At 38.0% G+C, this 59,320-nt stretch overlaps 11 protein-coding genes and 2 long non-coding RNA genes across 18 annotated transcripts in view; 9 read left to right on the top strand and 4 right to left on the bottom strand.

Annotated features, from left to right (window-relative positions):
• The first annotated feature begins 7,928 nt into the window (after nucleotides 1–7,928).
• On the top strand, nucleotides 7,929–14,776 carry LOC106644521 (acyl-CoA synthetase short-chain family member 3, mitochondrial). The gene is made up of 12 exons (XM_014360068.3): nucleotides 7,929–8,393; nucleotides 10,158–10,323; nucleotides 10,560–10,849; nucleotides 11,417–11,513; nucleotides 11,712–11,917; nucleotides 11,997–12,225; nucleotides 12,414–12,524; nucleotides 12,589–12,788; nucleotides 12,877–13,022; nucleotides 13,316–13,538; nucleotides 13,620–13,795; nucleotides 13,897–14,776. The coding sequence occupies exons 1-12, from the start codon at nucleotides 8,279–8,281 to the stop codon at nucleotides 13,990–13,992; spliced, it is 2,055 nt and encodes a 684-aa protein (XP_014215554.2). The 5' UTR covers nucleotides 7,929–8,278; the 3' UTR covers nucleotides 13,993–14,776.
• Nucleotides 14,227–20,449, bottom strand: Dis3 (exosome complex exonuclease RRP44-like protein Dis3). The gene is made up of 12 exons (XM_089595132.1): nucleotides 20,277–20,449; nucleotides 20,001–20,174; nucleotides 19,774–19,931; nucleotides 19,506–19,693; nucleotides 19,209–19,438; nucleotides 18,863–19,141; nucleotides 18,498–18,782; nucleotides 16,221–16,458; nucleotides 15,415–16,138; nucleotides 15,140–15,308; nucleotides 14,778–15,059; nucleotides 14,227–14,578 (listed from the first exon to the last, which is right to left on the bottom strand). Exons 1-12 carry the CDS (start codon nucleotides 20,328–20,330, stop codon nucleotides 14,378–14,380), a joined length of 2,982 nt encoding a protein of 993 aa, XP_089451258.1. The 5' UTR covers nucleotides 20,331–20,449; the 3' UTR covers nucleotides 14,227–14,377.
• LOC149373969 (uncharacterized) lies at nucleotides 17,075–18,402 on the top strand (the record flags this gene model as incomplete). Its single annotated transcript, XM_089595425.1, has 6 exons — nucleotides 17,075–17,172; nucleotides 17,233–17,396; nucleotides 17,462–17,574; nucleotides 17,639–17,904; nucleotides 17,980–18,223; nucleotides 18,292–18,402. Coding segments are annotated over 6 exons (996 nt in total), but the record flags the coding sequence as incomplete, so codon positions are not given.
• A 231-nt stretch (nucleotides 20,450–20,680) lies between the features above and the next one.
• LOC106644512 (vesicular glutamate transporter 1) lies at nucleotides 20,681–29,076 on the top strand. Of its 5 annotated transcripts, none has more exons than XM_089595370.1 (11): nucleotides 20,681–20,800; nucleotides 23,813–23,928; nucleotides 24,757–24,968; nucleotides 25,059–25,189; nucleotides 25,289–25,394; nucleotides 26,100–26,184; nucleotides 26,272–26,492; nucleotides 26,581–26,727; nucleotides 26,808–26,940; nucleotides 27,024–27,265; nucleotides 27,356–29,076. In XM_089595370.1, the coding sequence occupies exons 2-11, from the start codon at nucleotides 23,904–23,906 to the stop codon at nucleotides 27,572–27,574; spliced, it is 1,521 nt and encodes a 506-aa protein (XP_089451496.1). In that variant the 5' UTR covers nucleotides 20,681–20,800; nucleotides 23,813–23,903; the 3' UTR covers nucleotides 27,575–29,076. The 5 variants fall into 5 exon arrangements, with proteins under 5 accessions (XP_089451496.1, XP_089451494.1, XP_089451497.1 ...); XM_089595368.1 differs by having other exon boundaries at nucleotides 20,681–20,804; XM_089595371.1 differs by lacking the exon at nucleotides 20,681–20,800 and adding an exon at nucleotides 23,209–23,270.
• Nucleotides 29,077–29,584: 508 nt separating this feature from the next.
• LOC106644515 (uncharacterized) lies at nucleotides 29,585–30,682 on the top strand. The gene is made up of 2 exons (XR_016293260.1): nucleotides 29,585–29,884; nucleotides 30,593–30,682. It is a non-coding gene; the product is annotated as an uncharacterized LOC106644515 (long non-coding RNA).
• Nucleotides 30,683–31,832: 1,150 nt separating this feature from the next.
• Nucleotides 31,833–35,462, bottom strand: LOC149373968 (uncharacterized). The gene is made up of 4 exons (XR_016293248.1): nucleotides 35,300–35,462; nucleotides 34,166–34,317; nucleotides 31,979–32,144; nucleotides 31,833–31,896 (listed from the first exon to the last, which is right to left on the bottom strand). It is a non-coding gene; the product is annotated as an uncharacterized LOC149373968 (long non-coding RNA).
• A 6,712-nt stretch (nucleotides 35,463–42,174) lies between these two features.
• LOC106644497 (protein-lysine N-methyltransferase SMYD4-like) lies at nucleotides 42,175–43,395 on the top strand. Its single transcript, XM_089595499.1, has 3 exons — nucleotides 42,175–42,661; nucleotides 42,743–43,234; nucleotides 43,339–43,395. The coding sequence occupies exons 1-3, from the start codon at nucleotides 42,215–42,217 to the stop codon at nucleotides 43,393–43,395; spliced, it is 996 nt and encodes a 331-aa protein (XP_089451625.1). The 5' UTR covers nucleotides 42,175–42,214.
• A 1,256-nt stretch (nucleotides 43,396–44,651) lies between these two features.
• Nucleotides 44,652–46,105, top strand: LOC106644502 (thioredoxin, mitochondrial). Its single transcript, XM_014360026.2, has 4 exons — nucleotides 44,652–44,711; nucleotides 44,857–45,041; nucleotides 45,118–45,241; nucleotides 45,302–46,105. The coding sequence occupies exons 2-4, from the start codon at nucleotides 44,869–44,871 to the stop codon at nucleotides 45,416–45,418; spliced, it is 414 nt and encodes a 137-aa protein (XP_014215512.2). The 5' UTR covers nucleotides 44,652–44,711; nucleotides 44,857–44,868; the 3' UTR covers nucleotides 45,419–46,105.
• On the bottom strand, nucleotides 45,425–46,722 carry LOC106644498 (uncharacterized). Its single transcript, XM_023391379.2, has 4 exons — nucleotides 46,410–46,722; nucleotides 46,204–46,339; nucleotides 45,964–46,141; nucleotides 45,425–45,887 (listed from the first exon to the last, which is right to left on the bottom strand). The coding sequence occupies exons 1-4, from the start codon at nucleotides 46,450–46,452 to the stop codon at nucleotides 45,609–45,611; spliced, it is 636 nt and encodes a 211-aa protein (XP_023247147.1). The 5' UTR covers nucleotides 46,453–46,722; the 3' UTR covers nucleotides 45,425–45,608.
• Nucleotides 46,122–47,675, top strand: LOC106644500 (uncharacterized). The gene is made up of 3 exons (XM_023391380.2): nucleotides 46,122–46,586; nucleotides 46,688–46,802; nucleotides 47,153–47,675. The coding sequence occupies exons 2-3, from the start codon at nucleotides 46,750–46,752 to the stop codon at nucleotides 47,544–47,546; spliced, it is 447 nt and encodes a 148-aa protein (XP_023247148.2). The 5' UTR covers nucleotides 46,122–46,586; nucleotides 46,688–46,749; the 3' UTR covers nucleotides 47,547–47,675.
• Nucleotides 47,674–49,778, bottom strand: PIG-Q (phosphatidylinositol glycan anchor biosynthesis class Q). Its single transcript, XM_014360024.2, has 5 exons — nucleotides 48,838–49,778; nucleotides 48,481–48,761; nucleotides 48,209–48,401; nucleotides 48,015–48,129; nucleotides 47,674–47,950 (listed from the first exon to the last, which is right to left on the bottom strand). Exons 1-5 carry the CDS (start codon nucleotides 49,642–49,644, stop codon nucleotides 47,760–47,762), a joined length of 1,587 nt encoding a protein of 528 aa, XP_014215510.1. The 5' UTR covers nucleotides 49,645–49,778; the 3' UTR covers nucleotides 47,674–47,759.
• A 153-nt stretch (nucleotides 49,779–49,931) lies between these two features.
• LOC106644506 (thioredoxin domain-containing protein 11) lies at nucleotides 49,932–54,703 on the top strand. Of its 2 annotated transcripts, XM_014360039.2 has the most exons (13): nucleotides 49,932–50,179; nucleotides 50,553–50,954; nucleotides 51,031–51,241; nucleotides 51,319–51,549; nucleotides 51,618–51,821; nucleotides 51,886–52,083; nucleotides 52,158–52,329; nucleotides 52,410–52,656; nucleotides 52,727–53,039; nucleotides 53,112–53,342; nucleotides 53,409–53,602; nucleotides 53,685–54,042; nucleotides 54,393–54,703. In XM_014360039.2, exons 2-13 carry the CDS (start codon nucleotides 50,725–50,727, stop codon nucleotides 54,513–54,515), a joined length of 2,712 nt encoding a protein of 903 aa, XP_014215525.2. In that variant the 5' UTR covers nucleotides 49,932–50,179; nucleotides 50,553–50,724; the 3' UTR covers nucleotides 54,516–54,703. The 2 variants fall into 2 exon arrangements, with proteins under 2 accessions (XP_014215525.2, XP_089451422.1); XM_089595296.1 differs by lacking the exons at nucleotides 53,685–54,042; nucleotides 54,393–54,703 and having other exon boundaries at nucleotides 53,453–53,602.
• A 3,399-nt stretch (nucleotides 54,704–58,102) lies between these two features.
• LOC106644508 (uncharacterized) overlaps nucleotides 58,103–59,320 on the top strand; it is a 23,778-nt gene continuing 22,560 nt past the window's right edge. Inside the window, exons 1-2 of the mRNA XM_014360047.2 lie at nucleotides 58,103–58,933; nucleotides 59,048–59,320. The exon at nucleotides 59,048–59,320 is cut by the window's right edge and continues 163 nt beyond it. The gene's annotated coding sequence lies outside the window, so the exon portion shown is untranslated. The remainder of the gene's footprint in view (nucleotides 58,934–59,047) is intronic.

Genomic DNA, 59,320 nt, shown 5'->3' with positions numbered 1-59,320 from the left:
AAGATCGTCTCCCCCTCGATGCTGCGTACTCGACGTATATATCGTACTGCCGTCAACAACTGTGAGGAACACATTAAGTATATCTGCGATGTAAAATAACGATAAATACCCATACGCGTAAATTGGACGAGGCAACAAAGCTAAGACCGATACCGATTGTACGTACTTACACGGGAGATCGTCAAATCTCGGTATATACATCATCGGTTGGCCGAGTATATACAAGGAGCCAGAGGAGAAAGGTATATATATATATATATATGCATCTGGGAGGATGCGAGCCATTAGAGGAAACACCCCATCAGCAGCTATACGTATATACCGCTATCATTGTTATATACACGACAAGCGCTTCAACGCTAAACGTATTCGATGTGTATTCCGGTGCATGCACAGTGCGCCTCTCCTCTCTACACTATATATACGTTGTATATACACATATATAAGCGATAATCGCGTCGAGAGATAAACGAATTACCGAGCGCGCTTACAATGCGCCGCATGCGGGTGGAAGCTCGCGAGTTTCCAGAGAGAGGGAGTTTTGCGAGGTTTTTTTTTTTTTTTTTCAATAGTCTCTCGAGTTCAAGTTCGTTCGCGTATACGTATATATACAGCGGATTAAAGGAGGAAGGGATAATCGGGTCCTCGATGCGGATGGATATAAACACCGCGTATGCAGATTTCTCGACCCTCGAGGTCCTTAGGTACCTCCAAGCTATATACGACAACCCGCTTACCAGCACAACGGTTATATCTCTACGTACAGGGAAAATTTATATAATGCAAAACATACGATGAGCGTGTATGTAATCTCTCGCGATTAAATTTACCGGTTAACGTCTCCACGGTATCAATTAAAACTAACGTTGGGTAATCGTCATTTTTTTTTTTTTTTTTTTTTTCTGGAAAATGTTGAGCTTCAAACGCAACCCTTCCTCCCTTGTTACGAGAGGAAACACAAATTGCATTATCAGTCCGTGTGAAATGGAGTATCGGCAAATAGGAGTAGTTGAAGTAGTTGTCTGCATCTGCGACGCGTGTATGTATATTCACATAATTGCATGTGTATAACGTCGAAGGTGCGGGCAAGTAATTAAACTCTACGTACTTCAATGATATACATATATTTTGTGTCATATGTACATATATGCCTGTACCATGTGTTGTTTGTTGACAATAAGAACGTTTAGATAGTATAAAACGAATAATAATTAGAATCGCGTGTTCTAAAAAAATAATAATTAAATTTAAAAAAAAAACGTTTTTCTTTAGAGCTCGATAATTGCCACCCGAATAGTTTAAACGTTACACGTGTGACTCGTTCAATTGGTACCTATTTATTTCATGATTGATATCATTTCAATTGATTCACACCGCAAATAATGTTACATCGACGGACGTCGGGTGTATAGGGATTCCACGAAAATCTTGAGACGTGGGATTCGTGTAATTCAACGGTATTGATTATAGGCAGTACACCATACTGTAATTATTTAGAGCTCGAAATTAAAAAGTATTGTTTATTTTTTCGCGAAAAGCATCGATTTGATCGTGTATTATGAGTTCTTCCGTCCAGCCGTAGGTGTCCAGCAATCCCCTGCGGTCGTCACGTGGAGCCAACTTTCGAGATTGAATTTTTCAGAATCGCGCGGTTGGCACAACTACACACCGGTGGTGGTGATAATAGTGCTCGGGTATTATGGCGCTTCTAAAGTTTTCGAAGCCACTGCAAGCCCGTGCGAAGTTTCAAAAGTTCGCGGAGAGGGTCAGAGGGAAGATAATTTTCCCCCGATGAAAACGAACTTTAATGGCCATCGCACGCCCCAAAGTTTCGATTTACTACCGATTCGCGGAATCGACGACATATACACTTTGTACTTTTTTTTCTTTTTTTTTTTTCCCTTCGTTACTCTTCCTCGCGCTTGGCTTGGAGTGGAATGGAAAAACACTTGGCAAACGATATAGTATTTTCTCCTCGCGATGCTCATCGGTGTACTCGTTACATGTAAATCATTTATATACGTATAAATGATTGTGTTGCTCTCGAGTAACCGAGTCATCCCACGTGAAATATAAGTATTAGACCACAACTATTTTTCAGGGTTGGAGTTATACATGTGTACCTTTGGTTGCGACATCATCGCGAAGCTCAGCGAGATATAAGGGCGCAACAGGTGGAGCGTACAAGTATAATATACCGACGCCCACGCGCGCCTACGCTGTGCACCATGTGTGATGCGTATATATATACCCAAGACGATCGATACATAACGTATATTATGTACCTTAGCCGCGGTCGTGCAGTCGGGGAGATGGGCTTCTTTGGGCTCGACGAATTATTCGTTACGATTAAAATGAATGGGTCGTGAGTTGCGCGACCGACGTAATTACTACTGCTCTTGACAGTCATACAAACAAGACAAACATTATGGTTACGACAAAACTAATTTATCACCCGAAATTAGGTGAAACAGTGACGAACTTGCAACTTTCTGTAAATATGTGAAATGCATGTCGCACGCTGTACGTTAATTTGTTGGGAATACACATTGTTTTCAAAGTTTTTTTTTTTTTTTAACGACTATTAATATAATCGGCACTTTTGCCGTTGGGCTCTAATTGGAAGGAGTGCCTTGTGCTTTAAAAGAGAGAGAAAAAGTGTCACAAAGAGCATATCGTCTATTTTTGGGCAAAAATATATTTCCAACCACAAGTATGAAGAATCACCTACTCGAACGAATAACAAGTTTTATCAAACAGACAAAGTTTATCATTAATGAAATTTAAGAGTATACTGCACGAAACTGTCAAATTTAATAATAAAAAAGTTTTTGTTTTCGCATTTACAGCTTTTTTCTTTTTTACGGTCAAATTGAATCGCTTGGGAACCTTTTATACACAGATATAATATATTAGTTCGGGATTACTGTCGAAAGGCGGGCATAAGAACTTTTCCTAATTAATTTAGTGGTCCAGAAAACTAGTGTTTATTTTAATAGCGTAAATTAAGGCATTAACAACGGTAGGCACAAATTTTGCTCGAAGCCCGATGAATTGGATTAAATGGAGATTTAGGTGTTACCTTGCGGTCAAACTAAACATGTATGCCCACCCCTGTTGCATGTTAACGAAAAGTAAACACAAGCCATTATAAATTAATCACAACAGGTTCCACAGAAGATTTTATTTTTATTAAGGAAGTATTATTTAAAACTCGTGGATGTGTAGTGGAAATATGAATGGCGATACGTGTAAGGAGATTACTTACAAAGTATACATCATGCAAGCTAAAAAGTTCAATTATTATTACTTTTTTTTTTTTTTTTTTTTTTTTTAACAAGGAACAATACTTTGTTCGTGTATGGAAATCTGTAAGAAATTATAACTACTGTTTCGTTGTGTGGAACATACTTTGTTTTTTTAGTAAAAATTTTGGTGTAAAAAAATGCAATGTTTTGCCACTTGTTTTTGATAATAAACACCCCAATACCATTTCTATATCAGCATAAAAATATCAACTTTTCGATTTTTGCAACATTCATCGACCAATAAGTAGTTCACGAGGTATACATTTGGCTTTTTGTTGTGGTATCCAAGTTTTGGTACTTCAAGAAAATCATTTAATAAAAAATTGCAGTTTTCACAAACGTTTCATACAGAAATGAGATATAATTAAAATTTTGTAAAATAAATTGAAAAGATGCAAAACAAGAGACAATTTTTACAAAAAATTACAAGTTTGAGTTTGTCACGAGTTATGGAAGCGCGTCGAGGCCAATTATGCAATTAAACGTGTAACAGTATAGCCACCTACTTGTTGGTTATCTCCTATAGCGTGTCAAGGGCGGCTCCCAACTTTTTATCGCAAACTCGCTTTCTTTTTTCTAACCACACCGCACACACATACCTATACACTTACCGATCAAAAACGCGGGATTGATAAAAAAAAAAAAAAAAAAAAAAAAACTGCCTCGATCCCGATAAATTCTACTTCCGGTGCAGGTGACCAAGTCCGCATAATCGCCACATTCGGCTCGGCTCTTCATTCACATTAAAAGGGCACCCGCCATCGAGCCACACCGTAATCTCCAAAATAAACCACAACCGAAGCTACTCGCCCATTACACGGCATTGCGCAATTATATGCATCCAAGTGTCGATGTAATGGAAAATAACAATACCGTTCAAAGGGTGGTGTTTTTTTTTTTTTTTTTTTTTGAAGTGGCAAAAAACAAACCGAGGAAGAAACGAACCGTCGAAGCGCATACAGCCACCGATAAAATATGAAACGTGGGGAGGGGGGGAGGATTTTTCCCATCTACGACGTCTTGTGGGAAATTAGCCGAGCGACACTGGCGCGTTGTACCCAGCGCGGGGAATATAATTTCGCTCGTATCCCGCAGAGAGAGGCGCTACGTCCTCCGACGGTGGCTCACGGGCCCGGCAAATCTGTTTTCATCTTCGGCCTTTACTTACCCGTCGCGTGGCGGGATATTAAAACAAAACGACACTCGTCGCGCCCGCGTGACGGCTCAATCTTCCCTCGCCCTTTTGCATCGTATTATCATCACATATAAATGTACAGGCCAAGTGCGAGGAAAAACGGATTTCTTTTCTTTTTTTTTTTTTTCTTCCCACCTTGGATGTATATATACTCTTGACTCGGTTCTTAAACCATCAGGACTGGATTTCTATGCTAGTGCGTAGCTCTGGAATATTAAATCCATCCTTTCGAAATCGTTTTTACAGAAAGCTGTTTCAGTGGGTTAGCCCATTCCTTAGAGTCCAATTTATTTCCATACCTGATGTATCGTAGTTCTACTTTCATCAATAATGTATCGTTTGATTAATTTTGTATGTACATATACCACTCAAATTGTTATTTGAACATTTAATTTGATCTTACATGTAACTGTTATTTTTTCTGTAACACACATTTTTTAATTGTTACTTTATGTGTGCGTAAATTAATATATATGTATATATGCTACGGCTATTGTGAGCTTTTAGCTGTCGAATAAAGAAACCTTAATCTGATATAAAATTTTGGAGGAAATAACGACTCTGGCGCGAGTCACGGTCATCGCATGTGTGTACATGACCATTGTCACGCGCCGCTCGGCAGGCCTCTTTGATAGAAAATAACGATCAGCGCTATTTTCATTGCGCTTTATAAGAGATAAGGGACGTAGTTTCTCCGCAATATTGGACCATAATTTTACATTTTTCATATCAACTCAAGAACAACAAATGAAACTTATATACCTACGTACAAGAACTTGTAATCATCACCGGGAGAAGAGAAGGGGGGGGTGGTGCGATTTTCCAGGTCGGGGGGAAATTCGATTCTGCTTACGGGCAAAGTGGGAAAATTCTCATATGAGCACCCCTTCCATCCTCCCTAAGTTAAAACGTGACCTGCGTGACTGATCGTCGAGTGCGTGTGTGTGTGTGTGCATCCCCGCTCGGAGGATACGTTAGAGTACCACCAGCGTCTCTTTTCTCCGCTGAATCGGTTAGGCGATCGCGCGAGAGGAACTAGGAGGTAATAAAATAACCGGCATTTTCGCCGTTGCACCAGCGGTGAAAGAGTGACGCTGCATGTACTTTTTACCGTATTTTAAGGGTTACTTTTATACATTCCGGTCAAATTTTTTGGCGGTTTTTTGACTCTCGACTCGATTCTCAATATTATCGGCAATTTTACGTAGCATTAATTTGTAGAATCAACTGCAACAATTCAACTATTCGCAGAAAAGTGGCAAATTATTGTATGCGCGACAAATATAACTGTATTTTATAAAATAACGTTTATGATGCAAAGCCTTATATTTAGTACTCGTATGATAATGATGCGGTTATCAAGAGAAGTAGATTAATATTTAACGGAACAAAAATTTTAATCTAGTAGTTTATACAGTCATGCTGGATGCGATGTTAAGATATGAAACAAAATGACTCAAGAGTTGATGGAAAATATCGAGGTAAATTTACACCATGAGATAATATGTAAAAAAAATTTAATCACAAAATAGTATGAGTTGTTAAATTTATTGTGTGGTACAAAAATAAAAATGGATGTTTTTTTAAGGAAAGTTGAAACCAATTTAGAACTCTTTAGCTAACGACTTGATAAAAATAACAAAATCGTTTTTTTTTCAACTACAATGCGTCATTAATGACCAACTTAAGATAAGCGAAAATTTCGAAACGACACACATCAATAACAAATTTGTTATATTTATGTTGATATTTTTAAAATTTGACCTCTCATGAATTAGTTATTGGATAACGAACAGTTATTGTACTTGGAAAAAAATAATTCTTTTTTTATCGAATCATTAACTGAAGAATTTTAACTTACATTTAATTCGAAATTGTAACTTTTCCTCAAAAAGACAGTCATCGAGTCATAATTTTTCACATGTACGATTATAAATAAATATACTGATTGTTTAATAGTTACGAAAGTATTACACAGCTATAAACTGATCGCTATCGAAAAATGTAAAAATCAAAATAGATGGAACGTACATTTTTTATTAACAAATTGCATTAAAATGGCTTTCATTGTTTTATTAATTGTTTAATTAAAATCTCGATTCTCTAGTGAAGATATTAAGCCGGTGCAGCTGTCATAATGATTTTTCGGCATTGCTTGCACCAGCGTATAGTTAAAAAACCTTAAAAGACTTCCAAGTTCTAGTTTGGTGGCGCGTATTGCGTCATTCGGTGATGTCGAGAAAAAAAAAAAAAAAAAAAAAAAACAAAGAAAGAAGATAGCCTTAGAAAAAGGGGCAGAAAGGCAAAAAATGCTAATACGATTCGAAAGCCGTGGGTTCACGCAAACGATCGATCGGCTGACGCATCCGATCACGAGATGGTTTGACGTTACGCACGATACGGTGCATATGCTTATAGGTTTTCCCCTCAATAATGCATCGAGGCGCTGAATTGTGCCATTTTTTCGAATCATTCGCCGATGAGTAATGCAGCGGAATGACGCCCAAGTGGTCGCCTGCCATCGCATTCTGTATTCCCTGTGGTAGTAGAGATTTATGGTAAAAAACAAAAAAAAAACAAAAAAAAAAAATCCAACTTTTTCCAACACGTAACATAGAAAGTGACCTTTTCATTGAGAATCAAATGAAACTTGGAACCATTTGCAATTATGTAAAAGAGCAATGTCAAAAGTTTTAGAAAAAAGCATGAGTTGGAGTATTGCTTTATAGATAAGGTAAAAGTATAGTAACTTTGCTTGGCAATGTACACAATAGCAAGTTTTTTTTGCGCGATAAAAAAAGGCTTTTTTTTAATAATTGTACACTATAGGTATTCGAACGGCTGGGTTCTGTCATTATCTAAAACATGTTTTTTTTTTTTGTTTTTATCGCAATTGGATGATGACTCATTCCAAAGTAAAGCCTCATTTCAAAATACTTGCCAAGTTTGTTTCGAGTCGACTTTAGTATAAAGTTTTTATTTTTTACATTTTACACAGTAATTTCATTGTACAGTCTTTTTTAACAAATCCATACGCAAAATTACTAATTTTAAATAAAGACTTATCCAAGAATGCCGATCGCGTGAAAAACATTTTCTACTCCCTTCCACTCGGCTCGCACGTGAATCAAAAGGCAAAAAATTTTCTTTGCGCTCAACACATCGAGAAAGAAAATGTAAAAGTGAAACTCACACGTAAGCGCGAGTCATCCTGTTCCGCGAAAGATCCACCGTCTCTTCGTAGGGCAAAACAAGCGAAGCACCAGCTACCGAGTCCGTCAAAAATCGGCAGCGAAAATCCAAAATAAGGCACCAGCCGGCTCATTGACGAGCTTATGTTCACCTTCCACGGCACCTCCAAAGGGAGGGAGACCGAGAAAATGTCAAAAGTCGCTCCGGCTAATCACGTGTCGCGAGTCTTTTACTCGACGCGGCCAACAGGTCGCTACGCAGTCCCTCATCGGTCGGCGCTCCTAACCGGTTGCTCCGAGCCGCGCAGATTCGCTCGATCGAAAACAGTTCCGCTCGGGGTGACGCGAGCCCAGGAAGTGACCTTGGATTCTTTCTTCTTCTTCTTTTTGTTCGACCGATAAATTACACCCGGCGCGACAAGGATTGGATGGACCCGACCCCGTGGAAGCAGCGGCGCTACCGGTACTTCTACCTGTGACATCGAAACCCCCCGTGCCAAAGTAACGGCCGATCTTTTGCCGATCTCTTCTGTTTATCGTCATTCTCTCCCCGTTTTTTGAAACAACCAGCCGAGAGAGCGACCATGTTCGGACAAGTGCAACCAGACTTTTTGGATCCCAAGCCCGAGAACGAAAACAAGGATGGCTTCGACGCGAGGATCGTGCGCCCCAAACTCAGGACTTTGAGCGACAACGCCGGTGAGCTTTCATTCATCGCTTGAATACTTTTTTTTTTTCTTTCGAGTGAATTAACGGGTATAAAAAAAAACTCACACATTACATACTTCTTCGATAAATACTTACCGAGTGGGTGTGTCGAATATAAAACATGAGAGAAGGTCGCTATGATTAATTAAACTTCCCGTGAATTCGAGATAAGGGAAGGGGGGAAAAACAAAAAAGTTTGGTAACGCGTTGTCGGATGCAAGATGTACAAGAGACAATTAAAAAGATAGCGAGATCTTGAGCCCCCCGCACCCCCAAGTGAGGCAAGAAGCCTCAAAAAGACAAATAGCCGCGAAGTAATTAAATTCCAACAAAGGGACTCGTACATTCACAAAAGCTGGCGCGTATTTATAAATTCATGGAAAATCGATTTTCTTTGTTTTTCCCGTCGTTTAATTGAATAATTATTCATCGCGTGCGCGTCACGTTGTGGGTGTTATTATGGAAAAAAATTAAAATAAATTATTTTTCTTACATTTCTGTTTTTTTTTCGACCGAGCGGTATAATTGCCAGTACAGTCGGTTGGAACACCGTAATGCAATGGGCCGATTCAAATTGAATTGCAACGGTACGCATCGGTCGTCGAAACAACGAATAAATTGACCGACGGTTTGTGACTTTGAAATTTTTCAGCCGCGACTCACCTATACCTACTCCATAGCTGGAGCTAATGAACTCGTCGGTTACGTCTATCGATTTTAATGTTTTTCTTTCTTTTTCATCGTCGTCATCATCGTTGCCGACATCGTGGTTGATTAACACGCGCGCGATTATACCACGAGACCGGTAAGCCATTACAAATGCGCGTATAAAATTAGCAACTCCAATGCGCGATCGAACGAGCGTTTTTTACATTTTGAATTTTAAAAACGCTCTCGGTGCTGCATTTCGTTGAAAAATCGAACATTTTGTTAAATACTGAAATTTCTCTTCGCAATGGGTTGCAATGCGTCACCTGTTGAAAACTTTTCAAAAAATGCAATAATTTATACTAATTTAACCGAGGGAGTAAACCTACTTGAGTTTTACAACAGTGTCACTCTTTTCATTCTTTTATATTATATACGTTTCATCGTATTCGTCTGTGGCTAATACCACTACTAGTACGCCGTACTCATGAGTTGTGGTCAATTCTTTATTTTCGCATATTTCTAAAAAAAAGAAAAAAAATGATTAAAGTGTAAATTTAGTCTTAGTATAAATGTAAAAGAATTTAAAAAAATGATAATCTTGTAAAACTTGAATCTTTTTTTATCAAAATGTACTCCTACTTTCTAAATTACAAGATTTTAACTAACGAAATGGTGAAAAATTAGGGTCTTTAAAATTTTAAATATTTATCAGTAATCCCATGAAATATCTTGATCCGATACACGTTGTACAGCCCATATACATTATTTCGAGTAGTGCTATACCAACAATGAGTCAACCAACTAATCAAAATAGTGAAGCGTTAACCGAAGGAGAAATAACGAAAATTCACTATTTCGCAGTAATTTTTCACTAGTACAAACAAGTTATAAATAGAAAAGTTTGAAATAGTGAAATCGCTTGTTTCACCATTATTATTTTGCAAAATGTGTGTGCTTGTAACTTTTTCGAGAGTGAAGTTGCCGCATGTTTTTTGTAAAAATGAATCAATGCATTGAGCTTGATCGCGCACACCAATAAATATATACACACGGCCGGTAGTGCACAGTCATGTGTAACGTTCCTCTGTTGGTGTAAAACCGCAGATTACATATTCAACCAGAACCGATACAAAAGCCCGCAGTACGAGGAAACGTTCGGCCGATCGATCGAAAACCCCGAGGAGTTTTGGGCGGAGGTCGGCCAGTGCATCGAGTGGAGCAAACCCTGGCGCAAGGTCTTGGACAACTCCAACGTGCCGTTCACCAAATGGTGAGGAGTCAATTTCTTTTCATTTCTTTTGCTCGCTTTTCCTTCATCAACCGAAACGGCATAATTATTATTCAAGCCCGTGATTATACGATGAAAGGTAAATGGCACATTGTGATTCAAATGTTGAGCAAGTGTGCGGCGGTATAGAGGAAACTCTCGTCGGCGCATCGGTCGATCTCTTGCTTGTGTATATGGGGAAAAAAAAAAAAGAAAAAAAAAGAAAAATTTGATCACAGGTTCGTGGGCGGGGAAACAAACGCCTGCCACAACGCGATCGACCGTCACGTGGCGGCTGGTCTCGGGGCAAAAACGGCCCTGATCCACGACAGCCCGATGACGCAGACGGTGCGCAGGGTGAGCTACGACGAGCTCCTCGACAAAACGTCCCGCCTGGCCGGGGCCTTGAGCGAATTGGGCGTCGGCCCGGGTGACCGAGTGCTCATCTACATGCCCGTCATACCCGAGACCATCATCGCCATACTGGCCACCGCTCGCATCGGTGCCGTCCACTCCATCGTCTTTGGCGGTGAGTTATTTGCACATATATACGCATACGTAGCTCGGTTGGAGATGAAGCTGAAACCGCAGCAGCGACACTTACCGTCAAATGCATACCCCCTCAGTTTAGGTGGTGGTCTAGGTGCCCCAAGTAGAATTCGTTACTTGAGACCGTAAGTATATCGCTAATGGAAATTGTCTCCTATAGTTTCAGCTTCATCGGTTGGAGATTTACATATTCCCAAGTACACTTTACTTCGTTGTTTCCGTAAATGCAAAATAATCTGATTGCCAACAAATCACACACCGGATATACCCGAGAAAGTAGGCCACGCTTGTGGGGAAAAGCGATACTCTCTCTCGTCTCATCTCGCTTTCTCGAGCGCAGTAATTTTACCGTGATCTAATATCGCCGGAGTTCTCGAAAGTTAAATTTCATGCACGACAGAGCGACGCGTCTGACCAATGCGGGTTCGTACTACTCGCGGGACGACGAGATCATTGTGAAAAGCGTGATATATATATATAAGTACTTATTCGCTGCAAACATTATTATTACACCGGCCTTGTCTTGTTTTTTGATGTGTGCTCCCAGGGTTTGCAGCCAAGGAACTGGCGACGCGAGTCGACCACGCCGAGCCCAAGGTCATTATAGCCGCCAGCTGCGGCCTCGAGCCCAACAAAGTTGTAAGGTAAAAAATACGAAACATTCTTTTCTGGAAATTGTATGTTTGATGTATACCCTGTGCCTTTTTTTTTTAATTGACAAAGATATAGGGTCAAAATTCACTTTGAAGGATTAAATTGCCAATGTTGATGAAAAAAAAAAAAAAGGAGATCCCACCCGAGCTGTAAAGCACGAATGACATAGCCATGAAAATTCTTGTTAGGTACACGGACATGCTGAACGAGGCGATGACGCTGATCTCGACGACGCCCCGTTGCGTCGTATTCCAGCGCAGGAACATCTGGGTGGCGCCCCTGGGGCCCGACCAGCTCGACTGGGACGTGATATGCGACAGGGCCGAGCCCCACCCTTGCGTTCCCGTCGACGCCAATCACCCGCTCTACATCATGTACACGTCCGGCACCACAGGTGGTTACAACTTTTCTCTTTTTTTTTTTTTTTCACTACTTCTTCGAGATGTTTTTTTTTTTGTTCTTCTTTGCTGCAGATAAGCCCAAGGGCATCCAGAGACCGACAGGTGGGCACATAGCGACCCTGTGCTGGACGATGAAGACGATCTACGGCATGGAGAAGAACTCGACGTGGTGGACGGCGTCGGACCTCGGCTGGGTCGCCGGGTTGTCGTACATGTGCTACGGGCCCCTGCTCTGGGGAGCCACGAGCGTCGTCTACGAGGGCAAGCCCGACAGGACACCCGACGCCGGCCAGTACTTTAGGTGGGGCTTTTTTTTCCTTTTTTTTTTATATATATATTCTCCTTTGAGAAAATTCCTCGACCTTCTTCGCTAACTCTCGATACGGGGGTCGTACAATGCACGTATGGTTGTTGCGCTGCTGGTTCGATTCGAGGAAAATCCCCTTTTGATTTACACGCAATGCACAGCCAAATGTTACTTCATTCCAGGATAATCGACCAGCACAAGGTTAACGCGCTATTCACCGTCCCCACGGCGTTCAGAGTGCTGAGGAGAGCCGACCCGGAGACGCTCCTCGGAAGGAAATACTCGACCAAGTCGTGAGTTGTAACAACGCTCGTCCCGCGAAAACAACAAACCGATTCATTTCTATACGTGTTGTAGTTTGAAGGCGATTTTCGTGGCGGGCGAGCACTGCGACTACGAAGCCAAGGCCTGGGCGGAGAAGACCTTCAAGGCGCCGATCCTGAACCATTGGTGGCAGACCGAGACCGGCCACGCCATCACCGCTTCGTGTCTGGGCCTCGGGCACAGCACCAGTCCGCCAAAGTACAGCACCGGCATGCCCTTCCCGGGATACTTTGGTAACAATGGCACTGCTGTTGAAAACAAAGGGTCAGAAACATTAGGCGTTGTTGTTGTTGTTGTTGTTGTTTTCTTTCCTCCCGACAGTTGAGATACTGAGAGAAGACGGCAGCAAGGCGTCCGACCACGAGCTCGGCAGGATCGTCATCAAGCTGCCCCTGCCCCCGGGCACCATGTCCACCCTCTACAAGGCGCCCGACAGATTCAAGGACATCTACTTCTCCAAGTACCCCGTGAGTATTTAACAGTTCGGGGGATGGTATGTATCGAGAAGAAAATGGAAAGGAAAAGGAGGTGGGTGTATAAAAATTTGACGATCCCAAGGGGCGTGGGTACGCGTGGTTTTTATGGCTGATTGTTTCGCGCGAACGGCGAGCAAATGAATTTTTTACTGCGTGTTGTATAACCCGCGGGGAGGTGAAACGTGTGTTTACGGCGAGTTTCGCGTGTGGGGAGCTTTAGAGCGAAATTAGTGATGAGGGGTTGTTGTTTGGGATTGAGCGACGTATGGTATCAATTTCGAAAGGGCTACTACGACACGATGGACGCGGGCTACGTCGACGAGTTTGGGTACGTATACGTGACGGCGCGGGACGACGACGTGATCAACGTGGCCGGGCACCGGCTGTCGACTTCCGCCCTCGAGGACGTCATTCTCAGCCACCCGGAGGTCGTCGATGCGGCGGTGGTTGGCGTGCCCGAGCACACCAAGGGCGAGATACCCCTCTGTCTCTACGTCACGCGGGACGGTGAACTTTTTTTCTTTTTTTCTTCATTTTGAAAACCGATAGTCGTTCGGTCGATAAAGAAACGTTTGCTTGTGTTCGCAGACGCTAAGATGAACGAGAGGGAAATCAACAACGAGCTGATTGCACGGGTGAGGGAGCTGATCGGACCGATCGCCTCGTTTAAGGTCGCAGCGTCGGTCAGAGCGTTGCCGAGGACGCGTTCTGGCAAAACGTGCCGGAAGTCCATTGCAGACCTCGCGCGCTCGAAGCACGTCAAGGTGAACGCACAAACGCAATGACAATCGATGCGTCGTTGGCTCGGATGAACCATTAAACGATTTTTTTTTTGTTTTTTGTTTGTTTTTTTTTCGTTCCTCAGATCTCAAGCACCGTTGAGGATCCGACGGTCTATCGAGACATCAAGGCAGCGCTGCAGAAACTTGGATACGCGAGAATGGCGCCTGATCCCCAATAGAAATGAAAAGAAAAATAATCAAACATTCTCATCAAACGTCTCAATAGTAGTAGACTCTCTAAGACTTACCCTGTAAGCCTAATTTATCAAAAATAGTGCGTAATCTTCCTGTAAAATTTATTTGTTGAATAGTAACTTTATGTGCAGGCACATATGAACATTATGATTAGCATCGAATCGGATGCGTAAGAGGAAGCTCGTCATGTCCGAGGTTTTAGAAAAAAAAAAAAAAAAATTACTATGATATTTTTATTAACGATCGTTAAAGTAGTCCCTGTCTCAAAAAAGGATCAACACTGGAGCAAGCCCATACATGAAATCACAATGTCACATGTAAACGTTATGAAACAGATTTACCAAGTAATCGTGTGTGTAAACTATGAGCTCAGTATTTCTTTTTTCTCTTTTTCTTTCCTTTGTTACCGTCAGTCGACGACTTTGGCTCCTCGGCGTTATCCTGTGTCCTCCTTTTGGTACCGGTAGCCATATTATCCTCAGGCTCCTCTGTAGCGGTAGGTGCAGGGTCTTCCTTGGTCTCGGACACCTCCATCGATTCCCCGGCACAAGGAATACTAAAACCTGGAATCTACAGAGAACGAGAAATTCATTTTAGTTGTTGATTGTTAAGTACAGCCTAATTGTTCATTAAGTAATGTCACATGTTATGTGTATGCAAGGTGGTGCGCTTGTTGAGTGTAATATTTTTTAACTTATCGACTATGTTGTTGAGTAAATAAATGTAGATTGATGAAAAAAGAATAAAAATACATTTTTTTTCAATTTACCTCTGGCTGTACGAGCTTGAACACCAATTTTTCGTGCTGAACGTTCGATCTGTCGAGGCTCAACTGTACAATGACTTTGTCAAATGAACGGAAAGTGATGTTTCCCCACCTCTGCGTGTGCTCTTCCTCGTCGTAGACAAATGTCACGGACGACGTCTCGCCTTTCTTACTCAAGTACAAAGTGCCCTCCAGACCGAATTTCGGTATAAGAATTTGCAAGGCATTTTTGCGAACAAACAATATGTAGCCCTCCTCCTCCTGGACCTTATTTCTAAAGAACAGCTGCAGAGCAAAAGACAAGTAGTATTTAAATTCTCTGTAAATACGCTCAAGCCACCTCGAGTATGAGTAAACAGACTTACGTGAGTATTGAGGGCTACAGAAGCTCTACCGGCGTATTGAGCCATTCGGTTTCGATAATTGAGATTATGACAGAGGGCGTGACTCTTCTTTTTGTCGAGCAAGTCGGGGTACGTCGCGTCCGCACCCACGCAAACTGCGAGCAGTCTATGGACTATCACGTCTGCGTACCTTTTTTTTTTTTTTTTTTTTTTAACAAGGCAACAAAATTTTATTTCAATAATCGTCAAAGTAAAGTTAATTTTCGATTCAGAAATAAAAAAATTTTAAAAATAACCTTCTGATGGGCGAAGTGAAATGTGTGTAAATCGGGCACGCAAGTCCGTAATGGAAGAACTCGGCCTCCTGCACCATACCGCTGGTAAAGTACACGGCCTGCATCATGCACCTGGTGGCCAAGATCTTCAGCATCGTGTTAAAGTACGGATTATCCTCCTTGTGGGCAGCCTCGAGAGACTTGGCGAGCTCCTTGCCGCAGCTCGTATCTATCTCAAAGCCCTGATGACGGCCCGCTTTGATGAGAGGATCAAAGTTCGCCTGTGGTGGTTCCGGATGTCTGCGCAGCATGGCGCACTCTGGGAACTCTTCCAGTATCTTCTTGGCCACGGATATGTTGGCCAGCAACATGAACTCCTCGACCATCGAGTTGGTCTCGCGTATTTTCTTGGCCTCGACGTCGATCGGGTCGTGCGTCTCGCTGTCCACTTGGAACCGGATCTCCGGCGAAGCCAGCACCAGAGCTCCGTTCTCCAGTCGTCGTTTCTTCAACTTCTTCGCCAACATATTGAGATTCCTCAAACTCTGGGCGAGCGCGTCGTTCTGCGTCTTGTCGTCGATTTTCAACTGCGCCTGCTCGTAAGTCATAGCCGCGCGAGACCGTATGATCGACTTGAAGTAATCCGTCTTGACGATGTTGGCCTCGTGGTCAATCTCCCAGACGCACGAGAACGCGAACCGCTCCTCCTCGCCTCTCAACGAGCACAGGTTCGAACTCAGCAGCTCTACAAATGGATACAGTGAAAATCACACCTGTACGTATATTTTTATGTGCTAATAGAAAAAAAAAAAAAAAATTCAACTTACCAGGTACCATGTCGATGCGCTTGTCCACCAGATAGACGGTGGTGGCGCGCAGGGCGGCCTCCTTGTCGAGGGCAGTACCGGGTCGTATGAAGTGCGACACATCCGCGATGTGCACGCCGACCTCGAGATTGCCGTTCGGCAGGTCGCGGCAGTGCAGGGCGTCGTCGATATCGGTACAACCCGGTGGATCGACCGAGCAGATGTCCAGGTGACGCAGATCGTTACGTTGGGCCACGTCCTGGACAGCAGAAAAGCGCCGAGTGTTGGTTGATTGTGAGATGTTTTTAAAAACATGTGATTGATGAAGAAAAAACAAAAAAAAAAAAAAAGAATATCGAGGACCGTTTGATAAACCGATCGTTTCAGACTTCTCCCTGACACCATCCAAAATGGAGTATTTCGGATCTATGCTAAATTATAGTATTGAATTCGTTGTTCTCGTTAATTTGTTCATACTTTTGGTCATCATCATCGAACATTTGTACAATTATTTAAATCGGTAGGAAAAAAAATAAAAAAATAAATAAAAAAATCCCAAAAAAACTGTAAAATAAAAAATCGGTTCAGAAATCAAAAAGTAATGTCAGAATCTTCTCCAAGGGAGCCAATAACCAAGAAATTTGAACGTTTCGTCTCCAAACTGAAAGTGGTCGGACGCCAATCCAAACAAGTAAATTCGTTTTTGCACCTCGTGATTTTGTTGTACACGCAATAAAAAAAAACGGTCGCTTTCAACATAGACGAACGTAATGGTCAAAGTCGAAAATCCGGGAGACACTTTGCAAAGGTGCGAGACACCAGAAGCTATCGATGATGCTGGGGAGTGCAGCTTTGACGAAGGCAAAGATGATTCGCCAAAGAACTTCAAAACTTTTTGCCGAGAGATGGAAAAATTTGTGAATTACGTTAAAGACAACCAAGACCTGACCAACTACATTTACAAATATCCACAGTACGATATTCACTTGTAGACCGAGTTAAGCTCGTTATTATTGAAATTTAATTTTTGTAGAAATTTACAGAGGCAGATAGACGTTCACGTGGACGATCTGCAGAATTTATTGGCCGAAATCAGTGAAACGGCAAATAATATCAAAAAATTGAAGCAACAGCGAAATTTGATAAAAAAAGAAACCACGGCTCTTAAGAAAACGATTCGACGAGTAAAAGATAATGGTTTGTGCGTCATTTTTTTCGACGAATTATGCAAAAGTTTGATGGTTTATAATGTTTTACCACAGAAACCTATGAGTTGGAATCAATTGTGTCTCAATACGACAAGGAGATGTACAATCGGTGGTCAAAAGCAAAGTGGAAAATCGATGCCATGGAAGATTTGATGTTTGACGTTCAGGTAAAACTCGACGATCAAAACAAAAATTTCACCCTAAAACTAATAAAACATGATATGCATGAAGGAAAAACAAATAGTCTTGGAAAGTTTGCAAAAACTAATAGATCGCTGCATTGTCAAAGTCAAAGATGGCAGTTTTATAGACGAAGAGTCGGAAAAAAACTCCAACAACGATGATTCTATTTCCTCACTGCCCTCGATATTTTCGCTTGAGAATAAAATTCCCACACCACCACCGGCCCCAACTTTCATACCTCGGCCTGCTTCAGTCACCACAAACAATCTAAGTAGGAGTAGTTCTCGGCTATCTTGGGCTCAGCGCAGATTTAGGTATTATTGGTCTGGTATTGCTGATTCATTTATATCGAGATCCATACAGGTATAATAAAATTTGAATCGCTGCAGAGCAGAAAAAAGAGGAAACGTCGTTCCTGTGCGGCTAGTTATGGAAAATCGCGAGAATGATCCGTTTGCTTTTACTTTTCACGTCAGCAACGCTAATGGAAACAACGTGAATTTCAGTTCCAACATTTTTGAATCCAATTGGCCGCGATTTTCTTCCAATTCTACCGATACGATCTCCAGTAGTGGTTCAAACAATCAAAGACAGGTTGAAAATGACTTTGATGTGAAAACAGAGTCGCAAATGGTATGAATCATTTATTCTGATCAAAAAAAAAAATTTTTTTTTTTAATCTTCAAAATTTATTGTTTCAGATGCTGTTTGAAGAAAGAAATAGAAACGCTGTGCTAATAATGACAGAGAGTAACGATAGCTTCAACTCGCACACGATTCCCGAAGAAAGTAGTAGCTCAAATTGTTCTTAAAAACTAATGAATAAAAAAAATCAGCAAAAATAAAAACCAAAAGCACCTATTGATGAATTACAATTGCGAACATGAATAATTCGAAATGTACTTACATCCTCGGTGATAATCCAAGGTAACTGGGGCAAGAAACTCAAGACCTCCTCGGAGAATCTGCTATGTGGCACGTCGTGTTCTAAAAGTAATACTTCGTTCTCGGTGTCTTTGTCACCAATGGTACCCAAGGCTCGCACAAAGTGTCCTAGCGGATACCTTGCATTTCTCGGCCAGGAGTCTATCGCAACTATAATACGTTGAGTACTCAAACTTTCTGCTTGTCTTGTTTCTATTCTGACTTTGGGGATCTTTCTTTCTGCTGGCACAAAAAGGTGACGAGTATTCTGCGGAATTATAAAAGTTGAACAACACTTAGCTAGTTTCATAGTTTCATACATCAGAAGAAGAAAAAAATAATAATGACCTCTTTGAGCGCGCTTCGTTGTAATATTCCGCAATACTGCCTCCACTTCCTCCTGATGATGCCAACGATTTTACCAGTTGGTTGTTTCTCTTGTGCAACAACTGGCTTGGCTTCGGCTAGTATTTTTTCATCATCTATAACGTCACCAGGGTCGTCTTCCGTTTCATCTTGTAGAATTATGTCACTCGGGGCCGACCACTCACTTTCTGGCAATAGCTCTAATGCAACTAAATCGCCGTCTATTGCTCTGTTTAATCCTTCTCTTCCTTGCACAAGAATCTAAAAATCAATGTTTTTAATATACTAACAAATAAAATACTTAAAAATGATAAAATTTTTGGCTTACAAATTTTTCCATTGCTTCACAATTGACACTTCCTTCCAAAAAATTTTCTCTTGATGCCAAGAATGTGCCTTGAATAAGTTTACCATTCTTGATTCCTTCATGAATTTGAGCTGGCGGCAAGTGACAGGGAAAAAGAGGTGCTCTGCCTTCTCCATCCAATATGTATTCTTTTCGACTAAGTTTGTCAACGAGAAATCCTGCATTTTCCAGTGAACTAACGTAATCGTACACTAAAAAATAATTTAGAATTAATTACATTTTTGTATGTACAAATTAATTTAATAATAGAAAACTGACTTGTAGATACAGGAATTCCATCTTCAGCAGCTTTGTTCTTATTATCCTCATCATCAGTCAGTAAAATAACTTTAATATCAAGTTTTTGCGCACTCAAGTGAGAATTGTACCATTTGGCCACAGCTCTGATTGCCCTGTCATTTTTATCATTTGGAGTTTCCCGCGGCTTTCGTTCGATGAACGTGTCTCTGCAAAATTAATGTGTCTCATAGAGTAAAAAAAAGTCGTACGGATTATGTGATTATTAAAAAAAGTTGAATAAACTTACTTGTGGTGTTCATTAATGAAAACATAAAATTTTCGCTTGGGATCACCAATGAGCTCTTTGAGCTTTTTGTAAACATTAGAACTTCTGTGACGCACTTCTTCGAGCACAGTTTGCGGAATAATAACATTGCATAAAATATCTTCTTCTAAAATATTTATCTAAACAGAAATTTAATGAGCAAAAATATTTGGTGTAACTATCAAGGTTAAGAATTAATGAAAACATACCTGATTCAATACAATATTTGTATCGAAAATTAAATAGTACGGATGTGGGTATAGAGTGCTTTTCACTCCAGGATTTTCCTCGTCAAGTAAAATTTCTTTCTTTCTACGCCCACATTTTTCACAAGCTTCTGAGCCACACCAGATATCATCTCTCAGGTAGTGTTCTCTGACAACCTTGTAAAAAAAAGAGAAAAAAGTAACGTTGACAGTGTAGTTTTAGAAACATACTTAAGCAACGAGCATTTAAGTTGACGTAAACAAAACACATCGATTTACTTTGTAAATGTGACCACCCTTGGTTTTTCGATAAAAAGTCTTTGAAGCCAACATTTTTGCACTTTCTCGTATTTTCACTAATCATTAACACGACATTTACAATTTAAACGGACTATTTATTTATTATCAAAAAAGGATTGTTTACACGTGGAGGGCGTATCATCTCCTAAAAAACTAGGTTAGATTTACCGCGTACGACCCGGAATTTAAAATTTTCGCACTTGTCAACCATTGGTAGGTAATAAGGAGACCAACCCAACACCGACTGAAAATCACGATCTGGAGCGACATTATATCGACACTCGATAAAGATAAAAAAGTTTGGTTCATATCTCGGTTGCAGTGTTCGAGCCGATTACCCTGACCCGGCCCCGGCACACATGACGCCACAGTCGTAGTGGTACTAGTGTCTAGTGCGGACGTGTGTAGAGAATCAAGGAAAAACGACAAAAAAGAGGGGCTGCAAGGAGCAGAAGCCAAACTCTTCATTTCATTGTGTTTTATCAATTAAAAGCACCCTTAAAGTAGGCAAGTCAAACTCGCTGTTCACTAAAACATCTGTCTGTCCGGAAAACCTATTCATCCCACGCGAATTCTCGTCTCCATTCATTTTTCCTCTCTCATCGATGGGGGAATGTCCCCCTGGGGACTCGACTCGACCGCGTGCTCTTCTGCTCGTATAGGTCAAGGGGTGAAAAATGCATATACATATATATACGATTACTTACCTAGTTATGACGTTTTTTTTTTTTTTCAATTATTTCGTGCGAATCATGCACTCGTATCAAATCAGTATTGTAGCAAATATCTTTTTATTGAGATAGTAAAAGGTTTTTCGTAGTATAACCGATTATTGTGAACAAGATATCGTGTTAAGTGCCAGCAAAGTGTTGTTTAACTGTTGAGCACGAGTAAATTGAAATCATTTTCAAAGTAAGAAAATTATCTCTTCTTGGATTTGCATGGACAGGACAGCATTTGAAGTTGTGTTTTAACGTGGTTCTTTAAAAATACACCAAAAGCACATATACTGATTTATTAATTATTGTATGTATTAATCTGCATTGCGAACTACTTTTTACGTTACCAACTCTGCGAGACATTGTCTCCAACACGATCCGCTCACGCACGTCATTCTAATTATTTTTCGAACGTCAATGCAAAAATTTTCAAATACCACTGTCAAATGATTTTTGAATCCAATCATTTCGCGTAAATGAATTTCATTACTTACTGCCTGTTTATCATCTTTGAGTTGTGTATACACAACAAAATTTTAAGGAATTCCCAAGATTAATTCATTGATAATCAATAAAACGTCAAGTGGCTTCTATTTTTGTCCTCCCTGTCATCAACCCTTCCGGTCATTTCGTCAACTTGCAGGAAAGCCAAAAAGCTCGCACAAGCTCTGATACGTGTATAAGCTTTCGAATTCAACATCGCGGAACAAAAAAGCATCAGCAATTCATAACATTCAGTGACTTTACAGAGGCACGCAATTTTTTTTCAGTAGACTAACGGAAAGTCCCGCTTTTTTCAGTAGCTTCCGAGTCTTATTTTATATAAGCGAGCTTGTTGCTTATTTTCCTCGAGTAATTGCAGTATCTATACTGTGTATACTTGATTGGATAAAATAGAGAGAGTTCCCTTGATACTCGACCGCTGCGTGCGTAGGTCAATCGTACGTTACATTGAGGAGCTGTGGTATACTTAATATGTGGGTCCAATTACTTTTATTCTAAAAAATTGAGTAATTTTCTTACTTTGTTCCTCCCGCACAGTGATGTATGAAGATAGACATGTTTGCTCGGGGAAGCCACGTGTATATTTTTAAATGCACACGCGTCTCCATACAGCTAAAAGTCACGTGAGTGTGTATTAATTGAGAAAACTTGTCTCCGCTAACTTTTGTGTGGCGAACAAAAAAAAAAATTCAAGGTATAGGAGAACAGGTTTTTTTTTTTCAATTCTAAAATACCTATAAATTATGGATTTATCGCTTCGAAATTAGCATTTCTTATATTATTGATATATTATATCAAGAAAAAACGTGATTCCTGAAACGCGTATGATTACTGCAGTGATAATAGAAATGGCTCTTTGTGAAACCGCGATAAATTATCAGAACAGTTTACTTGGTTGTCGCGAGGCATTTAAAAGGAATTTGTAAAAAGCTTCGTCGGCGAATAGTGCCAGAGAGAGAGATAACAGAGAACTGCATGTATATACTTATCTTGTCCACTAAATTTTTGTAACTATATAACGTTATGTACTTTATTGAGACTAGAACCAACTCCCAACTAATCAAATCTCTCACGTTACACTGAACTTAACACCGCGTGAGAACGAATTAAAGTATAAATGTACTTGGCGGGGACTCTATTTTCATGCACCTGCGATCGAAAATAGCTTTTGAAAATGGCTCGGTTGGGCATCGTGTATAGGTACAAGTATACGCGCGCATAAAAATTTGCTCCTATACAACCAACTGTGAATGTTGAGAAAAACCGATTATCGGCTCTTTTCACGAGAAATGTTGTTACTCGTCGCAAAGCGATCGAACAAAAATAAATAACGGCGCGCGTGAAATGGAACCGACGCTTCGGAGAACGAGTTGCTTTAATTTTTTTTTTTTTTTTATATATTATTCATAAAACTGGATGGAAACGGCCGGTCGATCGATCAACGATCGTTATATAATTACTTGCGAGTTTGCGCTCCTCACTTTTCAGTAGTTCAACGTCAGAGCTGCTGATGCAGGAGTTGAAAAACATAACGTAATACACGCACACTCGAGTGCTAACGCATATTATCACGTAACCCAAACAACAGATGATTAATGTGCTTAATCCTCGTGTACACATGCGCGTAAAAGAGACAAGATTGCGGATACTCGTTTATTTTTCCTTAGTCTCTCGGGAACATACACCTATGCAGACACAGGAGTTGATTGCGATAAGGGATCTACGTGCTTTTCCTTGAGCGAGACAAACGGTATACTTACTTGTGTGGATGTCCAAAGAGGAAACACTAATTTATAGTCACTCTGTGCGCGAAACAAAATGCATCATGTGCTAAAAGAAAGTAAAATTTTGTTTTTATCGATAAATAAAAGAAAATTAACACAACATTTTAGCCGCGTTGAAAATAAAAGTAATACTACATAAAAGACACTGATATCCTCGCATTCGAACGAATATCGAGGAAGAAGAAAAACTAAGATCGGCTTACTCAATCTATATTATGGTCTCATTAAACGCGATAAGGGCCGATCGGGTATAAAGTTCGCCTCCTGTTGCACGCGAGCGCTACATAAGTACATACACTGATATTTATGTGTGTCCTCGCCCGTCACGCAAGTCGAGCCTCTCTTTCCCGCATCCTCCGATCATGATTATAATGGTGTCTCGTATGTCTCGACAAATTCCACGAAACGGCCGTTCGACATCAAAGCCTCCTCTCATTTATTTCGAAGATTAATCGTACTTAACGAACATATTTTTTATTTCAATAACGCTCTTTCACTTGTGTTCCAGGAAAAACGGATAACCAGCGGATCAAAGTCACCATTGTCACATGAGTGAATCAAACTGATCATCTCCCAAGAATCGGACACCACACGGAAAAATGGCTCTCTCGCAAAGGGTGAATGGTGAGTCTCTTGTGAATTTTTCTGGTTTTTTTTTTTCCTTCCTTATTTCAGGTATCAGGAGACACGATCAACGTCGCGCGAAAATCCGCCGGTCGCGCGCGCACGATGATGACCACCGGTATGCGCTTTAAATTTTATTAATAGATAGGATCGGACGAGTGGGAGTATAGTGTATTGTGCACCGGAGTCGTGGCGAATGGACGTAAAAAATTAGCCAACACGCGGTTACGCTTCGTATACGTCGACAAGGTCGCGTAATTTGGCGTTGGAAAAAAAAATGGCTCTGCTACTCTGTAACGAGCTCTATTTGTTTTTATGATGACTGTTACGCGAAAAAAAAAAATAACAGTAACAAATATAAACTTCACTAGTCACGCAGAGTGTGCCTACAAAGTGAAGCCATTAATTGAAGACGCGGGTATAACTGAAGTGCGGCTATGTATAAGTACGAGAACTACGGCGGTCAATCACCATCAGAGAGAGCACTCGCCGGTGCATTAACCCTCCCTTATACAAGATTCTCTACGCGTGTGTGTATACGTACAAATATATAATATATTTTACGCTATCCATACTCACATGTACCGATTACCGATCGCGCGTCCTTGTGACCAATCAATGCGGAATGACAATAGATTTTTTTTTGTTCATGTGGCTCGTGTCTTTGCATAAAAATTCGAATGCCATCAGCTATCAAGTACGACTCGTCGCCTTGAGAGAGAGGCTGTGAATGCAACGACTTGACGATCAACACCCGCGATGTCTCTGCGGTACAAATTAATGGAAAAAATAAAAATAAAAAATTGTTTTCCCCCCCAAAAAAAACAGAGCTGATACCGCGGCGAGCGGTGCTGGGCGCCCTGATGTTCTTCGCGTGTATGTTTTCGTACGTGATACGCACGAACCTGTCCATCATCATCGTGGCGATGGTGGCGGGCAAAAAGGGCGGCGCCACTCGAGGACCCGAGTGCAACGCCGATGGCTTCGTCAACTACACCGCCGTGGCCAACCAGTCGCTCATGACCACTGCCTTGCCCGACGTAAGTATATACATATACATCCTTCATTTTTACATATTATAATTATGTTCCTCGGATAAAATTCATCGAGATATTAATTGGCACCTGCAGTACGGCCCGCGTTACCCATGGAGCCAAAACATCGTGGGACTCATCTTGGCCGCCTACTTTTACGGCACGTTACCCTCGAGCGTGCCCGGTGGTATGCTGGCCGAAAAATTTGGCGGCGCCAGAGTCGTAGCGTCAGTATAATTATCATATTTTTTCGATTTATCTATGTACATACAATGACAATTGTCTCCAATTGATGGATGAATTTTTTTTTTTTTTTAATTTCGCAGTTTCGCGACACTGATACCGGCAGTGCTGAATTTGCTGATGCCCTACGCAGCCGATGTCCATTACATGTTGCTCGTCATTCTTCGCTTCATCATGGGCTTCTTCGGTGTAAGTTTGTACAAGAGGTTTTTGTAAGCTATATACAGTTCCGAGCTTCGTTTTCAATTAGGGTTATTTGTATCCTTTTTACTGTTGACCCATCGGTTGAAGCGAAAGATTGTTAATCAAGAGAAACCGTGACGATCATTTGCACAAAAATTAACACCCCGTTGATTTAGAGGGGATTTTTAAAAACGCCCAAGGCCGGCGTCGTGCTTTTATTTTTATGTACATATTACTCAAACGCTAAAGATCACAGCCAAGAGATTCGTTTTTTATTTCTCTTTTTTTTTTTCTTTTTTTTTTTTTTTTTTTTTTTTTTTTGTCATACATGAACTTTGATTGACGATCGCGCATGATCACTTGATGTAGTGTCAGACTGACCAGCTGAGATTGATCGGGTTGAACAGGCTCTTGTGGGTCTATCGCACAACCTGTAAGTAGTTTATGCATAGATAAAGTCGTGTGAAAATCACAGGGACAATTGAGCGGATGTCACTCATTGAAATCGCAATAGCACACGTGTGATCAAACTCACAGCATCTTTTTTTTTTTTATCTCCACCCAAAGCCAAGGAGTTATGCAAGGCTCCCGTTAAAAAATCGTTTATTACACAATTGAGGATGAAAATGAAGATCGTTTGCGTGCATCGAAAGCCGTTTCCAATTTAGCTTAGATTATACACGATAAAAAAAAAAATTTTCTTTTTCTCAGTCCGCAGTGTATCCAGCGCTTCACGCCATGATTGCACGCTGGGTGCCACCCAACGAAAAAGGCATGTTCGTTTGGACGATGCAAGGTATACTTTCAGCCAATTATAAAACTAATCAACACTAAAAAAAAAAATTAGTTACTGTCAACTGAAGATATAACTTTTCGTTTAAAGGTGGTCCCTTTGGTACATTTGTGACACTTTCGGTCTGTGGATTGGTAATCCACACAAACGGCTGGAAAGCTGCGTTCTACGTGACAAGTGGCTGCATGTTTGTATTTTATTTGCTCTGGGTATGGCTTGCCTATGATACTCCCGATGTACACCCGACTATTAGTGAAAAAGAGAAAAATTACATCAAGGAACAGATTGGTAGCTCTATCAGTAAGAAAACGGTAAATGTATTTTAACAATATCAAATTCATTTAAGAAAAGTAATTATTTTGATTTTTTTTTTCTAACCGTTACTTAATAATTTTTCAGCAAAAATTACCACTAAGATATATTGTTACGTCGTTGCCGTTCCTCGTTCTGTTGTATGCTCATTTTGCAAACATGTGGGGCATTTACTTTATTTCTATCAGTGGTCCCAAGTACACTCTGGAAATTTTAGGTTTTGACATGAAAAATGTGAGCATGCTGTGAGCTCATACTTGAAATTTTTAACAGAAAATATGAGCCTTTTTTTACTTTTAATATGATTTTTTAAGGCCGGAGTACTGACTGGTTTACCATACATCACAAGACTTCTGGCTGGTGTGTTGTTCGCATTAGCAGGCGACTTTTGTCGTAGAAAGAGCGTTATGACCACTGGTTGGATCCGTCGCATATTCATGATCTTCTGTAAGCTCTGACGTACCTTGAAAATTTTCCCAGTATGCCATACCTATTATCTCATCAAATCTTTTTTTTTCTTTTGCCCCTAGCACACGTTCTACCTGCTATTTGCCTGATCCTGATTTCGTATGCTGGTTGCAACCGCTTTACGGCGATAGCGATGATGACACTCGCTCTGACCTTTAATGGAGCGGCTTGCCAGACGAGTCTGCAGAATCACCAGGATCTCGCCCCCAACTTTGCTGGATCACTGTACGGCATCATGAATACCTTTGGCAGCTTCTCTGGTTTTATCATCCCTGCGATACTCGGTGTTCTCATCAACGAACATGTAAGAATAATTTTTTTTCCACGAAAAAATGTGGTTCTAAAGTGATGTGTACGAATTTTTCGTGAACCGTTTTTTTCATCTCGAAATTAGAATGGGATGCTGGAATGGCGTGTTATGTTCTGGATCTCATCGATAGTATTCGCCTCGGCAACCCTACTTTTCTGGATTTTCGGTTCAGCTGAAGTTCAGCCCTGGAACGATCTTAGCATTGGCTTGAAAACCGCCAACATTGAAGTTGCTGAAGAACAAAAGCGAATGAACCCAAAGGAAGTGGAAGCTAACGAACAAGAGGAGAACGAGAAGCTATAAGGCTGACGATAGATTCGTCCATAGATTAGTCAATATTATTTTTAAATACTCTACAACAGCTGAGGTAGAGCTAGCTGGATCATTTTGGCAGTCTAAAAAAAATATCCAACGATAAGTAGCGTTTAATCATGTATGTTGAATATTTTTCAATTTTTTAACTTTTTTTGTTTGCTACAATACAATATTTAAGACTATATTTCATTTCAAAACTTAAACGATTTTATTTAAGATTTTGAAAGGTAAGTGCTGAGAAAGTTAAAAGGATCTGAATAATTATTGTCTATGAAAACTTTATGTAGTATCAATGTAGTTCATTAAAATCACTGATTTTTTAATTTCAATTAACTCGGAGAAAAAACTTTTTGAACTAAAAAATATTTATCTGATGTTGAACTATGTATAGGTATAGAAAGCACAGCATTTATAAAGCATTCTCTTAATTTTTATTGTAAATATAATACAAAAAAATTTTGTTTGAAATGTTAGCATATTTAGTATATCATAAATATAAAACTCATTATCTCAGTACAAATATTCATATAAACTTATAATAAATACCACTTGACATGATTTTATAGATTTTTTCCTCCGAGTATGATTGCATTTTTATTTTCTTAAATATTTTCACATGAATTTAACGAATAACTTGTTTTTGACAATAAAACTTCACAAACAGTAGTTACAAATTTTGTAATATCAACAAAAGACAAAAAATATTTTTTTAATACTTGTTCTATATGATAAATGTATATTCTCCCAGTGTCAATAAGAATAAATTATAACATGTTGAAATCTATGTAAAAAAAAAAATAAGGCTTAAAAGTAACGTTCTCTGGAAATTGTGGTGTTACACTGTTGTTCTTAGAATTTAAATCTAATATATTTTATTAATGGTTGATTCTCATAACCAAGTACACAATGTTTCCAGAGCCAACTTACTTTAATCATTTCTATCATGAAAAATAAGTTACTTATGATAGTAGCATATTATTTTTGTATGTACTGTGCTACATTTACTCCAAAAGTACGTGGTTGGTTTGCTCTCTCATAAATGATCTTGATAATTTAGTTCAAGAAACATTTCATCAGATGCTCAACTGTACAATGTATCCAATTTTTTATTAAAACTTTTGTAAATTAAAAATATTATACCATCAGTAGCGTATTAGAAAAAAATACGTATTTTCATACAAATATTTTTTTACCTCGCCCGTGGAAAAAAATGTTTGTTTTTCATTTTTCACCCGTTTTTCATTGCACAAAAAATATAAATACGTATATGTATGAAATATGTTGTTGTACGTGTGTAACTGTGGGAGAAAACAATGTTTTTGTAATACCCCAACAATTAAGGAGATTATGTGAATTACGGTGTTTTATATGTTTTTTTTTTTTTTTTATTTGCATTTAAGTTGCGTATTACAATACACGCTGTACCGACTATAAGTATATCCTTTCAATGTATTTCAATTGATAAATAAAAATACAAATCGATAAAAGTATTTATGCATCATGATTCATTCAGCGTAAAAAAGTAGAACCTCGTTGTTGCTAGATTTTATTTTAATTTTACTACAACTAAAAAAAAAAAAAAAAGTATCAGCTAAGAGATTTCTGATTTCTATTGCAAAAAAAAATCTTGAGAAAATAACAATCAACTGTACAAAGCCTCAACAAAAAAAATTTCGGAAATATTTAACAAAATTTAATCTTCAAGTATATTTTAACACAATTGTTTTATCGTGATGAAATATTTAACCAATCAATTGAAAAATTTTAACAAACCTCGATCAAATTGTCATTAACCACTGCATTTGCGTGAAACGGATATCAAACCAAACTATTAATTGCATTAAATCGAAAAATTTGCAAAATATTTCTAATATAGCTTCCATTAACAGGGCGGTAGGCAAGGAAATTATGTTACATTTAAATATAGCTAATCACGTAAAAGTAAAATCCCCACCTGAGATTCTATAGCAAATGTGTCTTTCTCTCGGAATAGTCGGAATGTCTTCTAGGATGTATCCTTTCGTACTGAATCTTTCAAGCGACAACACAAGTACAACGTTATTTTTAGTTCTCCGGGCCAAGTAGAGTGGAGCCGCAACCGTGTGCTGATTTTTCTTTTTGGACTCTGATTTGTTTAACAGAATAAAAATATATATACCCGAAATGAGCGTCTCTAAGAATCAATGGGACGAAAGTTTGCCCCCGGCGGGATCGAAAACTTTTGACGGTTTCAAAATTTCGGTAACCTTCAGCCTCGGGGACGACCATCCTACTGCAAAAATTCTGCAGAATTCAAATGTAAGTAATATCTCTCATTTTTCTAACAACGCGATTAATTGACATGGACATTTTTGTACCTACAATATATTGTATGTTCCGTGCGTTTTTTTGAAAACTATACACATATATATACTTAATGTACTTTTCAGTACAGCTGTAAGTATTTATAAAACTGTTACTTTGGCCATTGATAAAAAAAAATTAAATACAGTTACGTTACTTAGATTTCCGCGTGCGTATCTCATTATTAATGTTATTTGAGGTGTCGTAATTATAATCACATTCCTCGTGCCGTCAACGGAGTCGTATATAATAACGTATTTAATTACACCAGCATGAAGGTACTCATAGCTCAAAAAATTGTTGTTATTATTATACATAGCGTGGGAAATTGTGAGCTCTTTGGAACTCGTGTACATAAATGTTGTTTGCAAAAGCTTATAGACATGTATGATATTGTTCGAGTACGATTATTATCAATGTCAACAAACTTTGATAGATTTGCGTGTGTGTATTGCTCATATACACGCGCATTTCGACGAAATTCGTGAAAAACGACATTTGGGTACTTGACAATTCAAATTGTGTGAGTTAAGTAAATATTATCGATTTTGTCTGGTGATGTGTTTTTCCAAACACATTATCACAACCAAACGTATATGATGTTATAAAAAAAATTCAGAAAATATGATTAACCGCATGGGAATTTTTTTTTTCTCCCTACAGTTTCACAGGAGGCGCAGCCAGTCTGAGGGTTCTTGCGATACATACCCAGACGGCACCAATGATTTAAAAAGCGTTCTTAAAGAAGTCTAAAACTTTACAAAGAATTCTTTCAAGTATTCTGCATTTGTTATTAAAGTGTTCTTTCAGAATTATTTTCGAACTCTTTGTACGACACCTTGTTAGGGATACTTTTATAATGATTAAAGAACCTTCTACAATTTAGATTTTCGATACCTAATTGATTTATATACCTCTCAGAATATTTTAATAATACTTAAAGAATATATACTCATTGCCCTTTTTATTACACTATTAATCTTCGTAATAATATAAAGAACTTTAATAATAATTAAATAACAATAGAAGAAGTATAAGTCATTAATTTATAATTATAATACGTTATAGATTTCCATACTATTCAGAATATTTTAGCTATGCTAAAAGAATATTTCATCTGAAAAACTTAGTAATACTGTAATCATACGTAAATAACTTTACGTCATTTAATTTTATAATACACTTAGCTGACAAAGAAACACCCTCAAAGCATGTTTAATGATTCTAATTTTTGGTTCTTTACTCGGTTACACCTTTTAACGAAATATTTTAGCGTTATGTGACGGCTGCTTAGGAAAGTGTGTACAAATAAATTTTTCAACATAATTCATTTTATTAATTTTTATTCATTATTCTGATACAAAACACACCTATAAATTTCAAGTACAAGAAAAAATGAAATGCATTGAACAATAAAGAAAAACTGTTTAAATTATATTTTCAATATTACGTACTGAGCAAAGTGTAGTAGAATATAAAAAACATTAAATTTGTTGTCATAAAAAAATCTTCATTATTATAGTAATAAAAACAGCTTGTTAAAAGAAAAATAACATACAGCAATAGATGTACATACTCATTTTGGTACATGCATATTTAAATGGCTGGCGAGTTGGCAATCTTAGTTCAGAGGACGCTAGCGAAAAGAGCCTCCAGCCAATATGTGTAATGGACTTTTCCATAAACAGTATATCTATATAGGCACTAAAAGTATAGGCAGTGCATGATTGCCCATATACATTACACACTCTGTACATTTAACATTTAGTACACACATGCACTAACTCGCCAGCCTCATAAGTCACCATAGAACATAAGAAAACACATAAGAAAAGACTAAGCGTAAAAATCAAAAAAAAATTATTACTAATTTTTTTTTTTCTCTTTTTTAGCGTGTTGAACCCAATGTTTAAAGTCTTTTTCAATACCATCTTTAGTGTATAAAGGATTTGCATCACTGATCGCATCTGTAAAAGTTTAATATTCTAGTTTTAAATACTGTCTTAATCATATTTTTAAATAGTTTAATGTATTTCTTTTTAGTATTACCGATTAATACAGTGCATATTTTTTTGCAGCTTATTTTATCTTTTTCAGTATTCATTCCCGACCATGAGAATTTTTCAGCGATCATTTCAGGATCCATTACTCTTCGGCAAGCGTTTCGAACGCATTTCACTCGAGATGATCCACCAATACTTTTAACTATTTGCGTCTGTAAAAAGATACAAGTATTATCGTTGTGCTTTTCGAGGAATTAACAAACATACGTGGACTCCCTTTTATTGGGGAAATCTAAGCCGTAAATTGTCATGAAAACAAGTTACAAAATTTCGTGTCTTTGTTTATAAATACATAAAGCTAGTGAGTTACGTGGGTCATATGGTTTTAGTTCCTAGGTATTAATTGATAATTTTTTAATAAACAAACGGGGACAAAAACAACTTTGGGTCATATGGTTTTATCTCTTGAATTGTAAATAACAATTTTTTATTAACAAACGAGGCCAATTAGTTATTTTGATAGGGTGGTTTAATTTTTTATACAACAATTTTTAATGCGACAATTTTTTAATTAATTGTTCAAGCCAGTACGCACAAGTTTGATACAGTTTGCCGCTCTTTGCACCCATGGTAAGAAATAGTACTGTATGTCCTGAGAGCGCAATTGTTATACGTTTATATACTCGAGTCATGTAAAATTTTTTTGCACACTTTGCACAGGCAGGAATAGTAGTTTTCCTACGAGTTTGAAAAGTCTTTGTTTGCGAACCGAGAGGTTCGTAACGAAGTTCGTAAAGGAGACTTTTCTAACGAGTATCAGAAAACTGCTTTTTCGCCCGAGGAAGTACCAGCTTCCCAAAACCACCCGAGGGCGGAAATGGTACATTACGTCACTAGGGCACAAAGTACAACATGAGCGCCCGAAGGGTGTGGTTGTTGTATGTTAGTGCCGGAGTCGCGTAGAATGTTTTTCTTACCGAGGGCGCAAAGTGCAATTTTGCGCCCTTGTAATCATTTTTCTGCTGTAGGGCCCAAAATGATTACAAGGGTGCAAAGTGTGTCCCGAGGGCGCAAAGCGGCAGTTGCACTTTGGGCCCATGGTAAGAAAAGTACTTTTCGGCTTTCCAGGCCCAAAGTACTGTCCCTCCTAAGAGCGCAAAGTGACGAGCGGGCACAAAATATTTTGAAACTTAACTTTCATGTTGATAATAATATAATATTGAATCAAGTATGTAAGATTAATAAAAATCATACGCATTTCAAAAATTGAAAAACTCGGGTCATTTCAACTGTTACAAGTATACTGAACTAAGTATATTTATATATGGGAGCTAGTGTGATCTCAGTATACATCAACCGACAGGGTGGCGCAGCGGCAGTTTGCAGTTTTGTCAATCTGCGAAGTTAAGCAGCGATCGGTACGGATGGTAGTCGGATGGGTGGGTGGCCGCTCAACTCTTATTTCGTTCGCTTGCGTTGGTGATTTTTCTGATCGATTAACTGTCTTTATCGTTTCGACAATGTGAGTGGGAAGTATGCCTAATTTTTGCCCCGTTGTCTAAGACTGCAGCTTAGTAACCTGGTCTAAATTACTCATTAGACAATTATGCACCGGGCCGTTCCAGATTGGATATTTTCCGAGTGGTTTTCCCACCCACAGGACTGATCATCCTGGCGAAGGCATCCCCTAAGCCCTACCCATCCCTATCCCTCCCCAGTCCCAAAATACCGAGTACCCAGAGTAGGACGTAGTGCACTATTATATATATATATATATATATATATATATATATATATATATATATATATCACTGATGACTTGATAAAGATAGTGAATGCACGCGACAACTTCATTGAAGGCTTGGTATTCACTTGTAAGTAGATTTGATACAGACAAAGCATACTTATATCTAAAATGAAAATGTTGAAATGATTTGGATTCTAACAGTCTGGTTTTATCATATTTACTTGATGTTTTGATACGTATACTTGATATAATGGCTCAGAAATACACTTGTCGACTAGTGGTATGCACAAAAGTCTACGTACATAAAAGTTTATTATTTAATACGCATAGCACTATGATTCACTGTACATACGATGGAATAAAAAAGTAAGGGAAGCAGCAGATATGCAAAGCAAAATAAATTTAACAATTAGATGGGCATATCAAAAAATTGACCTATCAACGAATCACTGATTTGTATTACTCATAAATAAGTCATTATCTTACCTTTAGCTCACTTGTGTGCAATGAGTAAAATCTCAAAGGGTACAAAAACCTTGGGCAACTGATTGTAGGGTATGCTGTCAATAAAGATAGATGACTATTTTCTCACAAACTATTTAGTACTGCGACGTGCGGCCCATGACAATTCCACTAACCTGTTAATAAGTATAAAGTTAGTCATACTGATGAAGTTGAATTATTTGAAGTACTCTTTTATATTTAACACTCAAAAAATTATGAAATAAGAATCACACAAGAATGCATTTATGTTACGAGCGGATTACACCACGTGTGTTACATTGATGAGTATAAGTATTTGTTATTCTCTTACGATGAACTAAAATAATTTAATAAGAATCATATAAGAATGCATGTATCTCACAAACGAAGCAGAGAGTGTCAAGCCAGTTGAACTCGTGCTGGAACCGTGCAACGTGGAGTACCGCAGAAGCTCCCATTATTGAGCTTTTGTCCCTTTTATGAAACTCCACATTGCAGCACAAGTAAGGGAGTTAGTCACTTTAATTGACCGTTCTGCCACAAATATGTTCATACATTCTTATATAATTCTGTTATCATTAGTTTTCTGTATTATAAAAGGCTACTTATGAACGAATGCAACACATCACGTGATATACTCAGCCAATAACATAAATGCATTCTTTTATGATTCTTATAACACTACTTTTGTGCCTTATGCAAGACACTTAAAAGAATTTAAATTCTAAATGGCAGTTAATAAAAACAGATTACAATTTCTTCAGTAATTTTGATCGCTGTGTCTATTCGCACCAAATCCACGTAAATACGTGGATATAAAGAGCTATATCCACGTAATTTTGATAGAAAACATAAAAAATACGCTTGAATACAGTTTTACTTTTCCTAAAGTTAACTAATAGAAAAATACCGAATTTTCAAAACAACGCTAGTATACATAAAACTTCACGATTCTTTTATAATGATGATTTAAATGGACGTTTTTTCTTGATTTATAATTGAATTATTTTATTTTCTTACATTTACGGAAAAATTTCACTTAATCAATTATAGTAACCAGTGCTTCTTGATTATGACTGGCAGTTTCTCAAATGCATAATAGCCTATGTATATATATATGAATAATTCAGAACTTACCTAATAAAGTATAGCTTGCGTTGAGATGCAACGAATTTTTTGAGCTCTCGTAGCGCAAAATAATGTAATGGCTGAGTTGTATGCAATAAATTGTAAGCAGCTGACCGAAGAAACAAGGATAAACCCTGGCAGATCGACTTTGAAACTACGGCAGTTATTGCACAAATACTCGAGGGATCCATCCAGGTACTGAGAGCACGGTGTAAGATATACAGGTGGTCCCATTGCCTATATTGCCTACAGTAAATTTTTGTGAACATTTTGTGTCACTTCCGTTTTCTCGCACCAGGTGTCGCGTAGGAAACGAACACCAAGAAGACCTAGTAGTATAACTATATATGGCGGTGGTTGCTACTAGTAGTATGAATTTATAAACTATTCGACTTTCATTCGCCATCTGCTGGAACTTGAATGAAACAGCACTAATAATTCACAAAAATTATGCCTACATGGGACAACCTCTATATTTTACACCGTGACCAGTGGTGGGTGAGTATTATACCGGTCTTAAAAGACCAGGTTTCTTACCGGTATAATACCTGCTGAAGTTTCCTACATGCTGTGGAGGTTTCCGACACCAAACACAACCAAGAATTTATACTTTTGACGTTTGACCTTCCTAAAACCGGCTAAACTATAATATTAACGATAACTACTCAAATTGTTATTGACATTAGTTCTTATAATTCATATTTAAAATACTAATATGTAATTTATAGATAAGCAACTGTTTGGAGCAGAAAAGTATGTCTGCTCCATTTGCTCCTGAGTTTCCGACATTTCTTACCAGTAAACGACATTTCTGACATTCTGACCAGTTTGTTATCGGTATGTGTCGGAAACTGCCCGAACGTGTCGTTTACCCACTACTGACCGTGACCATGGGTGGGTAGGTAGTTTACCCTGGTAAACATACCACGTTTCATACAGGTAATCTACTGGTAGATTAGCTTGTATTTGTTTCCGACCAATTCTGACGTTTATGACATCCAATAGATTTACATTTTTAAAGACTTGAAGATTTCTTTAAAACGTCTTAAAGAACGTGCTTTGGACAAAGTTTACCTTTACGAACAGACCTATACTATCGCATCGTGCATATAAATGGTTTCTATCGTATCGTTTAATTAGCTTTAATTTATTTTATTTTGATAGTTTTGAACTTTGCGGAAGTCAGGTGTCGGCTCTTAACAGCTTCTACAGTTGATGACATTTATGACACAGATTACACTTTCTTACATTTCCTACAACTGCTGACATGTATGTGTCGGTAACCTCAATTTCATGTCATTTACCCACCACTGACCGTGACTGAGAGTGATTGTGGCGACGTGGCGTTGTTTTACAAGTGTATCACGCACATAGTCTATGACTGAAGAACTGAAGCACCGCACAACGGCAGCGACAGTGTATACATTATCAATATGTAAATAATTATTCAACAAAAAATTTTAGTCATTTATTATTACATAAACATAATTATTAAAAGATTTTTATCATAGATTCTTTAATGTTGTTATCATTACAGTAGTAACTTACAAAGTTTTCACGCTTATACTGACACTGCTGTTGTACAGCCCTTCAGTTCTTCAGTCATCGACTATGTACGTGATTAGTAAAACAACGCTTACCAAGCTATAGTATATTACGCACCAAGGGAGGAAAAGTAAAGAATGCTCTAGATCACCCGTGGCAAACGGGTGATCTGAGAATTTTTTATTTCCTCCCGTAGTGCGTATACGACTTTTCACCATCCCTGCGTCAAGAGAAGGGATTTTCGTTCCGCGTAGCGGGACGAAAGTACCTTCTTTCGGCGCAGTATGGTGAAAATATAATATCACTCTTAACCTCTTATCCAGTTATCCTTAGCTATATCAGTGTATCACGCACGCATGCGCACACACACACACACGAAATGATGAAAGTATATGTGAATATGAACATATACAAATACATTAGTACGCAGTATGTTCCGCAATGTTGTAAATACCATTCTGAAATAATTCTTAAGCCTTAGTATTTTGTGGGTATTTCAAGAATCCTCGAAAATAATTATGTAAAATGATCCATTGTGTTTGTAAATCATCGTAAACACAAATGTTTAAAAATATTTTTTACGCTAATTTGCCTTGATACTGTATTAACATTATTAATGCATTGCTTACATACTATGGATATTTGTTTTATGCAAGTTATTATACACCTATATTTGTCATGAAAATTTTAATACTTGAAATGTTTTATGTGTTATTTATATTATTTATAAGTTAATTTATAAACTAATACAAAAATCTGTTGAAAACCCGATGAAAAAATAATTTTAATGAAAGCATGGTCAATAAGTTATAATAAAACTATTAAATAATAAGAAACAGACATTTTCATTATGGTTAAATTTCCATAATGAGTTTTTTTTTTAATATATATGCGTTATTAATGAATGACACTTAAGCTACGGTAGGTACAGTTGAAAATTTTTAATGTGTAATTTTTTTTATTTACACAATGCTAAATGCATACTTAAGTGAATTATATTTTGGTGTCGTAGCTGGTATACTTATAGTATAGTTTTAGATGCATTCTGAAAATATTATACGAATGAAATAAGAACTTTTAATGAATTATTTATTTTGTAAAGTACCCTTAAACAATTATATTACTATTATTTTTATATAATTCTTAAAGAATACTTAACCAGAATTCTTTTTAAACTCTATTGGAATATGCCTGCCGTCTGGGATACGTTGTTGGAGGGGAGATCACGAAGCAAGTTGAAGAAAAAGCTGAGAATAAAAAAGCCGCAGTGCCCCGAAAATCACGTATGGTCCCGTTGGTGGAGAATTTGAAGAAAGAAGTGAAAGACATGAGGAATGAAATTGAAAATTACGAAGCAACAGTTGGAAAATTAAAAACCAAGTTGTGCAATGTTATAAGACTATTAGAAATGGGTGATGATTAAATTTAGCTTTGGATGTTATAATTTATCTGTAAAGGCGGAGAGTCATATGTTACTGTGAATATTTATGGATTTTTTCTTGTCAAATTTTATTTTATGTGCCGTTATTTTTAAATTTTAATGAATAAATCGTGCAAATGATATTATATTTTCGAGATTAGCTTTGGCAATCAATTTTGTTTGGCAATATTTTAGTCCTATCATATTTTCTTTATTTTAACGATTACTATATGTACAAATATTCGTTATTTCATAGCAAAAAAAAAAAAGTTTATTGTAAATCCGCAACCTCCGACTCTTAGTAAAAGTATAAAGGCAATACATTTTTTTCATGGGATTTAAAATTTTGTTGACCAAAAAATTAATAAAAAAAACTGATTGATACTCTAAATAATGTTCCTCTCTGTTACGATTTCACCATTCTAGTTCATGAGGTGTGATGACAAATCATATACTTACCAACGATTTTCTTCACATTGATCGACACAGTAGTCGACAAAAGATTGGTCTGGTTACTTGTAGGAAACACTACAAAGTATTCATGGAAAAAGACTACTCCATCAGTTGTACCAAGTTTTGCTAAAACAATTGACAAATAAAGGCCGTTAGATTCAATATTCTTGCGAAAAGTTTGAAATATTGGTGAATACAAGATATTCGAAGATAGGCGCATTGGGCTGTTTGCATCGTATGTGCATTTATCAGTATAGCCATGAAGAAAGTTGTCGATGAACGCATAGAAAGTCGAGAAGCGAATTCGGACTAACAGTTGACGTAATTTCTCGCATGAAGTTTGTACGCCACCTCATAGCGAAAGCGCACGTGAAGGTCTAAAAGAAAGGCCCCGGGGCCAAATTCATTAAGCGCTTATCAGGTAGCTGACCAATCCCAAGACCGACTTGGCTATTAACGACCAACTAAATGAACGATGATAAATATCCATTTTCACTTCGTTACATTTGTACGTTGAAAATCATTGCAAAGGCATCAGTCGTAGCTTATGTTCTCTACAATAAGTTAGTGTCAAAGAATAGTTATCTGTTCCACGAGTATCACCTCGAATATTCACTTTTTGAAAATCATCGCAAAGGCATCAGTCAAAGAATACCAAAACAAACAGTTGACCAAGGACTGGTTGTGCAGTGCGATTTCAATACAAGAAAGAAAATGGCATCATTCAACTTGGACACCGATTGCACGTCCGGCGTGATCGGTCAGAAACTGAAGCACTACCGGTGGACGGTATTCCTGAGCGACATCAGCCAAAACGGGAGAGTAGTGTCGCCAGTGTTCAAGGACCCTTGTCTGGGCTACAAGTGGCAGCTCCAACTGACCACCCAATCGTTCCCGTTTGCACAGTCTTCCGAAAAAACGGAATACGACCAGATATTGCATTGTAATTTGAAAAACGAGGAAAAAATCGAGGGCGACGTGGAAGTGCGGTTCCTCAACAACACGGGCACGCGGAGCTTCCAATTCTCACGGACCGAATGGTCGAGCGAGTCCACGATGCTGGAGTGCGATTGCTTCGACACGAGGGCCGGGCCACAGGTGTTCATGGTGGAGTTTTGGTTCCACAAGGTCGACGTTTATCTGACGACGGATGTCGAGGAGGACGACGATTCGGGAAGCGACTGGGAGGAGTTGGACGAACACCCGAAGAAGTACGCTCTGTTGCGGCAAAAAGCCAAGGCGTTCGACGACTACAAGATGCTCCTGGACAACGAGCAGTTCAGCGACGTGGTTGTCGTGGCTGGTGGTAAAATGATGTACGCCCACCGGTGCGTCCTGGCGGTGAAGAGTCCGGTGTTCGCCAGCATGTTCCGCACTTTGATGGTGGAGCAGAAGACGAGCACCATCCACGTCGATGACATTGAGTACAAAACTCTGCGGGAAATGCTGCGGTTCATGTACACCGGGGAGGTCAAGGGTTTGGGTGACGTGGCCGTTGACCTTTTGTACGCGGCGGACAAGTACCAGATCGAGCAGCTGAAAAAGATGTGTGTGGACAAACTCGTGAAAAAAGTGAGCGCCGACAACGTTGTCGAGTACATGGTCCTCGCGGATAGACACGACGTCGACAGGTTGAGGCACAGGGCTCTTCGGTTTATCGCGACTAATGCGAAGAATATCATCAATAAGCCGGATTTTGTAGATTTAATGTCGACCCAGCATCCGATTTTTTTTGATATTTTCAAGGCAGTGGTCTCCCAATGTTGTTGACCACGTTGCTAAAAATGGACATTTTATGTTTTACCCGTTGTGCGTGACTTGTATAGTATGTAAATATAAGAGAACTAAATCGGTACAGATCGATGTACTTAATATATGTATATATTTTTTTTTGTAAAACAGAATATGTGATTTTCTATGTCATATAATTGAATTGTATTGTAAGACTCTTTGAAAAGTATGTCGTTACATGTAAGATTTGGTGCAATTTGTTTTTTGCTCCAAAATGATGTACATCTTTAGTAACACAAGTAGTCTTTGCAAAATTTTAAAACCAATTAAGTTCTACAATCGATACAGTTTGTCATGAATACGTATCCTGTAACAGTCTAATATTTATGTATGTATATATTTTTTTAAAATAAATTTTACACCACTTTACTTATGATTTTGGTTTTTGTTTCACATCTGATAAAAATTTCATGCTGTGCTATTTAATTTTTCGTATAATTTGGTACAGTGACTGTTGTACTGATAACAAAAATATATATGCTTTAATATACAAACGTACAATCAATCCATTTGTCATCCAAGAAAACAAGTGTGGTTATAAAACACACATAAGTTTTAAATTAATCGCTACAAGTTGGGTTTTTTTGAGTAAAGGCAAAATATTTTACACCAAAGTATAAAAATATTACTTGAAATTAACAGAATCAACAATAACTTTGATACAACCTCGTAGGTAACAATATAAATATATTTTCTTAGGCGCAAAAACTTTTATTTTTACTTGGATTAACAAATTTCACGTTTTTTCTTAAAATATGTCTAGATCACGTGGTGAGGCCTATTTATTATTTTATATTTTAGCCGTGTTTCAAGAAACAGTTATCACATCAAGTAGTACCTATTTATGAAAGTATACATTTTTCAAAAATACCATTGTGCTGCGCACTTTTGAGTGATCGACCTCCTACATATTTACACTTTTGGAGGTAGATTTTCGGAAAAAAGATAAATTGTTAACTTGCCGCAAACAGTACAATCAAAGTTATCTTTTTGTTTTATATCTACAAGATTAGTTGCGGCTGGTTTATCATTAATAAAATGGCTCTTCTGTAAGTATTAGTAACAATTTATTTGATCAGCGCCATCTAGCGTTGCGGATTTTTGAACTAAAAAGTAGCCCTAAAATTCTCAACGAGAGTTTTAGGCATTTTTGGCCCTAGAGCCAAACAATAAATTATAAACCAGCCGCAACAATATTCATAGATGTAAAATAAAAAGATAATTTCGTTTGCACTATTGGCGGCAAGTTTACCATTTATCTTTTACCCAAAAGTACAAATATATAAAAGATCAACATTTAGGTAGAAGATGTATTGAAAACTTGCCGCAAACATCACAAACACCGTTAAATTTTTATTTTGTATCGACGATAGAAGTGGCGGCTGGTTTATAACTTATCTTTTACCTGAATATCGACCTCTTATATATTCTCTAAGGTGTGACACGACAAGTGGTAAAAATTGAAAGCTACAAAATCAGCTGTTGTACTACATCAGGAACCTAATAACTATAAGTAGTACACCTTGCATTGCATAGAATTTTTTAAATCTCACATATACTTATAGAATAGGGATAAGAGAGAGATTATCACATCAATCATCAATCAGATCATCGCTCTCGTGGAAAGCACTTGGATAAAGTGAGTTTATACCCGACACTCACAGATAATTTATTTACCAAAGTGATTGTTGATCGATTGATCGAGATAATCCACCATGAATGCGTTGGAAGGTGAAGCCAAGCTTTTGATCCGAGAGCTTAAAACTCTTGAGCTTGTGAAATTAATCGAAACTGAAGAACTCCAGAGAATTCCGAAATCTGCTCAAGTGTCCGAAAGGGCGAGGAAACAGGGAAACGCGCTCTACGTGAAGCAGCACCACACCACTGAGGAGCACTTTGAAATATTGAAATTCTACTGCAAGAGCATAACTTTTGCACCCAACCAGTCCGAAGAGTTGGCATGTGCCTACGGAAACAGATCTGCTCTGCTCTTTCACTTGAAGAAGTGGTCGGAGTGCATTCAGGATGTGGAGAGAGCTCTGGCGATTACTCTGGATGAAAATCTGAAAATAAAGCTAACCAAGCGCAGGGATAAGAGCTTACAGCTATTTAATTTAACTATTGAGCTAGAAAAGAGACGCAAGGAGCTATCAAGTCAATTGGTGAGTTTTTGTGTAAGAGCTCCATAAACTGCTGTCACTGAGATTAATTTTCTTTACATAAATTTAATGTTTGTATCTCAGAACGGTCATAATTCAGATGAGAAGCTCAAGAATCTTGATGAATCTTCAAAGCTTTCTTTAGAAAACAACAATGACAACTTATTGTCCAGGAAAAAATTGTGCGATTCAGTGAAAATACAACACAGTGCCAAGTATGGTAGATATTTGGCGGCTAAACGTGACATAAGACCGGGTGAGATAATATTAGTTGAAAAACCTTATGTAAATAGCTTCAACACTCAGAATCTTTATCTGCACTGTGGCCACTGTTTAGCTGTCAATTGGGCAGGGGTACCTTGCGAACACTGTGGATGGATGATGTATTGCTCTGAAAAATGTAGAAAAGATGCTTGGGAACAGTATCACGACATAGAGTGCTTTTGTATTTTTTACATATGTTATTTTTCTAATCATGCTAAAGAATATACAGGCAAGGAAATTCGATTTGATGGAATTGGTATTAGGGTTTTACTTAAGGCTCTAAAAGAAGCTGGGAGCTTAGAAAAACTGAAAGTACAGATGAAAAGTGTTGATCAATGTGCAGGTGAATTTCTAAAACAAATTTTACATTTTAAACTGGTCCATCAGAAAATTTTTTATTCAATGTATGATTGCAGATCCATGCAAGAGGGGTTTTTCTAAAAATGGTAGATTTGAGAGTGACAAGTTTATAAGTTTATATAGCCTATCTCACTCTGTGTCTAGAAGTGAGAAAAAAGGCCTTGCAATATTTGCCGCTATTGCTCTTACTTGTATAGCAAAGTATACAAAATTTTTTGGAGAAGCTTTCAAGTTCTCAGTTAATGCACTGTTAGAAAGTTCATATGCTATTTTTATTGGCTCCCTGCTATTAAGATTATCAACCATAAGTAGCATTAACAGTCATTGCGTGAGTTTGTTAGGTTCAAAATTCATAAAATTCAGATATCATTGTGACACCTGTAAACATTTTTTAGGTATTAAATGCCACTGATAAATGCAAATATTTTCGGGATGAAGAGACATGTAGAGAAAAATGGTGTTGCACAAGGGGAACCTGCATTTTACCAATTGCTAGTCTGACAAATAATAACTGCAGTCCAAATGCTAGTAGATGTTATACAGAAGATCAAAAACTGATTTTGTTTGCAATCCAACCGATTAAAAAAAATAGCCAAGTATATGTTTAATATTTATGTAACTAATCCTATTTCGCTTGATACATTAACAATTTTTTTTATTTTCGATCTCAGATATTTGATACTTATTATTGCTCATATTATGATGGAGAACAAATTTTGAGACAAAAGATTTTGCAGGAGACTTTTAATTTTGTATGTGATTGCATTGCTTGCAAAAAAAATTGGCCATGCTATGATGTTTTAAAAACATCTTTGGAGGTAACATACAATCGTTAAATTCATAAAAATTATCCACGAACATGAAAACTTATTTTCGGGTATTTCCTTAGCTCGCTAAGCCGAATTCTGGAGAAGTAAATTTGTGGATAAAGCATAACAATTTAATTAAAAATATAAAAAATAAATCCATTCAGTTTGACGCAGCTTTACTTCATGATGTATCAAAACTTGTAGAAAAATCAGTAGATCTACCACAGCCGTCAGCTTTCACGTGCGATATCACTGAATCTCTTAAACAAGTGTTTGAAACACTTTACGGATACAGTAATAAAATGTGTAAAAAGTGTTAACTCTTATTAAAACTCATATTTTTTATAAAAGTCATTCTACGATAACTTAATTAAAAACGATTTAAATATTGGCTAAAAGCTTTGTTCTCATTTCATTCAATCTATCATCTTAACAGTTCAGTACAAGGTACAATAAGTGTAAGTACAATAAAAAAAAGTACTTTAAGTACAACCTTTACCGCAATTTTAAATTTTTTCGCGCCGAAGCTGCGTGTGTGTTTTTTCTCTCTCAATGCACCTAACCTTAGAAATGTATGTATTTTATTTTCTGTGAAGGGGAAATAAATAGAGCAAAAGAAAGTAAGTGTTGTTTAGAACAATTTTATACATACACTCACACTTTTGTTTGTTTATTTCAAATGTGAGGCCACATACTACTCTTGTTTTTATTTTAATTTTTGTTATTTTTCCATCAAAACAACAAATGTAAGTATTCAAATTTTAGATAAACAAAAAAATGTTGAGAAGCGCAACGAGGGTACTCTTCAGAGCTGCAGGCACTAGAGCTTTTTCAACTCCAGTTCAAGAGAAGTCTGTGATAGCTACGAGTTTTAAAGTACAGAACAATGATGATTTTAAAGAAAGAGTGAAGAACTCAAAGGTTCCTGTCATTGTTGATTTCTTTGCCACGTAAGTTGACTTGGAGAGATCTTATCAAGTACACTTGATGGTGAGTTTACTCAACCAAATAATTTACGATTTTTAGATGGTGCAATCCATGCAGATTGTTGACTCCCAGAATCGAGCAGGTGGTTGCTGAAAAAAACGGCAAGATTATTTTAGCTAAAGTCGATATCGACGAGAATACTGACTTGGCACTAGATTACGAAGTAAGCAATACGTTCTGGTTTGAAATTTGATTAATTTTCTTATGTACAAAATCATTGTAGGTTTCTTCTGTTCCTGTGCTGATGGTGATGAAACAAGGAAAAGTAATGGAAAAGATTATCGGTTTGCAGGACACTGATAAGCTCAGAAAATTTGTAAATAAACATGCAGACGATTAAGATAACTGTAGATAATGGATTAATTATTCAGTCAATGTAAAAATACTATTTTTACATGTATAATATTGTACTTTTAACAGCTATAAATGTTGTGTTGAAGAATCAGAGGCTTTTTTTATACATCGAAATTTTGTAGGGATAGAATTAACTTTTAAAACAAATAAAAAATTGACTTGTTAAACATTAAGTTTTATGTTTCAGTTGGCAAAGCTTGTATTAGGTGCCTAGCTCTTTTATACTCTGTCGTTTCAACTACTGTCTCGTCTTCTTCAATGTTGTCCTCTGCCTTCCTAATGATTTCCATAGCTTTGTCTATCAACTGTTTTCTAGCTTGACCTTTGCAACCTTCAAAGTATTCCATCACAGTTGGAAAATGCTCATCTGGAATGTATGTGTCACTAAGTAAATGGTTGATTAACCAAATCTGCTTGACTTTTTCAAATTTCCATTGGGATCTTGCATGTTTCCACTGAAAATACAATTGCACTTCAATAATTGGAAGCTCCTCTATGCTTAATTGAGAATTCAAAATTTGTAAAACTTACTTTTGATACATAGTTAAGGGCCTTTTCAATAACTTCTAGTTTAACTTTTTCTTTGACTTCAGCTTCACGCTTTGCAGCCTTTTCTCTTTTTAATTGCCTTTTGGAGGGCTTCTTCTTTACATCTTTACTTTTACTATCCACATCCAAACTCTCATCAAGAGCTTGATCTACGTCATCTCTAAAATCAATATAATTGTCAATATATTTATAACTTAATTTGTTTAAATTAATGATACTAACACGTCCACTTGTTCCGACAATGTATCGTTATCTTTCTTAGCTTTCTTTTGTTTATTTAATGTTTTCTTTTGTACTTTGCCACCATCCTTGAAATTTTTCTTCTCCGTATTTTTAAAATCCTTATCTTTGTCCTTTGCTGAAAAATTAAACTTCTTAAATAATTTCACAATAGAAAAATTGGCTTGTTTAATTATTTTATATTTTACCTTTTTTACTCTTTTGAATAATGTTTCCGCTTTCAGTCGTCATAACCTGTTACCTATTTTTTTATTCAATTATGTATACGTATATACGTATATAACACTAAACTGTGTATCACATGTACTAGGACACCAGTCTAGTGATGCTCGCGTTTGGTTGCAAATAATATTATGAAACTATAAGTAAGTATAACTTTTCGTTATTTCAGTGTACAAAAAAAATTATTTTTTCTTAATTTCTCCAGTAAAGAGAGAACGCAAAAATAACACGTGTGATTTTATAGGGACAACGGTTAAGTAGCTGTCAGTACGAAAACGTGCACACCGACTTGGAGTAGTAATAAAAATGCTCGTACCGAGGTTAGGCATGATTTCATCATGTTTATGTCGAATAAGCAGGTAAAATTTGTATTATATTTTTTAAGTATTTGTTAAAGTTTTCCACTTAAATTTTTTTTTTTCAAAGTCCTTCAATTATTTTTCAAACTGTTGTATTAAGTTAAAGTGGTGATTGACAATGGTACATGTTTAATTTTTTTTTTTCTTTATTAGATGATGTTTCATAAATTGAAATTTTATTTGAAAATAATTATTGGGTGTATTTAAACATTCTTAACATAATCTAAGGGTGTGTTGTTGCAATAAAACTTGCCTCAATCGTACTATGAAAAAATGTAACTATTAAACTTATTTCAAATAGCTAAAAAATTAAATGCGATTGAAACAATGATTTGAATCTTTATTTGCAGACCATCTTACGTAGTGATAAAAAAAAATTACGCTAGAGAAATTACCGAAGAATTAAAAAAGAAAGAGGATGAAGAGGACGATGACAAACCCATTCCTTTATCCACATCACCAGCATCAAAGTGGCTGGCGAAATGGAACCGCGAGCCACCTCCTCCAGAGTATGTCTGGTATACACCTTATGTAATATGGACAAGCTTAATTACATTTATGTTGTACTTTTGTGTACTCAGAGAAGAAAATGACGTTGACGAAATGATGTACAAGCCTCTGCCACAAACTATTGAAGGCCTTGATAAATTATTCCCTCATATTGATTTTGATCGTAAGCCTGAATTTGTGGTGTATCATGAAAAGCAAAAGTTACAAAAGGCACAGGAACAAAAAAGTAGGTGATTTCATTGTTTGCTGTGTTTTATAGATTAGCCGCGTTTTTTTTTTGGATAAAGAGTCTTTTCCAAAATAAACAGTCATTAAAATGTACATATTTTAAGTTAACCAATAAAACGTGTTTAGGTAATTATAAAAAAAAGTTTTATTCTACAAATTCAAATCTACCTTTGTACATTCAACAGGAACTTTTTTTTTTTTTTTTCTTTCAAATTACATTTAGAATGGATACAAAAGTTGTCCCCAAAACACATTGCTGACAATTTTATTCCACTCAATTGGTAAATAAATACTGATTAAATCTGGAATTGATTTTTTCCATGTTTCATTCCATGGTACAATTATGGCTTTTGTCTTCAACACAATTAGACCCTGATTTTGTCTGTCTACTAACTCTATTCCTATTGAGCCTGCAAATATATTTTATTTTATAACTCCAAGTTGAATAACTGTTCTTGAATAATAAGTACTAACCAGTTGCATCAACAGTCTTGAAAAGCCATCTGAAGAAAGCATATACTGGCATAATTTGCAAGTAAAACTTCAACCTTGTTAGAAGACCTCCAAGTCCTATCATTATAAGTCTAAGCTATAAAAACAAAGTAATTTTACTTTAGTAACAGCCAATTGGTGATTACATTTTTTTATACAGGTAATTATTTACTCACAACTGTAAAGACAAAATAATATACCCAAGTTGTGGGCATTAGGAATAGAAGTATTGTGAAAAGTAAAGTACCAACAAATAGTTGATCAGGTTGATATTTACAAGAGTCAACTCTCTTTCTAAGAGGATTTTTCTTCTTTCCAAGAAATAATCTGAAAAGTGCTATCAACCCTCTAACTTGTATATTAAACAGTCTGAAAAAAAAGAAACAAGTTGTAAAAACTTTATGACTTAAAAAGTATTTTAAAAAATTAATCTTGATTTTTCAGTTACCTTGCAGCATAAACATAAATACAATACGTGTGAAAACTAACTAGTGCCAAAAGATCGGCCACAATGGAAATTTGAAAGGTAATACCAAATCTACCAAAGAACAAAATTACATCAATAGCTAACTCCATCATTGGTTTGGACACATTTAGAAATGCCCACCAAAGGTGTATATGATACAAGAAAAATTTTCCTAATACATTATTAAAAGGTGGATTTAACTTCAATCCAGCTGGGGATCCCATTAACCAGTTCACGAGCCCTTTTAATGACTCGACCACTCTCTGAAAGAAAACCAAAAATTTTATCAAATGGCTCATTCATTAAAATAAAATACAAGATAATGCAAAAAAATCTTACTCCTGCATGGTTTACAAGAATTTCGAACCTTGAAGTACTCCCCAAAAAATGCAAAAGTAACTTCAAAAACAGGTGCCCCAACACAATGTCAATAATTATAGCCAAGATATAATTCGTAGTCTTTAGTGTAAGTCTTTTGCTCTGCAAAAGTGTCGTCAAAGTCCATTTGGCGTTTTGAAACCATTCAGTCAAGTGCAATCCCAACGACGAATACTTGAACACTGGATTCATAAATTTGCTAATTTGACAAAAAAACGAGACAGGTTTGAGTAATGCAAGCACTAAAAGCAAAAAAAAAAATTCTTTAAAATTTGCTAGGAAAGTGTTGTGCAGTCTATTCTTCTCTTCTCTCGCAGCCTCTTTCTTCAACACGTCTCTCAACTCTGTCAAGTGATCCCTGGGCATCTTACTGGTATACAACTCTGCCCTCAAAAAGCATTGTCTGTCGTACACAATTAAAACAGTGTGGCAGCTGTCAAGCGAAACTTTCTGATTTTCCAGTATCACGTTTCTCAATCCATACTCGTAATTACAAGTGCTGGTGGACGTTTGCTCAGCGAGATACAATTCTATCCAGTGGGGCAGCCTCTTATCCCAGTACTCACATTTTTTTTCGGTACCGTGGAAGTAACCCAGGGGCACGTGTATGCCAGTCCTGTTGATGCTCTTCACGGAATCCGTGCACCCCAGGATCATGAATTTGGTGAGCTGCTCGTTTTCGTTTGCCTCATGGGACACAAAGCCGTACATACAACCTGGCTTTTCTCTGCAAAACTCTTGGGGTGCAAACACCAGAAGCGTCTTCATCGTCTCGATGTAGTTTGACTTGATACCGCAGTAACCATGCAGTTTCCACTTTACAAGGCAAATTTTCGTATGACCGCTCGACACTCGATCTTTATTTTTGTTTACTATAAGATCCTCTCGCGTCGTCTGCTTTGTAAAGTTGCTGAGCTGACCTAACCTGAAAATCTATGACATGTTAAATTGTCGTCTGCTCGGTCTGCCGCTCTCGCGTGTGCGCGCGATATATATAATATACATATATAGCGAAAACGAACGGGGGTAAAGAGAAGGAAAAAAAAGCTCCACGTATGCCATTTGGAAAAAACAACCCTCCTGAATTGGTTTCACCCTTTTCTTGATAGCAGCAAGTGAACGACCGGTTATTTAATTACCGGGTGACGTCGCTATAGAAGAGAATCATTGCATGTTTGTAGCTGCATTTTTTCAAGCTATAGGCATCGTCATTGGCGATAAAATATAAAGTATATGTAATGTATAGGCACTTTTTGTTGTCAACTGTCGATTGGATGTTTGACTGTTTGGACTGAAACCGGTCGTGAGTATTGCATTTTATCGTTACGTAATTTTTATCAGGGGAGCTGTTATTGGTACATCCAGTCCTTTGTTAAGTTCAATTGAATTAAAATTAGAATCTTGATCAATCAAGTTAAAAAAAAATAAGGTAATCACAGTAAATTGAATGCGAATTTCATTTTTCAACAATCAATTGGAATGGGTTGGTACCTACTTCTTTGGTATAGTATTGAATTTTTTATACTCTTAAATATTTTACTCCCAAGGTATTCGTTTCACAAGCTAGCTGTACTTTGACTTATGAATAATAAATCTATAGTTACTGTATAGGGTATGACTGTAAGGATAAAAAAAATTTTGCAAGTGCCATTTAAATGATTTTTTTGTTATTACAGAGTACAGAGCATAAAATATAAAGACTACTGGACAATGAGATCTCCTTAGAGGTGGTGGAACAAAATTGGAATAACAGAGAAAGGTGGTAACAGTTTAGGGTGCCAATGGTGCTCTAATGTTTGGAGCGGGAGTTTGTTTTCTGAGTGGGCCAGGTGCCTGCGTTGGCAGATAATGACCATCAAGGAGAACTGCAAATCAGAGGAGCCAGTTGACAGACAATCGAGAAATGAGGAGAAATCGGAACATACAGAGAAAGCTGTGGCTAAGAACAAAAATAAAAATTGTAAAGTAAAGTCAACTCTTGAGGGGAAGTTGTCCAGCAAGATGTTGACATACGCTAGAGAGACGATATGCTTCTTTCTCGCTGTTATTTTTACAGCATTGGCTGCCATGCATAGCTCGTGAGTTTCTTTTTGATGATTTAAATATATTTACCATTGGTGGATCAATGATGAGCAAATTTTACCTTGTTTTAAGGCCACCAAGAGTTTCGAAGCCACCTATAGCAAGACCATTTTTCAATGAGAGCTCTGTAGTTTTGGATTACTACAAGGGACATTTGAATGCACTGATTGAAAGAGTGACGGATTCAGATTTCAGTTTCGTTCTGTACTATGCTCCATGGGATGCCGAATCTCAAGCAATTAAAAAAGAATTTGAGAGTGTGGCTAGGTACTACCATTCACAGGTAAAAATTTTTCATCAATTTGATGATTTGGTTTTAATAATAAAAAAAAAAAAATTTAATTGAAAATGTTTTAACAGGTGTTTTTTGCCGCAATCAACTGCTGGCATCCTGGCTCGGAATGTAGAGCTAGATACAGTAAAATACAAAGCTATCCAGTTTTAATGTTCTATCCTTCCAAAGAATCTGGAGTACAATATCGAGGCATTAGAACTGCACCATACATGATACTCTTTATTCATAACTTTTTGAATCCCATCAAGAGAGTCAGCAGTGATAATGAGTTGATGGATTTACTGAGATCTCATGATGTAAGATAATCAAACTACCTGCCCTTACATCAAGTTCACAGAAAATAAATAAAACATTTTTTTCCAAGGCTGTCATGATTGGGTATTTCCGATTTTGGGGTTTGAGAAGTACTCCAGGCTACAAACAATTTTACCAGGCGGCGCTTCAAACGCTCGAAAAATACCCAAACGGTGAACTAGCATATGTGATGATAACGAATTCTCATACAGCCAGTGATCACGGAGTTGAACAATTTCCTGCTGCTAGCTTGCTCATGTGGAATGAAACTTTGGTTAGCAAGATTTATTTTACGCATACAACAAAGATGGTTAACAATATTTTTCTTTGTATTTCAGTTCTATCCCGATGGTAATGCTTGGACCGCAGACAATTTGTCGGGTTGGGTCAATAAAGTCGTTCACAGAGTTGTCACGTGGCTACAGCCACCAGGCAGTAAATCTTTTACCTTTGCTCCATACTTGTGGGGTGGTCCAATGCTATTTTTATTTACTCCGCGAAACCCCTTGCATTCCGAAAATCATTATTACAACTTGGTATGTTTTACCATGTACACTGGCCTTTTTCAATGATTAGTGGGATAATTGATCCATAATATCGGTATTTTCAGTTGAGAGAAGTAGCACTGGAATATTACGACTGTTCTGACAGTCCCCAAATTCAAAATTTGATTCAAAGGCTTCGCAAGAGCCGTTTGGAGGCACCCCTGATAGCTTACAAGAAAAGAGAATGGTGCACGAATCTTTTCGAAGAAGAGACAGCTAACAAAAGTCTGTTGACTGGTAAATAATTCATATATTATTTCAAAAACTCTTCGTTTTCCTCGTTACTAGTGTAAAATTGTAATTATCTGAATTTTTAGCAAAAAATAAAAATCGGTGGTCAAACAACACAGCGAACTGTTGCTCGGATATACCGACTAACAAGTGCGTCTCGTGTTCGAAACGTAGCAGCGAAGATCTGGACAAAATGTGCGCAGCTCCTGGATCCGCTTGCCGAGGTAGCGATGTTTTCAGTCTACCAACATTTGCTTTTGGAGAAGATCAGAATTTCGGCTACATTGAGAACAGAAAAACCGACACTCACGAAGGCAGATGCTTTGCCGAAAGGTGCTAATTTTTTTTACATTCTTGTAGAGTTAAATACTTATCGGAAAAAATAAATTAACAAAAATTCCAGGTGCAGGGATGATACAACGACCGAAAAAGAAATCGATCCGTACTCGTCGATAGCAGTTCAGAGAACAGCCTTGAAGGAAGACTGCAGAAGATTTCTATCTGGTTACAGTTATCAGCGACCAATATTTCCTCAAAACTCGGACTTTAACAGCGGTTCCGACGAGATTCCGCTGACCGATGCCATTTGCAAAGTCAACAAAACTCTAGCCATAGTTGCCATTGACAGTCTTCATTATTTGCACTTTGCCGAAGGTCTCGGCATCGACATCAGCCGCAGCCCCGATAAGACTGCTGCTGTGATAATGGACCCCGCTGTAAGCTTACCTCAAATTAATGATTCATCCGTAAATAAATAAGTTTTTATTTCTTTTCTTTTTTTATCAAAGGACGAGAGTCAATTCGTTATGCAAGAAGAGTTTGGTAAGAACACGCTTGTGCAGTTTATCAATAACTACACAAACGGCTACCTCAGCCGGACTCTGCGCTCTAATAATCCAAAACGCTTTGTACGTTCCTTCATTAACAAGAGCGAATGCAGGAAGAGCGTGGAATCGAGGATTTGCGTACAAGAGCTTTCGACCGAAAATTTTTCAGATACTGTTCTTAATTCTGATAAGGTTAGTGATTCTAAGCGTGTACTCGTGGATTATTCAGTGATTTTTTTTTTCATATTACAATTTCAGGACGTAGTTGTCATGTATCATTCACCGTACTGCGCTTTTTGCAGTGCCGTAGCTTATGTGTACTTGACGGTAGCGCAGTATTTGTCGAAAATGGATCACCTGGAGTTTGTCCGTATTGACGGTGATAATAACGATCTACCTTGGGAGTACACTATGAATCGATACCCGTCAATTTTATTTTTTCCCGCAAGAAGGTAAAACTTGAAAGGTTTTATTTATTTATCCTATACAGATAAGTAATTCTAGACATTATTCATTTCTCGCTTCTTCTTACAGAAAAGAAGATAGTACGCTGTTTCCGTGGACGTTGCCGGTCTCGGTAGGCAACCTTTTGAGCTTTGTTCTTGCAAATCTGGATGAAGAATCACACGTAGAGGCCTTAGTGAACCTGTGCGCAATAAGCGCCGGAGGTTCACCAGTTGACTGCTTAGCTCGCGCTCGTTGGCTCTGTCTCGACGTTCTCGAGGAATATTTAAAAAAATTACGCCGATTACGACGATTCCACTGGTTATCGAAGCCTGAAAAACGTTTCTTGAATCGTCATCGACGTGAGTTGATACTTAAACTGCAGCTAATCAAAGAAGTGCATATTCTGCTTGGATCGAGCAACAATCTTGCCAAAGACAAGACTAAGGTAAAGCAAACTTTTACTTTATGAATCCTTTCCTGGTAAAAACGGGGTTCATTACCTCTGCAATGAAAAAATAGAAAGTATCGCCACACTACTCGGAACGCGGCGGTTTATTACTTAGGTTTTAAAGATAAAGAAGGTACTTTATTTGAAAAAGTGCAAATTTCTGCTTTCCCAAGATGTTTCTAATTTTACTACGGTAAAGTCATTGGCTAACGAATTTTTGTTTTTATGTATTTGAATTTTGGAGCTGAGATAATATCTTGTCCTTCCCAGGGGACAAAATACACATTTTTTCAGAATTCTGTTTGACAAAACAAAGAAAAAAAAAATATATATATTACTATTTGCAGGTACGAATGCTTAGAAATGTGTTCAAGAAGTTTTACAAAACGCTGGAAACTTTACGCCAAAATAAGGGAAAGAACGAGTACGTCGAGTCCGAAGGTGAATTGGTGAAACAGAACACCTTGTGATATTCTCGTAGCTTTTATAGTTTTTTTATTAAAATTTTAAGTAATTTGGTTTATTTTACTGTTGAATTTATACGTTTGCAAAATTTTATCATTAAGTTTTAAATTGCGCTTGAATTGCGACACATATTGCAACTATACCATTAAGATTCGTTATTATTAAGCTATTCTCGGTATGCAATTTATCACAGTACATATATATATCTGTAAATATCAAAATAACTTTAATAATACACCATTAGCGTTTCAATTTGAGAAAAAATGCTAATCCAGGAATGAACGTTCACTTTGAGAAAATTCTAATTTTCCTAGCTTTGATCGATCGAGCCCGTTAATACTCGAACCAAACACCAGAGGAAGCATTTTTTTCCAGCAATTAAAAAAACATTCCGATCTATTTGATCAAGAGTTTCTTGAGCATCATTCCAAAACGAAAGTAGTCCCATGGGATATCGAAAATCGGTCGGAGACACTCACCCCTCGAAAAATTAATTTTTTTTCACGCCCGTCTAGTTCTACAGTCGGTCATACTGTACACTCGGATGAGCCTCAGCGCGGGCGTATACACACGCCATTATCTCCGTATATACACATTAGTCATCAGTTGGCGATTAACGATGCAACACCATCACACGCTTTTTTAACATAACATACATACGCGTATCGCGTCGACAAATCTCTCGATCTCTCTTATCGATTTTTTCGCTTCGACGATGTAGCATATACGCACCTACATCATCGTGTTTCCTCATTCGAGTCGCGAACGCGATATTTTGCCGCTAGCTCTCGCGCGACGTATACTTACGCGCTACACGATGGGTCGTGCGTCTAAAACCGTTTGCACAGGATGTACCGAGAGGGTTATATACACAGGAAGAAAATAAGAATGGACGATTGAACGAAAAATCGGTTGCGTGTCGCGTGCACAGATCGTCAAACTATTTTACACGTCCAACACCAAAAGAGAAAAACCGAATTTTCTTCTTCGGTCGCGCTTACATAAACGAATTAACGAATCAGTTGAATTTTGGTACATTGCACCCATAAATGAGCCACGATCGCGCGAGTATACCTATATAATATACGTAATTTCAAACAGAAAAACTTCAAAGCCATTCAGAAGAGAGATATGACGACGAACACCGGAGAAATCGATCACCATGTATAATATAATATATTATTATGTAAATCACAGAGGGCGTGCAATTATTTGTATACAATAATATGATAAGCAGAAGGGGGAGAAGTTAGCGCGCGGTCGCAACAGGAGTTGTAACGTAATAATATCAGGCGATACGTATACATGTACTTTGTACGATTGGCGAGAGTGTATTTATCAATCTATCTCTCGAGTGACGCGTGGGAGGGCCTGGGCTTAGTCATGTGTTTCCCACGTATACGCGCGCTCGCGTGTACATGTTTGATTGTAACGTATATACATATTGATGCATGCATGGTAAACGTGTGTGCATGAACATTATGCGGATGACGAGAGAGAGAGAGAGAAGTGAGCTGTTGTCGGGTGTGGTTTAACTATTTCTGGACGCGAGGAGAGGATGTCATCGACGCCGCCGTTGTTGCTCTGCATGCGCTGATAATGGGGGACGCGCCCGCGTTTGCTTGCCTTGATTTTTTTTTTCATTTTATTTCCTCGCCCACCGCGCACGGGGCAAATCGACTGTATATTATACCCTGTGTAACGTTTTCCTTATCATCGATGGGATTGGTATGCACAGAAAAAAAAAAGGCAAGGATCGATGAAAAATGGTATACACACGAATATTGAGGGGCCAAATTTTTTTTTTTTAATTTGTTCTTTGTTTCTGATAAAATAAGTTTTAGCGATGTACAAAATATAATTGTAGACGAGCACACTTTTTCGATCTCTACTGTTTGTTGACTTGATTCCATGGTAGGGCGTAGATTATGTATAAAATTCGAGGAAGCAGGGGAGAACAGCAATTGTCATTTGTATCCTCGATTTCCTAATGTTATTTTAAAACATCCCTTGATACGTATTGAGTTTGTGCAAATAATTTGTAAAACTCACGAAAGAAATGTATAAAGACAGGGAGGAAAAAAAAAAAGAATTATTGTACATCTGTACTATTTTTATTAAAAAATAAAAAATAAAACGATGAAAACCGACAATTGTTGTGTACCTTCATTAAAGCCTGTACATACCTTCGTTTCCCTGTACGAGTCGTTATATTTATGGTATTTTTTTTCTCCTTTTCGAAGGATTAAAGAAAAAAAAACACCGCAACTCGAGCGCGGGAGATTCAAAATTCATCGCACGCTCGTCGCGCCTTCTATACGCTCGATCGAATTCCGCGTTTTTGCCCCCATTGGCCACCCACCAAACTATAACGACGACTCGATTCAAGCTGCGCCCAACAGCTTGCCGGTCTCTTCCAGAGTAAACACTCATGTTGACTCCAAGGATTGATGAAAAAAATTTGTAGCGCGAAACTCGCGTTTTTGGATACCGATAACGTACGCTCGCTTCTTGAATTATTATAGTTGACACTTGTGCGCGTACGAGACGAAAAATCGGTACTTATATGCCTGTAATAAGTTCGCTTAGCATGAAAAGTCAACTGGACGAGCTGAAAAATCCGGAGATAAGTAGGAGATATACGGAAGGTTTAAGAGCCGCCGAGGGGATTTCCTAATTTTTGCCTCTCGGAATTCCGAAACGTCGGTGGCGACCCGTATCAGTCCGGGATAACTGTCCGGGTTTTATCTCTGGATCGTAAATCTGAGAAAGTTTGCGTTTGGTCACGCGTACATGTACCTTATACACATACTATATACTTACTATCTCTCTGTTCTCGAAATACCCGTCATAAAGAAAAAAAAAAGCGATGGCACACGCGAGAGTGAAATAAAACTGTCGGGCTCCATGCCTACATACACACATTATAACGGTGTGTTTGTTATCTCTCCTCTATATAAATATACTACTATACAAGACCAGCTCGGAGTCGAAAAATGCGTGTTGTATGATTTTCCTTTTTCCTCCGATTCCATTGGTACGCGGTCGTCGGGGCCTTTAATCGACAAGACTCGATTGATCGTACTAATTTGAAATATCGTGTCTCTTACAAAAAAGGAGAAGAACATGTTGAAACACCTATCGCAAGGTAACAAATAAATATGTACAAATAGTTGAGGAAACGTAGGAATTTTCCAACGTATATAATTTCGCATATCGTTGGTCCTTTGCGTCACTGGTCGCCGATTTTGGAACAATCGGCATTTAACACACAGAACACTGAGAACATACACACATGCAGCTTCTGCGCGCGCATTTAGATAGCAGTAGCCGATCGAGCTGCCATTGAGAGAAAGAGAGACGGTCGAAGAGAGCGAAGGGGGGAAACAAGAGCGCGCCGAGAGAGAGATCGGACACACAGCACACAGCTAGCGGCACAGTAGTCTGCACGTCTGCAGTCAGTCTGATCCTCGGCACGGCGAGCGTCGCGCGAGATAGGTTTTCTCTCTGCTCTTGCTGCTGCCTCGTTTTTTGCTCTCTATCTCTTTGTATATATATATGTACTTGTAACAACATAAATATATACTCGCGCGCGTTCTCTCGTCGTTTGTAATTGTAATACTTACTTACTTCTCTCTCTCCATGTCGGCTGTGTTTGTTTCTTATTCGCGCGCCCACGAAAATACTTAGTACCTATACTTGGGCAACAGGAGACATGTGTGTTTAATTTTTTTTTTTTTTTCTTTTGTACATACGTAATAAATAATGATGATAATGGCCAGTATAGCTTACACAATATTTATTATATTCACCTAGTGCGTATATGTATACACATCGAAGGGTGTATTTGTGTATACGGTATAACCAGTGCGCGACTGATAAGCGCGAGTGTACGTTTATGATAAATTGAGTGGTGAACGAGTGTGTAAGTACACATCAGGAGAGCATTGGAATCGTCATCGTCAGCTCTTATCTCGTCTCGACAGATCAGCTCCACACACACATATACACACATGTATACAGTAATGAAATCTAAGCCCCGCAGCAGCCGCCGTGTGCAACAGTAGCAGCATCATCAGATCAGGAGAGAGAGAGAGCCATCAGAGCAGCTGCAACGCTTACAAATGTATTTATGTGCCGTTGTGTACATACACATGCAGTATCCACTGCATCGTATATAACCTAGAAAAGGGCCGCCTACGCTTGATGGTTTATTCTTCTACTCCTCTTTCTCTGCTGTCTTCGCCATCACCTCCTCGTTGACGTCCTCTGTTACAATGAACAGACAACTGTAGGGGGCACATGGACGATTTTTGACACCAGCCAACGGTATATAAAAACACCGCACCAGCAGCCTATAGATGTGTGTGCTTATTATTGCTGCGACGACAATAATAACAACTGGCCGAGGAAGTGAGCGGAGGTAAATGAAGAACATAAAACAAAGTACTTGGCTGTCTATCGCCGAGTGTTTTATTTTAACTCCTTGTCTATGCGACGCGGCTTATCTTTTCAACTGTTCTTTTCTTCGTTTCAGGCCGCCAGTGTACGGACTACCTGCCCTATTTACAACGACAGCTGCTGTTACGTTTATATCATATGCCAGATAACTCGACCAACAATAGCAGTCGGACGAGATAACGCAAAACGGAGTACGGCGGCGACGAGGGAGGAAAGAGAGGGGCCCAGTACAGGAGGATATTATATAGAGGAGCCGCAAAAGCAGAGAGAGAGAGAGAGTGTGTGTCTGTGTGTACCCGTTTGTCCTTAATGAGTCGCGTTTCGGTCGTTGTCGTTGTCCCGTGTGCTA

The sequence above is a fragment of the Copidosoma floridanum genome, unplaced genomic scaffold (genome assembly GCF_036245765.1).
Source record: "Copidosoma floridanum isolate Cflo_tuat_1 unplaced genomic scaffold, Cflo_Japanese_pri ptg000025l, whole genome shotgun sequence".
NCBI classification, from domain to species: domain Eukaryota; kingdom Metazoa; phylum Arthropoda; class Insecta; order Hymenoptera; family Encyrtidae; genus Copidosoma; species Copidosoma floridanum.
The sequence above is the reverse complement of the archived record's forward strand: the minus strand, read 5'-3'. Positions and strand labels throughout refer to the sequence as shown.

What these genes read in the sequence shown, in the direction of transcription:
- Dis3 (XM_089595132.1), bottom strand. Translation starts at nt 20,330, where the DNA reads ATGTTGGCTTCAAAGACTTTTTATCGAAAAACCAAGGGTGGTCACATT. An exon ending in GTGAAGCAATGGAAAAATTT is followed by an intron (nt 19,142 to 19,208) that starts GTAAGCCAAAAA and finishes ATTGATTTTTAG; the next exon opens with ATTCTTGTGCAAGGAAGAGA. An exon ending in CTGTAGCCCTCAATACTCAC is followed by an intron (nt 15,060 to 15,139) that starts GTAAGTCTGTTT and finishes TTTGCTCTGCAG; the next exon opens with CTGTTCTTTAGAAATAAGGT.
- LOC106644498 (XM_023391379.2), bottom strand. Translation starts at nt 46,452, where the DNA reads ATGACGACTGAAAGCGGAAACATTATTCAAAAGAGTAAAAAAG. An exon ending in TATTCAAAAGAGTAAAAAAG is followed by an intron (nt 46,340 to 46,409) that starts GTAAAATATAAA and finishes TTAATTTTTCAG; the next exon opens with CAAAGGACAAAGATAAGGAT. An exon ending in CCCTTAACTATGTATCAAAA is followed by an intron (nt 45,888 to 45,963) that starts GTAAGTTTTACA and finishes TTGTATTTTCAG; the next exon opens with TGGAAACATGCAAGATCCCA.
- LOC106644502 (XM_014360026.2), top strand. Translation starts at nt 44,869, where the DNA reads ATGTTGAGAAGCGCAACGAGGGTACTCTTCAGAGCTGCAGGCACTAGA. An exon ending in ATTGTTGATTTCTTTGCCAC is followed by an intron (nt 45,042 to 45,117) that starts GTAAGTTGACTT and finishes TACGATTTTTAG; the next exon opens with ATGGTGCAATCCATGCAGAT. An exon ending in ACTTGGCACTAGATTACGAA is followed by an intron (nt 45,242 to 45,301) that starts GTAAGCAATACG and finishes AAATCATTGTAG; the next exon opens with GTTTCTTCTGTTCCTGTGCT.
- LOC106644497 (XM_089595499.1), top strand. Translation starts at nt 42,215, where the DNA reads ATGAATGCGTTGGAAGGTGAAGCCAAGCTTTTGATCCGAGAGCTTAAA. An exon ending in AGGAGCTATCAAGTCAATTG is followed by an intron (nt 42,662 to 42,742) that starts GTGAGTTTTTGT and finishes TTTGTATCTCAG; the next exon opens with AACGGTCATAATTCAGATGA. An exon ending in GGAGCTTAGAAAAACTGAAA is followed by an intron (nt 43,235 to 43,338) that starts GTACAGATGAAA and finishes GTATGATTGCAG; the next exon opens with ATCCATGCAAGAGGGGTTTT.
- LOC106644506 (XM_014360039.2), top strand. Translation starts at nt 50,725, where the DNA reads ATGACCATCAAGGAGAACTGCAAATCAGAGGAGCCAGTTGACAGACAA. An exon ending in GGCAGATGCTTTGCCGAAAG is followed by an intron (nt 52,657 to 52,726) that starts GTGCTAATTTTT and finishes CAAAAATTCCAG; the next exon opens with GTGCAGGGATGATACAACGA. An exon ending in CTGTTCTTAATTCTGATAAG is followed by an intron (nt 53,343 to 53,408) that starts GTTAGTGATTCT and finishes TTACAATTTCAG; the next exon opens with GACGTAGTTGTCATGTATCA.
- LOC106644521 (XM_014360068.3), top strand. Translation starts at nt 8,279, where the DNA reads ATGTTCGGACAAGTGCAACCAGACTTTTTGGATCCCAAGCCCGAGAAC. An exon ending in GACTTTGAGCGACAACGCCG is followed by an intron (nt 8,394 to 10,157) that starts GTGAGCTTTCAT and finishes GTAAAACCGCAG; the next exon opens with ATTACATATTCAACCAGAAC. An exon ending in AGGAAATACTCGACCAAGTC is followed by an intron (nt 12,525 to 12,588) that starts GTGAGTTGTAAC and finishes TACGTGTTGTAG; the next exon opens with TTTGAAGGCGATTTTCGTGG.
- LOC106644500 (XM_023391380.2), top strand. Translation starts at nt 46,750, where the DNA reads ATGCTCGTACCGAGGTTAGGCATGATTTCATCATGTTTATGTCGAATA. An exon ending in TGTTTATGTCGAATAAGCAG is followed by an intron (nt 46,803 to 47,152) that starts GTAAAATTTGTA and finishes CTTTATTTGCAG; the next exon opens with ACCATCTTACGTAGTGATAA.
- PIG-Q (XM_014360024.2), bottom strand. Translation starts at nt 49,644, where the DNA reads ATGAAGACGCTTCTGGTGTTTGCACCCCAAGAGTTTTGCAGAGAAAAG. An exon ending in TTCTTGTAAACCATGCAGGA is followed by an intron (nt 48,762 to 48,837) that starts GTAAGATTTTTT and finishes GTTTTCTTTCAG; the next exon opens with AGAGTGGTCGAGTCATTAAA. An exon ending in CAAGACTGTTGATGCAACTG is followed by an intron (nt 47,951 to 48,014) that starts GTTAGTACTTAT and finishes ATATATTTGCAG; the next exon opens with GCTCAATAGGAATAGAGTTA.
- LOC106644512 (XM_089595370.1), top strand. Translation starts at nt 23,904, where the DNA reads ATGGCTCTCTCGCAAAGGGTGAATG. An exon ending in GGCGGCGCCAGAGTCGTAGC is followed by an intron (nt 25,190 to 25,288) that starts GTCAGTATAATT and finishes TTAATTTCGCAG; the next exon opens with TTTCGCGACACTGATACCGG. An exon ending in TCGCATATTCATGATCTTCT is followed by an intron (nt 26,941 to 27,023) that starts GTAAGCTCTGAC and finishes TTTTGCCCCTAG; the next exon opens with CACACGTTCTACCTGCTATT.